General features: G+C 41.7%; 3 protein-coding genes and 3 long non-coding RNA genes across 6 annotated transcripts; 2 read left to right on the forward strand and 4 right to left on the reverse strand.

Moving 5' to 3' along the window:
• Positions 1 to 3,036: 3,036 nt before the first annotated feature.
• Positions 3,037 to 5,293, reverse strand: LOC138955847 (uncharacterized). The gene is made up of 2 exons (XR_011452399.1): positions 5,160 to 5,293; positions 3,037 to 4,722 (listed from the first exon to the last, which is right to left on the reverse strand). It is a non-coding gene; the product is annotated as an uncharacterized lncRNA (long non-coding RNA).
• A 10,639-nt stretch (positions 5,294 to 15,932) lies between these two features.
• On the reverse strand, positions 15,933 to 21,296 carry LOC138955849 (uncharacterized). The gene is made up of 2 exons (XR_011452400.1): positions 21,165 to 21,296; positions 15,933 to 18,320 (listed from the first exon to the last, which is right to left on the reverse strand). It is a non-coding gene; the product is annotated as an uncharacterized lncRNA (long non-coding RNA).
• A 5,369-nt stretch (positions 21,297 to 26,665) lies between these two features.
• On the reverse strand, positions 26,666 to 41,887 carry LOC138955850 (myomesin-3-like). The gene is made up of 7 exons (XM_070327368.1): positions 41,750 to 41,887; positions 38,290 to 38,581; positions 35,793 to 36,098; positions 34,196 to 34,498; positions 32,909 to 33,214; positions 32,112 to 32,201; positions 26,666 to 28,567 (listed from the first exon to the last, which is right to left on the reverse strand). Exons 1-7 carry the CDS (start codon positions 41,750 to 41,752, stop codon positions 28,395 to 28,397), a joined length of 1,473 nt encoding a protein of 490 aa, XP_070183469.1. The 5' UTR covers positions 41,753 to 41,887; the 3' UTR covers positions 26,666 to 28,394.
• On the forward strand, positions 38,996 to 40,892 carry LOC138955853 (uncharacterized). The gene is made up of 3 exons (XR_011452401.1): positions 38,996 to 39,188; positions 39,574 to 39,652; positions 40,756 to 40,892. It is a non-coding gene; the product is annotated as an uncharacterized lncRNA (long non-coding RNA).
• Positions 40,114 to 41,150, reverse strand: LOC138955851 (neural cell adhesion molecule 2-like). Its single transcript, XM_070327369.1, has 2 exons — positions 40,737 to 41,150; positions 40,114 to 40,382 (listed from the first exon to the last, which is right to left on the reverse strand). The coding sequence occupies exons 1-2, from the start codon at positions 41,148 to 41,150 to the stop codon at positions 40,353 to 40,355; spliced, it is 444 nt and encodes a 147-aa protein (XP_070183470.1). The 3' UTR covers positions 40,114 to 40,352.
• An 18,363-nt stretch (positions 41,888 to 60,250) lies between the features above and the next one.
• LOC138955848 (scavenger receptor class F member 1-like) lies at positions 60,251 to 66,891 on the forward strand. Its single transcript, XM_070327367.1, has 5 exons — positions 60,251 to 60,407; positions 62,975 to 63,118; positions 63,286 to 63,370; positions 63,898 to 63,959; positions 66,643 to 66,891. The coding sequence occupies exons 1-5, from the start codon at positions 60,254 to 60,256 to the stop codon at positions 66,876 to 66,878; spliced, it is 681 nt and encodes a 226-aa protein (XP_070183468.1). The 5' UTR covers positions 60,251 to 60,253; the 3' UTR covers positions 66,879 to 66,891.
• Positions 66,892 to 72,089: the final 5,198 nt, after the last annotated feature.

Below are 72,089 nucleotides of genomic sequence, written 5' to 3' on the forward strand. Positions count from 1 at the left end.
TGTGTGTGTGTGTGTTTATGTGTCTCAAGTACAAATAGTTCAGCTCACTAAATTTGATTTCCTCGTGGCGGGAAATGCCTAAAAAACGCTTCTCATTCGCCACACTCGCCAAATATAGCGTCTAAGAAACAGATGACTGGCTGAACAAGGGCAGTGCAAAACATTGACAGGAGAAACGCCCAGCGACTGTGCTCCTCTGTCTGCTTCTGCGATTTAGGTCAACATGCATTTTGCGTGGAACTGCGTGGTTTAACCGCACACACGTAGGCAGTCTCTGGTTATACGGTACAAAACAGATCGTTTTGATATGAAACACACACACACACACACACACACACACACACATACACACACACACATACCCCCGCGCGCGCGCACGCACGCACACGCACGCACACACACACACGCGCACGCACGCACGCACGCACACACACACACACATACACACACACGCACACATACACACACACACACACACACACACACACACATGCTTGTATTTGAGTCAAAATGGGGCTTTTTGCAATACATGGTGCAAATGGGTACATCACTTTCTTACCATATTTCAAACTCAAGCTTTGGCTCAAAAAGGCAGGAATGTGAGGTGAATTCATGAACAGGTCCTGGTCAAGTATTCATAAAAAACAAGCCAAGCACACACAGAAATAAAAATGGGGCATTTTAGAAAAATGGGTTTCTAGAATTGTGAACCCATTTTGTCCTGACATGAAACACACCTACTTTTGGGTTCGTACACACATTCACAAAACACACTGACATTTGGGTTCACACATGTTATAGAAACACAGACACCTGGGTTTATACACTTCAGTCTTTTCTCTTAAAAACCTTTAAGATCCTACGCGTTAGGGGTCTCCCTTGGTCCATAGATGTGTATTGACGGGATCGCCAACTCGTTGCGCGCGCTCACCAAGTAGCGGAAAGCGGAAAAGACGATTTTGACAGTAACTTTACTTCCGGTGCAGTCTTTCAACACATGGAGAAGAAGGAGAATTTCGAAGGGGAGGTGGAGTTTGTGGCTGAGGTATGTGAAAAGCAAACAAAGCAATACAAAAAGATCATTGCTGATGATTGAAATGAGTCATGTGAATCAACAATAAAGATTGATTGTGGACGGCACGTCATTATTTTTGTTTTTAACACTTGAAACGCGAGAGCATCTGACACACTGGTAAATCCGAAGCTGTGCACTCAAGCTGATCAGCAGATCGTTTTTCTGCAGAATTCTCGCTCACATCGGCCACTATTTTAGCTCAGCGAACCGACAAATTTGCAACAGAACAATTTCTGAGTGTTAGAAATTCGGCTGTAGATTTATAGATACCCTTTCTATTCCATGGTTGTTGTTTTTTCAGGGGGAAAGTACCGACATCTCAATCGCTGAAAAGATGACAGCATCACCACAAAAGAAACTCCAAGAATTGCCAAAAGTAAGTAAAAATATTGACAGATCTATGTAAAAGACTATGAAAATTTAGAACTGGAACAACAGATATTCAAGAAATAACCGATAAGTGATATATTATAACTGAACCATTGATAGGTCTATGATGCATGGAAGTTAAAAATGGTGCAGGAACTGAAGTCAGATCAACACATCAAAAAGATCAGTGCAATATATTTGTTTTCTCTCCCCTCTTGCATAATTCTGTTTTGATATAGTCTATATGCTTGATGTCTTCTGTTGTTTTTAAATTCATTGTCACTTCTAAATTGCATGCTTTATTGCAGAACGCTTGTTCTTTCTGCCTTTCAACTGCCTTTCACCGGAGCTCAGAGAGCTTGTCGACCTATTCTCCACCAAATCGTTCAACTTCAAACGTCTATCAACTGCCATTAATAGCTATCATCCAGCTATTTGTATGGACAGTTAGACTTATTTCTCTAGAAATTTAGTTTTACTAAGGGTTTATTGTTCTGCTTTTTTTCAGACATTCCGTCCCGCACCAGAATTGCCAGAGGTTGTTGCAACTACAACTTTGAAGAACTGTGTCGTGATGTACAGCAGCTTCCCGAGTCATGGTGCCTCGCGAAGAACGAGGGGAACCAGGTGGTTAAGGTTGTTGTGCTGGAGCCTGGAGGCCAGCTTGGTTAAGGTTTGACTTTGAGTCAGCATTTTCAGTGATTTTTCTACGCAGCCGATGGTGTTTGGATTTAAAGTGTAAAGGAAAAAGTCCCTCCTGAAGCAGCGTGCTGCAGTTTAGACTGGCTTGGCGACAGTGTTGAAGTGAGTACGAGTGACAAGTAACATTTTCAGTAAATCGCTTTGTGTTACAATTAATCAACACCAATTCTGAGCCAAGAGAATGATTTTTTTTTTTTTCCATTTGGAATGTTGTGTTTTATAGGTTAGGTGTGGAAAATTGGATTTGACTGTAAAGCTCTTTAGCAGAGAATGTAAATAAACTTGACCAAGAAATTATTGCAACAAATTTCAAACTCCCAAATTAAAGCATTGATTAATTCCCGTTAATTAATTAATTAAATTAAATGTCACAAGAATTTATGCTTTAATTTGGGTGCAACATGTTGAAACTTTGTTTGAGAATGTATCTACTTCATTGATTAAATATATGCATGTGTATGAATAGGAATCTTTCTTGTGTCAAATTGTGCGAATTGAGACTGAGTGAGATAGTGAATGTTGGTACATTACAGGGCCGGACTAAGCAAAGAGGAGGGGGGGGGGGGGTTGCCAGTGGTGGTCCAGGGGGATGTTCCTCTGCCCCTTGTGGGGGTCAGGGGAAGGGTAGGTCATATTCTGAGATAGGAAAATGGTCGCTCCTTGCATGAAACGGCATAAAATAAACAATAATACATTTTTTTTAAATAAGTGAGGTACATGTTTAGGTTGGGGAGGGGGGGTTGCATAACCCCCCCCCCCCCCCCCGTAGCCCTAGTCCGGCCCTGCATTAATTGTCACTGTATGGTGTGTGTCACTGTGACCAAAGATACATATGCTCTATTTGAGTTCATACAACTTCCAATTCCATTCAAACGTTAACAAAGTGTTGCTTTCTTTCTTTCTTTCTTTATTTGGTGTTTAACGTTGTTTTCAACCATTCAAGGTTATAACAAAGTGTTGCTGGTATGCGACTGAACATGTTCTATTAGGAAAGCAAAGCAAATTCCGGTGTACATAGTGGTCAACATAAAAACAATCAGACGCATCGATGCAAGACATTTATCAAGTGGCTGACAATTGATTTTGAAATGAAAACTGTTTGCAAAATATATCGCTGTCAAAATTATATTTTGAACAAGTACATAAAGGAATTAGGTTTGAACCATAGCAAAATGAATATGTTTAAATTTTTCATGTTGCAGACTTAAATTTACATGGACTCATGAAAATACAGAACAGGCACTGAACAAGCCATGTGATACAATACTGAACCAAATAGGAAGAGAAGTACATTTTAACGACAGCAGATTTTAACACAAAAAATCGACACCTAAGACAACAATCAAGAAGTTCAAATTCAATGTACATGCACTTGATCAGATGGGATAGTTTGTACTGCATGAAGAAAGATCATACACAACACACTACAGAGATCCTTCCTGATTGTTCTCAACATTGTATGTTTTCAGCTTTTTCCTCAAACTCCTTTCTTTCCATGTGCATTTCATTTTGTCCAACATTGCATGTTTTCAGCTTTTTCCTCAGTCTTTTCTTTCCATGTACATTTCATTTTGTCCATCATTGTCTTCAGTTTGTGGTGGAGTCTTATTTAAAAAAAAAACAGAACATTTTGCAAAGTGTCTTCTTGAACAGCTTGTGAAAGATCAAATGAATACAAAGTGTCATAAAAACACACCGGAACAGCATCACTGTTCCTGCATGGTTCAATAAAGTCATCTGCTTTTGCCTGTGTGTTGATGCACAGGTTTCCCAGAAAATATGTTCCATGGACATCAAATCACCAAAGGGAAGTAAAGTAATCGCTCTTTATGCATACGACATGTGTAATAGATTAAGCGAGAGTTGTACGGAACCTTTTCTCCTGGCACGAGAGGATGAAAGTCGCTTGTTCATTTCAATGCTTGTTATTCTCTCAGGTGCCAGGAGAAAAGGTTTTGTACAACTCTCGCTTACTCTATTACACGGTCATGTCGTATGAATAAAGAGCAATTACTTCCCTTTGGTTATTTGATATCATCAACGCTTTGCCTCATTCTGTTTAAGATTTCTGCTTTGTGTTGCATGGACAGACACATCTGCAATACATTGGGCTTGACAAAGGTCAGTTTGCCCTTGTTCAGCATGCTTGTCATGTCAGGGGTGTTTTCACTCTTTTCACTGTAGGATTCAGGTGCGCAAGTCAGGGCTTCCAAACACTGCAATTTCTCATCTCTGTACGCACTCTTTTGGAGACACCAAACTCTCTGTTTTAGCTTTTTGGCAACACATCCTCCAACATACTTTGCATTGTCCTCTTCATCCTCTTTGATTTCTAATGCACTTACTGGTTCCCTAGTTTTTCTTCATAGGCCTTTAAGACACCAACAGTATAAACATGTTCAAGGCAATCCAGGCTGAAACTGCAGGGGATACTGTCAACTCAGTAATGCCTGAATGCTGGGTTGAAAAAGCAGAGTAGTACCTGGCCCACGCCTTCTCCTTGGCAGCATTCCCAACCTTGCCTCAGGGAACTAGGCAGTCATGAAGAAGCAGAAGTTTCTCTTCCAGATCTGCACCTAAAACACAGAAAATAAAATATTATAAATAAAACAACACACAAATATAGCAGAAATCAACCCAAGAGTGAAACTGAAGATGTAGATGCATGCACACAATCAAAACCAACAACACACGACAACAACCCAAAACTACACTTTACATGAATGGATGTGAACATATTAAATTTTTTATTCCATTTGTCGTTATAGAACGTGTTGACAAACCACTTTCATGAATCCTTATCATGTCTTTCAACTATGACATGTGCTATCAATGATCCTAAAAAACACATGAAATATTGTAGTGGCAGGCATGTACCTAAAATATTTGTAAACAGTAGCCTCTCTGTGCAACGAAGCAGTATTTTTGCTCGAAAACTATGAATGAAAGTGATCTTTCAGGTACTGGGACTTTGCAAGCTGATTTTTTTATATCGCCTTACTCAAAAACTTACTTTTCAATTACTGAATTGGTCGACAAGCCCTCTGAGCTCCGGCGAAAGGCAGTTGTCATTCTTGGTAGATCATGCACAAGCGTTCTGCAATAAAGCATGCAATTTAGAAGTGACAATGAATTTAAAAACAACAGGGCCCGTATGCTTATGGGGGAAGTTCGCGACAACTCCCGAAGTTTTGAGTGACATCGGAAGTACTTGCCTCACTTTCGTATGCATGGGCCGGAAAAAGGGTTTACCTCGAAGCAAAGCGAGGAAGTAACTCAGGGTATTTTGCGCCTACTTCTAAAGTTTTGAGTGACATCGGAAGTACATCCTCACTTTCGCATGCATGGGACGAAAAAAGAGTTTACTTTGGAAGCTAACGAGGAAGTAAATGAGGGTAAATGTACTACAGCCAGACCCAGTAGTAAACACGCTACTTCCACAGTTTCTCAGTGCAAAAAGGCAGGGCTTTTCTTCAGTTTTTCATGTCAAACCGAGCTGACGCTCCCAAAGAGAGAAAATAGAGGGAAAAGTCGTATCTTCTGCATGCATTTCGTGCAAATTTCCCTGAATACAAACCTGAGTTGCCAGCTTTGACTTTTGTTTGTTCTGGGTCATTGGCCACCACTCTTTCATTCCCGCTTATACGAGGGGGTTACTGTGTTTCTATGAAAATGGGCGTCGTTGTGTGCATGTGTGAGTGTGTGTGTGTTTGTGTGTTTGTGTGCGTGCGTGCGTGTGTTTATGTGCGTGTGTGTGTGTGTGTGTGTGTGTTCGAGTGTTGAAGTGTAAGTTTCTGCTATTTTTTTTGGTCATTGGTTTATCTCTGTGTGTGTGTGTGTGTGTGTGTGTGTGTGTGTGTGTGTGTGTGTGTGTGTGTGTATTTGTGCGAGTGCCTGTCTGCCTGTGTGTGCGTGCGTGCGGGTATAATTGTGCGTCTGTTCCTTCATACGTTTGTTTGCGTGTTCGCGCGTACCGTGTGTGTGTGTGTGTTTGTGTGTGTTTGTGTGTATGTGTTTGTGTGTGTGTGTTTGTGTGTGTGTGTGTGTGTGTGTGTGTGTGTTTTCGATGTCATGTGTGTGTTCGACGGTGTGTGTGTGTTCGACGGTGTGTGTGTGTGTGTGTGTGTGTGTGTGTGTGTGTGTGTGTGTGTGTGTGTGTGTGTGTGTTCGACGTTATGTGTGTGTTCGACGGTGTGTGTGTGTGTGTATGTGTGTGTGTGTGTGTGTGTGTGTACCCACTCCCCACACTATGATGAGCTGACTATATTTGCGCCTTGATATTTTATTCATGTTCTTACGTTTTATGCTGTTTATTGTGATTCACCACACCCGAGTTTATCGTAATTGAGATAATAAAGTGTTCTATGTCTATGTATTATGTCTAATACACATGCACACACGCACGTAGGCTACAAAAATCCAATCTTGACTTTGAACTTTATATAAACATACATCCTCTTCACAATTAACGAGGACAAACGTAATTTACAAACACCTAAGTACAACAATTTTTCTGTTTTAAAAATTCGGACACACATTTTCTCAAATAATATGAAATTCGCTGAACTTATCTTCTTTTCACTACACCTTATATCTTGATTCCCAAAAAATGGAGTTCTGCCTTTTTAAATTTACCAGTAACACAAACATTCGCTCTGACCAAACTATTATTGTTGAGCAGTTTTACCGATACACAATCATTAAAAAAACACTACAAAAAGAGTTTTAAGTTAACCGACTTCGCTACCTAAACAACCTTTTTTATTGTCCCCAACATTCTGGTCAACGAAATCATTATTATAGACAGTCATTCTATTTAAGGACAATTATCACAGCTTTCGTTCAACCAGTTAAAAACAACAATTATAGTAAAAGCTACAGCGCGATCAACGTTTGCCCATTTACGAACTCGCGATGAGATTTGTTTCTTCTGGTCACCAAGCCTACCGTTTACAAACGCATGCGCACTAATTGGGATTCCCCCAATTTTCTCGACCTTGACCTCAGAACTCTCGAAGCCACTACTTCGGCGATCAATTTAGCTCGTGCATACCGAGTAGCTGGCAACTTTGCTTTCGAAGTTCCCACTTCCAATGTCAAGGGCCTCTCGCTTGACATAATTATACGACGATATCGCATCTCAAGGGTCCTTACCCATCCAAAAGAAACCTCCAGCGCATACTACAATTGCAGGACATTCCGTTTTTAAAGGCAGCTCATTGGGAAATTATCTCAGACACAATATCGAAGACGTGAAATGCGTCAATCGAGCAACTGTCGTAACTTGGCTACAATGAGACGGTCTCCTACCTTGCACCATAGACACGGACTGTGACATTCTTGTTTAATTTAGGTGAAATGCTTAAAACAGAGTGACTCAAAAGCGACAGTTCGATCAGTTACTGACCGAAAAAAACGTGCTCGAGTCATTCGGCGAAGGTGGCGAGCTTTCAAACCAGCACGACTGAATAACTCAGAATGCCTTTTTTCATCATGCCTCTATTCTACACGAGTAACATAGTGCAGTGGTAACGGTTCCGGACTCTCGTTCATTTGCTCCGGGTTCAAGTTCCGCCGGGAGCTATATATATTTTTTTATTAATCTTTTCCTTTTTAAGCCTCCGCAATTGCATTCCGGCTGCAAAAACCGGGTTTTGCCTCTGTGTTAATTTTATTCATTTGCAAAAGAAACCTTCCTATGCTTTGAAAAAATCATATCATGTCTTGACTTTCAACTGTACGCGCGTGTGTATATGTGTGTCACTACGGTGAGTATGTGTGTGTGTGTGTGTGTGTGTGTGTATGTGGGTGTGTGTGTGTGTGTGTGTGTGTGACGTGTCACTTGTGTCATCATAGTTTCAGTGTGTGTATGAGTGTAGATTGAGAGAGAATGAGAGAAAGTGAGAGAGAGTGAGTGTGTGGTTATTTGTTTGTGACTGTGTGCGTGCGTGTATGGGTGCGTGTGTGTGTGTATATGTGTGCGCGCGAGCGCGCGCGTGTGTGTGTGTGTGCAGTGTGTGGTGTGTGTGTGTGTTTATGTGTGCCGTCAGTGTCACTTGTGTCATAGTGTCAGTATGTGCATGAGTGTACGTTTGTCTGTGTGTGCGTGTGTCGTAAGAGAGAGAGAGAGAGAGAGAGAGAGAGAGAGAGAGAGAGAGAGAGAGAGAGAGAGAGAGAGAGAGAGAGAGAGAGAGAGAGAGAGAGAGAGAGAGAGAGAGAGAGAGAGAGAGAGAGAGCGACACTTCTTTGGCAATTTTGGACCAGACAGCGTCTTTATGTTTAACAGTTAGACTGTTCTGAAATTTGGACAGAATAACCGTTCTTTCGTAAAACACTTCTGTCAAGAGTACAGCAATTTCACCATCTGAAAAAGGCGCAGAACGCCCCTCTGTGTCTACTTTCTTTTTGAGCGGCACACGTGCCTTGCCATTTTCGTTGACTGCCATGTTGATAGAAACGTGCGCATGCGTATTAGTAGGGATTCCCCCAATTTCCCCGACCTTGACCTTAATACTCTCGCTGTCACTACTTTGGCGTTCAAGTCAGTTCATGCATTGTGAACAGTTAGAAAGTTGACTTCGGGAGTTCCCACTTCGAAAAGAGGCCTCTACTTCCAGTGTTTCTTACTTCTAGTTCATGCATACGGGCCCTGAAGACATCAAGCATATATCAAAACAGAATTATGCTGGAGGGGAAAGAAAACAAATATATTGCACTGATCTTTTTGATGTGTTGATCTGACTTCAGTTCCTGCACCATTTTTAACTTCCATGCATGATGTACATTCAAATCAATCAATGGTTCAGTTATAATATATCACTTATCGGTTATTTCTTGAATATCTGTTGTTCCAGTTCTAAATTTTCATAGTCTTTTACATAGATCTGTCAATATTTTTACTTACTTTTGGCAATTCTTGGAGTTTCTTTTGTGGTGATGCTGTCATCTTTTCAGCGATTGAGATGTCGGTACTTTCCCCCTGAAAAAACAACAACCATGGAATAGAAAGGGTATCTATAAATCTACAGCCGAATTTCTAACATTCAGAAATTGTTCTGTTGCAAATTTGTCGGTTCGCTGAGCTAAAATAGTGGCCGATGTGAACGAGAATTCTGCAGAAAAACGATCTGCTGATTAGCTTGAGTGCACAGCTTCGGATTTACCAGTGTGTCAGATGCTCTCGCGTTTCAAGTGTTAAAAACAAAAATAATGACGTGCCGTCCACAATCAATCTTTATTGTTGATTCACATGACTCATTTCAATCATCAGCAATGATCTTTTTGTATTGCTTTGTTTGCTTTTCACATACCTCAGCCACAAACTCCACCTCCCCTTCGAAATTCTCCTTCTTCTCCATGTGTTGAAAGACTGCACCGGAAGTAAAGTTACTGTCAAAACCTCTCGCAGCCGCAGACGGGAGTTCGAAACAGAGCCAGCGTTGGCGCGCGCGCAGAGTTGGCGATCCTGTCAAGGGATATCTATGCTTGGTCCAACGTGTGTGAATGTTTTGTGTGTGGACTGTATAGTTATCCGATTTGAACATTTTGCATTATGTATGCATTTTAATGTGCAAAAAATATTCTTGTAATTAATACTGTGGTATTTGTTGAAATGATTGTATACTTTCTTTTCCATAAACCCCAAAGGATATGGGTGGATAATTGATCTGTTATCATGCAAGAACTTTGACTTTTGCCTTCTTTTTGTAGGTTTTAGATTGTGTTTGATGATGATTATTACATAAATCCTTCAGTTCACATAATAGAACCAAATGTTCCATATTTGACTAACTGAACACGAACCCGAAAAATATTTGCTTCATACCTGAAATACAAATCTGACAACTGGCCAATATAAGGTAAGTATGTTTTTTTGTCAGGTTACTATGAACACTTTGAAAAGCAAATAGTTTTGGGATTCGTGTCCAGTTCGCAGCAGGTGTTATGTGGAAATTGTTCATAGATCTGTGTGTGGGGGAGGGGGAGGAGGAGGAAGATATAGAACCATTTGCTGCCCATTGTGATATCATACACTGAAATGAGTACAGACTGCATCCATGGTTTTTCGTGGTGTGTTTTATTCAACATAAGAAAAAAAGGTAAGTATACTGAGTACACTTGAATCGTTCAAACGGATCATGGACAATTCTGTGCTATACAGCAGTACCTCTCCTAACTCCAACAATAACAACAAACCATATGAGATTTCTTTCGTCAAAAAGTTTAATCTACTTGTGATCCATGACATTACAGTATGCTAAACAAAAAATTTAAAACAATTAAATAGAATATTTTTTTTAAATCCTTTTCACACACAAGAGCAATCTTTCCTTGTTGACTGTTGCAAGACTGACATAAGCTGCCAAAACAGAAAATTGTAACCCCATTAATCTTCAGAAACCCTTTCTGAAAGGGTGTTCACTCACAAATAAGGCCTCACTGTTGCAAATCAAATACAAACAAAACAAAATAATAAAATAAACAAAACAAAACAATAAAACATGGCATTTCAAAATCAAAAAAACTAATATTTTTTTCAGAAAAACTAAAACATAACATGATGAGATTCTCAAGCCAAAGCAACTACAATTTCAGTCGTGCATTTCAGTAAACATTACATTATCCCAAAGAGTGAAGAGTTGGTTGTTTTTTTTACTTTCTAGGTACAATACTGCCCTTTTGTAGTAATGATCACTGATAATTTCACAGAACACGTCAAGATAGATTGAAAATCAAAACGCACACACACGTCTATTTCAACATAAGAATTGGAGGCGTAAGTTGTAACCTCATTACTTTTCAGAACCCCATTCTGTTAGGGACCCTGTTAACTTTCTTGTTGACTGATGCAAGACTGACATAAGCTGACAAAACAGGAAGTACAAGTGGCTTGGCAAAATGTATCCTGTAATAAAAATGAATCTAACCTGAAAAAAACACCACTAAAGAGTGCTAGTGTCTTGTGAATAGTAGGAAACTACAAAAAAAAGGGAAAAAAAGAAAGAAACAAACAAAAAGTTACATTAAAAATAGCTTCACAGAACATAATAATAATAATAATAATAAATGAGCATTTATATAGCGCAACATCATAACTTTACAATTATGCTCTTTGCGCTTGACACATTTAAAATTCAAACACAGTTATACAAGCATTTACATCTACATTCATAGTCAGCAACGCTTGATTAAAAGCATACATACACCATCAAACATACATTACAACAGATTCTTCCACTAATTAAGTAATAAAAACATGAATAAAATAGGTAGTAAAAACAAGGAAATACCAGCTGAATACCCTTAACCTTCGCCAGCACACACATACACCCTTGCATAACCGACGATGCGGGTCGTCCATGGCCCATACTTTTTATAGAGGCCTCGAAGTGTTTATTCCTCAACCGATGGTGCGGGTCCTCCACGACCCATATTCTCCAAGAGAGTCATACATCATGTGATCATGCTTTTTTTGCGGGAAAAGTTGTGCTCCCGAGTTGCTGAGGCATGGAAGATAAAGATACACTAATTTTCTTTCTTTATTTCTGTGTTTCCTTTTCTCTGATTTCATACCTCTCTCTCTTACTCTATCTCTGTATCACTTTCTCTGCCTCTCTCTCTCTTTCTCTCTCTCTCTTTCTCTCTCTCTCTTTCTCTCACTCTATCTCTCTGTCACTTTCTCTGTCTGTCTGTCTCTCTCTCTCTCACTCTATTGCTCTATCACTTTATCTGCCTCTCTCTTTGTGTATATGTCTGTCTGTATGTCTGTCTGTCTAGCAGTGTGTCTGTGTGCTTGTCAATCTGTTTATCTGTCTCTGTCTATCGCTCTCTATCTCTCTCTCTTCATTTTCTTTTTTATTTCTGTGTTTCCTTTTCTCTGATTTCATACCTCTCTCTCTTACTCTATCTCTGTATCACTTTCTCTGCCTCTCTCTCTCTCTCTCTCTCTCTCTCTCTCTCTCTCTCTCTCTCTCTCTCTCAGTCTCGCTCTCTCTCTCTCTCTCTCGCTCTCTCTCTCCCTCTCTCTCTCTATCATTTTCGCTCCAGATTGATAGTCCTTGGCTGACCAGCTGCTCGCCCAAAATAAGGGATACCCTTCAATGGAAAGTTGGACTGAGAATCTGCCACCCAGAAGACTGTTATGCCATATTTATCCGGCTTGGATGGCAGGTACTGCAGAAAGCTGCAGCGTCCCCTAAAGAGCACCAGCTGCTCGTCCACAGTCACATAGCAGCCTGGGACATAATGTTGGGACAAGTTCTTCATGAACTAGTCCCACATGTCACGGAACGGTGCAAATATGTCTCTCTGCCTTCTGGCAGTTCTAGTTGATTTGTCGTCAAAACGCAAATGTTTCATGAGCAGCTGGAAGCGTCTCCTGCTCATGCATGCATGCTCTGATCATAGTGAAACCATTCACAGAGTCCAACAATGTGTCAGTGTTGACTGTTCACAAAGCCTGGTTTTCTGGTACCCAGAAAGAGAAGCATACCAATGAGACCTTCACATTCAACTGTGTCCATTGGCTCCCACTTCTCCTTCAAGATCCGGGAACCTTCAATGTTTGTAAACTGGACAATGTCACTTATCATTTTGTCATTTACAAACAGCCTGTAAGCATCACGTGGACTGTTAGCATGCTGACAACCAACAGCCTGATTGCCAGAAACCCTGAAAACATTTCTGGCAAGGGTCTTTGCCTTGTTGGGGTTTGGATTCCTGCTCCATTTTGTCCCATTCTTGGCAGTTTCACCCGTGAATGTTGTGGCAGTCTGGCCCCTTCCCCCGAAGAATCAGACTCCTCATTGGGTGTGCCACTATCTGCTGGTGCAGGCGGCTCCTCTTCACTCGTCTCGTCATCTACACTGACAACCCTTCTTCTGTGTCCGAGCCTGCATCTGCATCCACATCTTGCGCTGAAACAAACATTACCAAACTGATAATGCAACAGATGAAAAGAAAACAACTGCTCAAGAAACTATTCAGAAATTCCGGACTCCCTCTCTCTCTCTCTCTCTCTCTCTCTCTCTCTCTCTCTCTCTCTCTCTCTCTCTCTCTCTCTCTCTCTCTCTCTCTCTCTCTCTCTCTCTCTCTCTCTCTCTCTCAGCTTCTGGTATTGATGAAATACCAGCAGAATTTCTAAAAGCAGCTGAGGATATTGTTGCCCCTTTTCTCACTAAGTTCTTTAACCGTGTTTATGACACTGGTGTGTTTCCTAAACAATGGAGTCAGTCCGTGATAGTTCCTTTACTGAAAAAGGGTGATGTAAATAATCCTGGAAATTATAGGGGCATTTCCCTCCTGAGTATTGTTATTATGCCATGAAAACACGTGATGAAGAAATTTCAAACAGGCAATTGTTGCTATGACTGATACTTTGAGACAACATTTGTAAATTTTCGTGCCACGATATATATTTTTCTTGTTCCTGTACAACCATGAAATTTTGTTGTGGATTTTTATTCCTATTTTTTCCTGTGTCTTTTGTAAACCCCCATGCGTATATGCCGGTGGCCTCGCATTAAATTTCCTGAGTTCCTGAGTTCCTGAGTTCTCTCTCTCTCTCTCTCTCTCTCTTTCTCTCTCTCTCTCTCTGTGTATCACACATACAAACAAAGACACAAAAACACAGACCTCTCACTCGTAAACACATTGCATGTACATGCACACAGAAAGCAATGCAAAAATTATAAAATAAAACCAGTGCAAATAAACCAGATGATCGTGCATAGTGATAAGCACACCGGCCGATATACACAACATAAACAAGAGAGAGAGAGAGAGAGAGAGAGAGAGAGAGAGAGGAGGGGGGTGTTAGTGGTTTGTAATATCATGCATATGGGGGGATGGGCGGTTCTATCACTCACACAGGCCCTCATCCTCAAAAGCGCCGCCTTCTGCTACTGCCAAAGCCTCAAATATGTTTGGTCTCTCCTGCGCATCTGCAACCAAAGACACAGGCCATTAATTTCATGAACAGATTGTCTCAAGGACTGGCCTCCAAGTTTGATCGAGCAAACAAGAATAAGAAGAAGATATCGATTTTCTATTACTTTCACCATGAGACGATAAACAACATTGACTAACAATATCACGACACCATTACATACCACTGTGTATACAAACAAATGGATGAAAATACAAGACCAAAGTTAAAAGAAACAGTAATAATAATGATAATAATGAATAACAATGAATTTTATTTATAATGCGCCTTTCCTCATAGAAAAACAAGCTCATTGCACATTTAATACAGAAAACTTTTTTTTTTAAGTAATAAGACAAGACTTAAAATCATTACAGACAGCAATTTGTGAGAACACAGAATAAATATGTAAAACAGTATGTACATTCAATGGCCAACCGGATAGAACAAGTTACACACACACGCACGCACACACACACACACACACACTCACACCCACACACACACACACACACACACACACACACCATTACATTGCATTACAACAACAACAACGACTCACCTTTTCTGCTCTCCATCCTTGCAGTTACAAGATGTTGCTGCTCTTTGGAAGTGAAGAATGACAAATATAATCATGCAGCCGAAGAGTGGCAGTGATGCGATTGTCTAAGTGGCTCAAGGAGGCGTCCAGTTCTCGTAATTTCAAAAGTGACTGATTCTCAGAATTTCAAGACCGAAACAAAAGCGACTGATTCTCAGAATTTCAAAACCAACCCAAAGGCAACTGGTTCTCAGAATGTCAATACCAAAACGAAAGCGATTGGTTCTCAGACTTTCAAACAAAATGTGTTTATCCAGAACAAGCAGGCGTATGTTTTTTGCCAACAGTTCTTGTATAGGCCTGTATTGTCAGGAAAAGTATAAACAACACTCTGCCAAGAGCTACTTTGTACAGTATGGGTCGTGGATGACCCGCATCATCGGGAGAAGAATAATCAGCTGTTTACCTCTTTGAACATCATGGGCCCTGTGCGACCCGCGCTGTCGGTTAAGGAATAGTCACGTAGGGCACTCTTTAATATATATGGGTCCTCCACGACCCGTATCGTCGTGAGTGTTATAATCAAATTAACACCGTAATTACCTAATTACCACTTCACCTAGATTAGCGTCCTCATGTGTGCATGTGCACAACCAGGTGATCAACAATTACATAAAGTTTCATTGATTTCTGTTCAGTAGTTTAGGAGAAATCTTTGGTTTATTGTGTCTCTGGGTCCTGGAAGACCCATGGTCAAAGGTAAAGGTTAATCAAACAGAACATGTTATTAATACTGAAAAACAGCCCTAAATGTGTATACACATTATCACATTATCACTAAAAACATAAGATTGATTGAAGTTTATTTAAAAAAAGAAACACCCATGCAAAAAAATGTCAGCATAGAAATTGGATGCATGACTGTAACATTTTTTTTCACAAACCCATTCTGGCCGAGTGTTCACTTGAATGTACACCCTTATTGTAGCAAATCAAACAAATACACCAAAAAAACCTTAAAATAAGATTTTTGCTGACCGCTGAACACTTTATTACGAGACAACAACCATGCAACACAAAAACCACCCTTGGCATCACAAATGACATTCTATCCCAATCACTATCCTACCACTGATCCTCCAGTTGTGGTCTCACACATAACCTTTTTTCAACTGGGCGATCGCAGTTAGGATACCAATCCAAATAACCGTTACAGTTATGCTGGGCCAATTATACTTTGTCAATGCAATTACAAAAGTGATGATCAGCAATTCGCTCTACTATGCCAAGGGAGGTAAGTTGAAGACACAAGAGGTATGAACAGTTCAATTCACATTTATTCATGTTTTCCACATGTTGCAATCTTTGTATTATACATATTTGGCATATGAATGGGCACGGATAGGTAGCAGATAGACATGGTTAAAGTGAACACTATTAGCAACCCCTTCCCCCCCAGTTAGCTGGCCCCAGATTGACTGACCAGCAACAGGTCTTTCTGACCATCCTAGCACTACCTCAGCTAGCATGTGGGTGATGTAAACCAACCCAGTGCTTTCTTTAGGCATACATGCTGCTGCTTTTGTAAGTGCGCTGCTCCCAGCTCCTCACAGAGGAATTCTAGGCTTTCAGGCTATCTGGAGGTGACAGGACCCCGAACCGCACCACATCCCGTGGCTTGTTAGGGCTCACACTGGGGTCCTGCAGTACAGCTACGAAAAGCTCTAAAAAGGTTACATTTTCACTAGAAATTACATGTTTTAAAACTTTAACAAACTGAAATAGACAGACATGTAAAGTGTTCCCCTTTTCCATGCCTATCTTCCGCCATTCGTGCCGAGCAGACAACATACACACACGCGCGCACGCAAAAAACATGATGATACGCTAAAGGACGACAAATTATACATTTCTACAACACGTGTTAAAGCAATTAAGTAAATATTACCACCAAGACAAGACAAAGGGGATGGTGGGTGGGCTTTTTCATTCAAACTATGCATATTTATCCAAATGAGTGTTAAACTAAGTACGCGACTATTACACATTACTACATGACAAAGGGGATGGAGGGTGGGCTTTTTCCTTGTAGCAAATTCGTTTAGCGTTGTTCTCTGTGTAGACTCAGGATCCGAAGAGGCTAAAGCTAGACTCTTCCCACGTGACACTGAGTCTGCATACAACTGAACCGTTTAGGGATAAGTGTGTTCTTTAGCCTCCATCGAATGTTAGGCTAAAAGATGGTTGTAGCTCGTCATAAAATCATTTATGGCAGAAGCCGAAATGTATTTATTACGAGACAACAACCATGCAACACAAAAACCACCCTTGGCATCACAAATGACATTCTATCCCAATCACTATCCTACCACTGATCCTCCAGTTGTGGTCTCACACATAACCTTTTTTCAACTGGGCGATCGCAGTTAGGATACCAATCCAAATAACCGTTACAGTTATGCTGGGCCAATTATACTTTGTCAATGCAATTACAAAAGTGATGATCAGCAATTCGCTCTACTATGCCAAGGGAGGTAAGTTGAAGACACAAGAGGTATGAACAGTTCAATTCACATTTATTCATGTTTTCCACATGTTGCAATCTTTGTATTATACATATTTGGCATATGAATGGGCACGGATAGGTAGCAGATAGACATGGTTAAAGTGAACACTATTAGCAACCCCTTCCCCCCCAGTTAGCTGGCCCCAGATTGACTGACCAGCAACAGGTCTTTCTGACCATCCTAGCACTACCTCAGCTAGCATGTGGGTGATGTAAACCAACCCAGTGCTTTCTTTAGGCATACATGCTGCTGCTTTTGTAAGTGCGCTGCTCCCAGCTCCTCACAGAGGAATTCTAGGCTTTCAGGCTATCTGGAGGTGACAGGACCCCGAACCGCACCACATCCCGTGGCTTGTTAGGGCTCACACTGGGGTCCTGCAGTACAGCTACGAAAAGCTCTAAAAAGGTTACATTTTCACTAGAAATTACATGTTTTAAAACTTTAACAAACTGAAATAGACAGACATGTAAAGTGTTCCCCTTTTCCATGCCTATCTTCCGCCACCAAACAGCTATTCTATAGATGTTTTTCGCCAATCCGTACCCATTCCAGCCCCCTTTTAGCCTAAAATCATAGCTGTTAATTGCAGTTCAAAGTCAGCTTTGAACTGGTCCAGCCCCTTGGTGCTCAAATGCACCCCATCTTCGGCAAGGTAGCTGTGGTCAAAATTTGGGTGGTAAACAATCCGTCCCTTTTCTTTCTCTTGCATAATGCGGCCTCTCGCCTTTCGGTTTAATTTTTTATTTTTTATTTTTTTTTTATTTTTTTTGTTGCGGGAATTTTCTCCCCCGTTGGAAAAGCTTTCATGTCTCCACGAATTTCGCGGGAGCATGTCCGACCAGACAACGGTCGCCTTCGGGCAAAAAGCCCTAACAAAGCATACCAGTTCATCGAGTTCCTCACGCCAGTGCTTCTGGTCAACCCGGCACACGTCGTTCCCTCCGACATGGAGTACCACATAGCTCGGTGAGGGGGCGTCCTCCAGTGCTTCAATCAGCTTGGCCCGAGCCCTGGGAAACCCAAGGCCGGAATTCCCAGCCCACACCACCGGCAGCGGTAGCTGAAGCCCAGTGCCTTTTGTACTGCAGAACTGCTGCAGCCTGACCACCAGACTTGATCCCAGGATAAGGACTCCTGGAACTACGATAGAGAAGGTGGATTAGGACTAAAACATGAACTCATTTCTATACATGTACCTTTTGTCGTCACTACTTGGAGGTGACCACCTTCCAAAGCAGTAACTCTGAAATATTAAAGAAAAACACAAAGTAAAAAACAAACGCTGCAGCGGTGTGAACCAGCCTCATACAAAACACACAAAATCTTTTGGCGGTGAAAACCTGGCCACTATTCTAAAGCCGAAATGTGTTTATGACAATACCAACAACCATGCAACACAAATATCCCCCCTCATACTAAGGGGGGATAATAAATAAAAACACAAGGCTTATGATCAGATAAGCATGGTTAGGGGGGTAACTGCTTTATCATGAAATTCAACCCCTCCTTAGGGGGGAAACTGCTTAATCATGAAATTGAATCCCTCAGACCCGGCCACGGGGTAGACAACCCCCCGTGGTTACGCTAGCCACATCCCGTGGTTCGCTTGGGCTCACATTGTGGACCCTGCCTAAGTCAGGTAAAATTCACCAAAATACAACAGAATGCAGTGTCCCCCTTTACCATGCTTATCTCCCGCCACATACAGCTATGCAATAGATGTTCCGCCAATCCTTAACACCAATTCAATCCTTGAGTCTCTGAAAAGTGATAGGTTTCCTTTGATCCTGTCGTCTATCCAGCTTAGCCATGCCCTGCAATAACTTCTTCAACAGGAAATGCTCTGTGGGGTCATCCCATCCATTCAGCTTGTGTTTTGCACCAATCCCAGCCAAGTAGGTGCGAGCCGTTGTATGGGCCCTTCCCGTTAGTGAGAGATGGGCAGCAAAATGAATAACATGCTGTGACGGTACAGGCCATTCATATGAGTGCCATTCATAGCTGCTGTGGTGGCTGCCCCGATGCGGAATGAGTGGGAGGTGAATCTGTTCACCTCCCAGCCCAGTGCTTTCGCCCCACTTTTCAGAATGGCCTGGAACTGGTAGCGGCTTAGAGGCGCGCCATCAAAATGCTTGAAGAGCAGCCCTGACCCGCTGGGTCTGACTTGTAGATAAGCCTGCATGGCCAATACTGGGCAGGCTTCCGGATGCCTCTCTGCGACGCTCTACTTTGTCTGCGGCAATGGGCAATAGGGGCTCCTAAATCGCAAAAAGTTGATAGCATACTGTCCAACATTGCTTGAGCTTGCTCCTCGAAGCACCACCCCCACGAAATTCATCCAAGTAGTGGATTACATCACAGGAGAAGTTAGCTTGTTTCATGCACCACTCTAGAAAGGTACTAAATTTCTCAAAAAGGGGGGGGGGCACGAGCTAGAACATCCAAATGGCAGTGCCTTGTCAACAAAGAACATGCCTTCGACCAACATGCCCATCAATCCAAAATCTAAAGGGTGTAAAGGAAGGAGTCTGAATGCAGACTTGATATCCATTCATACATGTTACTGCATCAAAAGTTGTGTATTGTACGGCGCATAGCTTAGCTGATATACCTCCGTTAACCGAACTATCCTCATGAGGTTATGAAAGATCAAATATCAGTCTGTGTTCTCCTGGTGTAAACTTCCACCAACCCCACAGGGGAGACAATCAAGTCTTTCATGCTTTCTTTCTCCCTGATATGGTATCCTAAACCCTGGCTAAAATCCTTCCCTAAGAACCTGAGCATCAGCTTGATTGGGGTACTGTTCTAATGTATGAACTAACTTCACCAGGCAGATGGGCGAGGTGGCTAAGCCATCTAAGCCCTGGCTTGGAGGGGTGTCAACCGCCTCGCAGCTACTTTTGTCCGTTACCAAAGTGAAAGGGCTGCCCAGAGCCTGATTCTCCCTTTTCAGCGCTTTGCCCCTGCTGACTTGCTACAACCAGCTCTAAAATGTTCTATTACGCCCACATAATGCCTCATATAAACTTCGCATCGACACTTTGGGATAACTGCGGTGATGTTCATTTAAAGAGACTCAATTCCCTGCATCGCCGAGCTGCAAAACTTATTCTGCATGGTTTGAATAGGTCCACGGATGATAAACTAAAGCTCTTGAATTTCCTCCCCTTGAAAGATCAGTTGACGTTAAACGAGACTGTGTTCATGTATAAAATTCTAAATGACGACTGTCCTAAATATTTGCAATCACATTTCAAACATGCCTAAAGGGGTATGGGTCCCAAAAATTCGTCCCTCCTATACCTCGCATAGACCTCTACAAATCGAGCTTAGCCTTCTCGGGAGCGTTTCTCTGGAACTCCTTCCCCCAACAGATAAGAAATGCAACTTCAGTGAAAGTGTTTAGGAGACAGTCACGTTCACACATCATTCGTGAATGAAATGTCTTGTTCGATTGTTATTTTATTAAGCATTTTGTACTAGTGTTAACGGATGTGTACCTGATCGGAGCAACTTTATTCCCAATGAAAGGTATAACTATGTCAATGTAATTTTGTGTGCTCCTTATGTAATTCCTTAAATGCACATTGTGTTGCATTCCATACAATGTATTTCTGTATTTTATATGATTGAATTCATATTTGTAATGTGCGTCTGTCTTTATATAAATAAATAAATCCCTGCGCCTTGAATATGTGCGCAATATAAATTGCATAAAATAAGAATTAAAAATTAAAATAAATCCCTGCGCTTAGAACTGTACCCACGGAATACGCGCGATATAAGCCTCATATTGATTGATTGATATGTGTTGTATAAAGGACAGGTTGGAAGAATAGGCTTTGCCTAAAACCTTTATCCTTTTGTAATAAAGTTCTGAGCCTGAGTCTAACGCCCTAATCCTGGCTTCAAAATCTTGTCTAGCCTGATTGGCCGCCACCTCTAGGGATTTTAACCTGTTAACGAAGCCCGCATCAGTACCTTGCTGTTGTTGAGGTTCTTGTCTGCTGGCGTGCTCCGCCTCTTCAAACCAGGCCCCCTGGCTGTCACTGTCACTGCTGGGCACGTGGGAAGACGCAGCTGCGGTCCCTGTCCGGCGCTGTATTTTGTTCTCAGCCTCCCTCGGCAGCTCCTCCTGTGGACTTGTCGGTCTCTTCCCCTGGGTTGCTCTAGGAGGTCGGCCTCCCGAACATGTTGTTACCTGATCAACTAAGTAACTGTTACACAATTAGTATATTATTATTAACATTGTTATCAGTTGTTGCCCTGCCTACTCGGCTTGCTTGTTATTCCTGCTGTTGGGTGAACTTCTAATTTTTGTTAGTGCTACTGCAACGCCACTAGTATTGCTAACATTTGCACTCCAAAGCTAGTGATTCAACACCAAATAAACAAAGGGAAGTAATCGCTCTTTATGCATGCATACGCATGTGTTATGGGGTAAGCGAGAGTAACGGAACCTTATCCCGGCACCTGAGAGAATCACAAGCATTGAAATGAACAAGCTACTTTCATCCTCAATGAATATTCGATGGAATTGATTACTTCCGAATTTCTCGTTCGAACTTGGGCAGGTAAGCTTGTTAGCTTTGGGGTGAAACTCGCCACTCTAAAAGCAACCCGATTCCACTGCTTGTTCAAAGTAGGTCGCATGACTCATCACGCGCGTGCACAGTGTAAACTCATGCTGCTGGAAGCTTACTGCTATTTTTAGCTCGTTACGACATTCACTGATTCAGGAGGAATAAGTTCGAAAACGTTGCCCGACGGCAGCACTGTCCCCAACTAAAGGTAGCAGATTAAAGAGTTCCTCTAGTGTAGCGATAGGCGATATCCTCCAGCGCAAAATCCCTTCCAGCGCTGTGGCTGTTAATTGTTAGTGCCAGCCCCCGTTCTGCCATCCCGGGAACAAAGGAAACCGGTCTTCTGTCGACCCACGCTTCCGATCGATTAAGTTAAAGTCATTAATCTACTGACAAAATTCACGATTCTTTCACCTAATAAACTTAAGACTACTAAAGATAAAAGAGAGTAAAATTGAAACCCTGATCGTCGCTTGCGGATGCTTGGTCGTCTTTTTACATTTAGTCAAGTTTTGACTAAATGTTTTAACGTAGAGGGGGGAATCGAGACGAGGGTCGCGGTGTATGTGCGTGTGTGTGTGTGTGTGTGTGTGTGTGTGTGTGTGTGTGTAGAGCGATTCAGACTAAACTACTGGACCGATCTTTATGAAATTTGACATGAGAGTTCCTGGGTATGAAATCCCCATACGTTTTTTTCATTTTTTTGATAAATGTCTTTGATGACGTCATATCCGGCTTTTCGTGAAAGTTGAGGCGGCACTGTCACGCCCTCATTTTTCAACCAAATTGGTTGAAATTTTGGTCAAGTAATCTTCGACAAAGCCCGGACTTCGGTATTGCATTTCAGCTTGGTGGCTTAAAAATTAATTAATGACTTTGGTCATTAAAAATCTGAAAATTGTAAAAAAAAATAAAAATTTATTAAACGATCCAAATTTACGTTCATCTTATTTTCCATCATTTTCTGATTCCAAAAACATATTAATATGTTATATTTGGATTAAAAACAAGCTCTGAAAATTAAATATATAAAAATCATTATCAAAATTAAATGTTCGAACTCAATTTAAAAACACTTTCATCTTATTCCTTGTCGGTTCCTGATTCCAAAAACATATAGATATGATATGTTTGGATTAAAAACACGCTCAGAAAGTTAAAACAAAGAGAGGTACAGAAAAGCGTGCTATCCTTCTTAGAGGGCCCCAAAGGGGGGGTATCATCACGATCACAGGAAGGGAAATTTTAGCTTTCACGATCACAGTTACCTGGATTTTTTTTTCACGATCACGAACACCAGTGGCAAATCACGGTCACGGTAAAGGTTGCAGGTACAGAAAGCACGTGTCAAAGTAAACACAACCACACAGTTATTCGCTCCTCTGGATCTATTGTTTATTTAACACAAAGTGACAACTGTTGCACTTTTTAATTATTTTTTTAATTCTCTTTCATTCACACATAGAAATACATATCATGATTTGTAATCAGTTACAAGAATGTTGTTTTCATTGTTTTTTCTCTCGCTCTCTCTCTCTCTCATACAGACACTCCCAGGAATATGACTCCAGGGCAGTTAAGCCAGAGGCGGGGGGGGGGGGGGGGGGGGGGGGGGGAGGCTACAACCTGGGGTCCAGGGGTAGACCTTATGGGGTACATGGGCAAGGCCCCCCAGAAGCTGAAGAGTTTTAGCTATTTTATGAACAATTTATGGCTTATCCTTGATTTTAAACATGAACAACTGGTGTCAGCAGCCACTCATTATTTCTTTTAAAGTTAGCATTATTTTTTTTTGACAGCCGGGGGGGGGGGTTCCGGAACCCCTGTAACCCCCCCCCCCTAATCCGCCCCTGCACTCATACACATTCAACTCCCACACCCTCACTCACACACATGAATATATATACTTGCACAATTTCACATTTCCAGAGCTAAATCTTTTAAACCCATTTTCTCAAAAACTATTGGGTGGATTGAAATTAAAGTACATGTATGTGTGATGGTAGAGTCTATAATAACAAAATCCCCAACGAACATGACTTTGATCGACTTCGACATGAGGATCAAGTGACCCAAACTGGCACGTCTCCCCGCCATAGTTCCTGGATTTAACCCATTGTTGATAAGTTTACAGGCGCTAAAATAAATCCAAGCTTAATGCAAAGAAGCGACAATTAGAATCTATGCCAAGCGTGTCTACGTTGCTGGGATGAAAAACACATTTCTAGTTTCGGTTTTGGCTACACGCAGACTCGATCAGACTCGAGCCAGTCGAGGTCACACTGAGCGAGTGACAGCCGGACGTGGCAATGTCGACAATGTCAATGATCTCAATCAAACTCAAAGATCTTGAACAAATTTCAAGATCTTTAATTGCCTACATTCAGAACAGTTATAGAGCATCATAGACAGGGCCGGACTAGGGGGGGGGGGTTACAGGGGTTGCGCAACCCCCCCCCCTCCCTGGCTTAAACATGTACCTCCCAAACGCTTTTTTTTTGGGGGGGGAGGGAGGGGGTGGGGGTGGTTGCATCTGGAGCATCATGAAATCCGAGGAGAAATCGCACCTCTCACCCCCTTTCGAAAGACATTTTTCTTCAACGATTTTTGTTATGAAAAGTATGAGTCCTTACATTACAATCTCAATTCTTCTTCATTGCCTATACAGCTTGCTGTCGAATTTACCTTTTTCGTTCAAGGAGAGGCTTCCTTTCCCTCCAGAAACATCCAAAAACGTTCAGCTTGAAGGGGGCTTTGCCCCCTTGCAACCCCCACCAAGGGGCTTTGCCCCCTGGACCCCTATCCTGTAACCCCCCCCCCCTAGTACAAACCTAGTCCGGCCCTGAATAGATCAACATACTTTGACATTTCGTCTTCGGATCGAAAAGACGGACCCGTAGCCTGATTTTTCCATCAAGGAAGGCATTCTCGCCGCCTGCTTTGGTCTGGTTTGAATCCACAAAATATAACAGAAGTTCGATGACAGTACCGCTGCACGCCATTTTTGATCTTCGAATTCGAATTTGACTGAATGTACTCAAAAGGCTTTAGCACGAAGCCCTTCCATTGGATGAAGTTTGGCAGACTTTTGCAATTCGCCTTCTGATTGGATCTCCTTTTTTGTGTGATTGGTTCTCTTAAAGAGAAGCAATCGCTGTCAAAATCATATTTCTGAATGTGTTGTTGCTTCCCTTCAATCAGGATTGGCTCCTTGACGAATAGAGGATCATAGAGTGATACAGCTGTGAAAAATGTACGTTGAAAATAAAATGCTTTGCAATAATGCCCATCACGATCACGAAAACAAATGACGATCACGATCACGAGACTTGATTTTTTTGTCATCACGGATCACGGGCAAAGTCCCATCACGATCACAGAAATTGAAATTTCGGCAATCACGGTCACAGAAAGGTCAAATAACGCCAATCACGATCACGATTTTAAACCCTTTGGGGCCCTCTTCTTAGCGCAACTACTACCCCGCTCTTCTTGTCAATTTCACTGCCTTTGCCATGAGCGGTGGACTGACGATGCTACGTAACGAGTATACGGTCTTGCTGAAAAATGGCATTGCGTTCAGTTTCATTCTGTGAGTTCGACAGCTACTTGACTAAATGTTGTATTTTCGCCTTACGCGACTTGTTTCTTTTTCCTTGTAGCAAATTCGTTTAGCGTTGTTCTCTGTGTAGACTCAGGATCCGAAGAGGCTAAAGCTAGACTCTTCCCACGTGACACTGAGTCTGCATACAACTGAACCGTTTAGGGATAAGTGTGTTCTTTAGCCTCCATCGAATGTTAGGCTAAAAGATGGTTGTAGCTCGTCATAAAATCATTTATGGCAGAAGCCGAAATGTATTTAGTTACATATTTTCAAACAGCAAAGAAACATTACATAAATATAGTTAATTTTAAACAGATTTTCCCCTCACAGTATTACGATAGGAGATTTTCCCGCCAAGACGTGTGACACAGTCCTTCAAAATAAAATAGTGAAAATGATATTTCAGCAAAATTCTAGCTAAAATATAACACAGCGAGATGTTCAAGCCAAGTCAACTGAAATGTAAGTTTTGCATTTCAACCGTACATATCCCAAAGGGTGAAGAGTTGTGTTTTCTTTTCTTACTTTCTATGTACAATACTGCCCTTAATAAGTATTACAAATAATTTCACAGAAAAAAAGCTGGATAAAATCAAAACTGCATACTAACGTCTATTTTAACATGAAAATAGGATGCAGAAATTGTAACCCCATTGACGGGCGCTGTGGCGGGGTGGTAAGACGTCGGCCTCTTAATCGGAAGGTCGAGGGTTCGAATCCCGGCCGCGGCCGCCTGGTGGGTTAAGTGTGGAGATTTTTCCGATCTCCCAGGTCAACTTATGTGCAGACCTGCTAGTGGCTTATCCCCCTTCGTGTGTACACGCAAGCACAAGACCAAGTGCGCACGGAAAAGATCCTGTAATCCATGTCAGAGTTCGGTGGGTTATAGAAACACGAAAATACCCAGCATGCTTCCTCCGAAAGCGGCGTATGGCTACCTTAATGGCGGGGTAAAAACGGTCATACACGTAACATTCCACTTGTGCAAAAACACGAGTGTACGTGGGAGTTTCAGCCCACGAACGCAGAAGAAGAAGAAGAAGAAAGTAACCCCATTATTTTTCAGAAACCCATTCTGACAGGGTGTTCACTCAAATAAATCTAATTGTAGCAAATCAAATAATAAACAAAGCAAAATGATAACACAAACAAAACAAAAATCAAAGAAACTAATATTTCAGCAAAATTCTAGCTTACAAATAACATGCTGAGATTCTCAAGGCAAAGCAACTAAAATTTAAGTCATGCATTTTAGTGAACATTACAATCATACTCTCTCAGTTTTTTTTTTTACATTAGAGACTTTAAGAAGGGCTACCACATTCATATGGTTGGCATTTTCGTGGTTGCAAAAGACACTCGGCGGGGGAACACCATGTGTCGCTAGTACAGCGGTTAAGAGGACAGAAGAATTTTGTTTCGCTGGTCGCACCGGTTCAGAAGTGTCGATCAGATAATACCAGCTGCCTCACTTCTGCTGAAACGCATCAGATACTCAGGCCACAACTCAACACATCATAAACTTTAACTGCTTCATGCATTTTTCTCCTCTAGGCGGCTTGACCAGCCAACTGAAAAGTTGAGTCGGCCTGATGTTTGGGTCGCCATCTTGAAATTTCTTTCGTCTGCTCAGTCACTCACTTACCCAATTCAAGCCTGCTTTACGGCTTTTTAAACTTGATTTTTAAAAACATTTCAATGATAAATCGCGCCTAAAGATGTCAGAGCATACATCGATTACACAAGGTAGGCATATTTTATGACTATTCGAATATAAAACGCGACCGAAGTCACTTTCGTCAGAATGACCAATTCTACGAATTTCGTTTCTCTTGGCGAAGCGAATTTCTGTTCGTAGAGATCGGAAGTCACGTGTACTCAAAAAGGTGTGACGTTTTACAACCGAAAATGCCAACGAAACGAATGTGGTAGTGCTTCTTAATCTCTCTATTATCCCAAAGAGTGAAGAGAAGTCTTTTTACTTTCTATGTACAAACCTGCCCTTTTGTAATAGTAATTACTTTTAATTTCTGAGAAATTAAAAATTAAAACATACACACACGCCTTGTTCAACACAAGAATTGGAGGCATAAATTGTAACCTCATTATTTTTCAGAAACCCATTCTATTAGGGTGTTCCCTGGAATACTGCCTCATTGTAGCAAATCAAATACAAAAATAAAAATAACCCACTTAAAATAAGATTTTTGCCGACAGCTTAACACTTTAGCCACACTGTGAAAAACCAATCAAAGAAATAGCATAAAAAGAGCTTTTCAACAGAATTTGCCCTAATAGATAAAGATTGAATTTTTTTTTCAAATTAAGACTCCTCATTAGAGGTGTGTCACAGTCTGTCAAAATCAAATCAAAGAAAACAATATTCCAGGAAAATGCTAGATTAAATATGGCATGATGAGATTTGCAAGCCAAATCAACTTTCTTTTTTGATGTACAATGTCGTGACTTTCATAATTATTATAACATAAGAATGTAAGATTTAATAAAACCTGCAGATGTGAAGTGTTGTTTTTGGTGTTTGTTTTTTCTCAACATGGGATTGTGTTTACAGCCAACAATTTTGACAAACCTACCAATCCATACTTTCAGTTTCCTTTATGCCATGTGGCAGAAATACCAGCTGCAAACCAAGATGATGTAAGCTGCCTCTACAAATACAGAGTAAGGCCTTTAATCTCAACTCAAAAGTTTTCCCTAGAGCTGACCCTTCACCAGTTAGCGCTCTCAAGAGATCAGTCTCTCATTTGCAACTTCTGACCATTATGGGTACCTACTTTGACCTTATTTGCTTGAGACGATTGTAGACACAGTATTTAATGTCCTTCCAGGATCTGTGCTTTAGAACACTACTTTCTGCCTGTTTGAATCTTTCTGCTTCAAGTTTTTGCGGGACTTTATTCATTGAAAAACATGCAGCCAAATGTTTCTCAACTGCAGCAATTTCCTCTTTTTTCCAAGGCATTTTCTTCTGATTTTTTGTTCCATCAGGCCTTCTCTTCTGAGTCAGTGTTTTACCCCCTTTAGCTGATGTACTGGTAGCTGGGGCGATGGTAAGGGAAACATCACCAACGGATGCACAAGCTCCAGCTGTATTTTCATTTGTCTGTCAGACAACAGCTTGGAGCCCCGTTCACCCTCCACGCCAGGCCCAACTTGATCCTCGTAATCATCGTCACCTGAAAAGAAATAAATCATATTTTTCAGATAACTTTTCTTTTCATCCTGATAACAATGTCACCATGGAACCCCTACAATTGACTACACTACATGGATTAAGGGCAGAGGTGGCACGGAATTTTGATCCAAAATGGTCCCATGATGTGATTTGGGTTTTTATCATTTTTAGGCAGTTTGAACACCCTAGAATAACTGCATGTTTATTTTGTCAATTTCATCCTCTTTTTTCAATAAAGTGATGATTTGCAAAGTGAGTGAATGCTAAAAATATGCAGACTTATAACAAAAATCGATTTTTTTCATGGCAGAGCAGCAGCAACATGTCGATGAGTTTGTCAAAGTTATTGCATGCAGCGTACTCAGCGGGAATTTCCGTTTGTTGACGATGTCACAGTCATGGAAATAAAGCCCGTTTGTGTCCCTCAACGGCCGCAACACAAGAGCTGGCGAAGGCTACTTTCACTTGCAAAATGTTCCATATTTGGAAAGTGACCTTTACCTTTGAAAATCTATTCGCTGATTGGTCATTTCCAATAACTTTCAGCCGGGAAGTAGTTCTGCGCATTCGCGCGCACCACATCCGCATAAACACGCGAACCTTATTTCGAATCGGTTCGACGTCTCAAACAGCGATATTTCTCCCAACTCGGCCTCTAAAAGATAAATTCGGCGGGTGTCTATCATGCAAGAGGCAGGGGAAGTTACAACTTGCGGCAGATCGAGCAACGAAGAAAAATAAGCTAGCGGTCGGTGTGAATGTCGAGTCCACGACGCCTGAATAACAGGTACTGAGGTAGGACGTCAGGCCTTGTTTATCTCACATAAACTCCACCTTGACTGTCCCAGTTACATCCTAAAGTACTGCTAATCGAACTTCGGACCCATCTCCCACTCATGTATCTCATTCTTGGTGAAACAATGATATTTTGACTTAGATATTTGCTTCGTTGCAAAATCCAACTTTTCTCATTCAAGGAATGCAACAACTAGGTGCATTTTCCGGTGAATCAAATGTTGGGCTAAATCTTTTGGATTTCATCCCGACTCTATTTCACCAATAAGAAATGTATATACTTTTCTCCCTCTAGATCATTGAATCCCTTGAAATTGTCAGGGAAACATTATGTCTAGAGTTTATTTTGGCAGAAGCCCGACTGACGTCCTGCCTAAAGGCAAAGTTCCATGAGTTTTGGAAAAAATAATGCTTACTTCGAAGCAATTTCCGATCAAAAATCGGCCACTTTTTGTGCAATGGAAACAAGAATTAGCAGAAACCGATATGTCTGCTCCTGCGATAAAACTGAGAACATCAAGAGTAGCAAGTAAAATTCCACACGCCTTTTTTCCAGCTGATCATAATCATTGTACTTGATGTTTCATTGAGTGTTATAGCAACAGTCTGATGTCCATATGTGCAACTTTGGACTGATAGGGGATTGTGAAGAGCACTTGGAGTATAAGAAAATGCCAGTGAAAAGTACCCGCATGCACACATACTCTTGGTTTGTCAATCTGTCTTCACTGTGCGCAGCAAAACACTTCACAAACTTTCAAATGCAATTTTCTCAGAATGTGATTTTCAAGGACGGTAACCACACGGCGATGATCTTCACATCCCATCTACTTGTGGTAGACTACTAATTTTTTTCCCCCAAGCATTTTTACCCATTAAAAGATCCACAGGCAAAAAAATTGCACAAAAGAGTCTTTTTATGTGTTTTTGCTTGATAATACATACAAATATTGCAACCAGTAGAAATTTTTCGTGTCACCTCTCCCCTTAAGACATGAAAGCTAGCAATCATTACCCGCTATTACGAGCTAGTCGTGTGACAGAGAGTTTTCTTGCACACGAGACTGTAGATGTTTCACGACGGCTTTCGCCGGAGTGAAACAGCAGCAGTCGAGTGTGCAAGAACACTCTCTGTCACACGACTAGCTCGTAATGGCGATTATGTCTCACAGCTTCAACAGAGGAGAGAACAAAAACGTTTTGCGTACTCACGCTTGATAAACCTAAACACAGGAGCAGCCATTGTGGAGAGATCTACTTTTTGACGAAAGTGAACGAACAACTATGAATGACGTCTCGGTATATGTGAATGACGTCACAGTCATCGTCAGTGTGTATCTTTTGAAGCATTCCATTCTTCATGACGTCATTCTGTGTCTGCATCCGCGAAATGTTTCAAGTTTGTTCTTTCCGGGGTCTTTGTCATCTATGTTCAGAACTCTGTCCTTCTAGTTTCAGACTAACAGGCCTCCTGAGCTAGCCACTTTCCAAGGGAAGCTAAACTCGCGTATGGAAACAGTACTGTAGTCTGGGATGCCGTTTTCAGTATTCTGAGCGTTGAAGAATTTGTAAAGAGAAGACACGACAACAGCAGGAGAAATAAAAGTCGTGTGTGCATTTTGGGGCTTTTGGAGGGACGATTTCGAGTTTGAATCCGTTCTTGCACATGCTCCAAAGCGTGTAACATACAATCTTGCACACGTTTGCTTTAGTAGTGGCAAAGAAGGAAAGCGTGTGACATAGTAGAATCAGACATCAGAATGAAATTGAACGTAGTTCGCCGCTAGTGCAAAAGGCAGTGAATTAGTGACGAGCCTGTTTGGCGCGGTAGCGATTGCGCTGTGCTTCATAGCACGCTTTACTGTACCTCTTTTCGTTTTAACTTTCTGAGCGTGTTTTTAATCCAAACATATCATATCTATATGTTTTTGGAATCAGGAACCGACAAGGAATAAGATGAAATAGTTTTTAAATCGATTTCGGAAATTTAATTTTGATCATAATTTTTATATTTTTAATTTTCAGAGCTTGTTTTTAATCCAAATATACCCAAACTCACTCATTAGTTTTTAAGCCACCCAGCTGAAATGCAATACCAAACCCCAGCCTTCGTCGAAGATTGCTTTGCCAAAATTTCAATCAATTTAATTGAAAAATGAGGGTGTGACAGTGCCGCCTCAACTTTTACAAAAAGCCGGATATGACGTCATCAAAGGTATTTATCGAAAAAACGGAAAAAAACGTCCGGGGATATCATACCCAGGAACTCTCATGTCAAATTTCATAAAGATCGGCCCAGTAGTTTAGTCTGAATCGCTCTACACACACACACACAGGCAGACAGACACACATACACCACGACCCTCGTCTCGATTCCCCCCTCTATGTTAAAACATTTAGTCAAAACTTGACTAAATGTAAAAAGGTAAAATTGGTACTTCTTTATGGAAATTACAAGATAGGATGACTTACTAGGCAAAGTCTTTACTTTAAATTCCAAACAATTTGCAGACAGACAAGATTACAATTGAATTTAGGCACCCCACGCACAGGTAGTACTGCTCTTGTAGAAGGTCAAGGTTATTGCTTCAGACCAGCTCTTCATGCAGTGTTTACCTGGCTAACACAAGGTAATGGTTGCACTAAAAAAAGTGATTTGTTATGGAAAATGAACGACAATTGAACTTATGTTTTACCATGCTAATGTCTTACGTTTCTCAGTATATTTCAAAATTTGTTCTTTTACTCACTTTCATCCTCACTGTCTGGTTCTGAACAGCTGGGTAAGTAATCAGACTCTGAACCGCCAGGTGAGTAATCTGCATCAGACGAAGCATCATCTGAAACAGACATGAAAAGCATTTTTGCACTCACGCAAATAGCACAATCATAGCACGATGAGATGTACAAAATAAACCCTAATTTTATCCCCTAACCCTGGACAATGCCAGCCTCATTCTTGCAGATACAGAGAGAGAGAGAGAGAGAGAGAGAGAGAGAGAGAGAGAGAGAGAGAGAGAGAGCCAGACAGACAAACAGAGAGACAGAGAGAGAGAGATAGTACAGTAAAGCAAACACTACATTATTATTAAAAAAAAGAAAAAATTCAATGAAAAGTCATATTTGTACAGTAATAGCTCGTCTGCGTTGGCTTCTTCACACAAAAGTATGTGTTTTCCTCCCAGAAAAGAAAAACACCCAGAAGTACAATTCAAATTAGAATTTTAGAGCCCAGTTTCAGAACATTTGACACAGTTTTAGGTTATTACCAACTGTTGCACTGAAAAAGAATCAGATTGACATCACCTGGTTTCCTCAACAACAAAGTGTGGTTACCTTTAAGGTGGGATAAGGAACAATAACATACGCAAACCTCTATTCACATTGTCCGCATGGGAGTGACCACAAGTATTCAACGAAAATTCAAACCGACAACAGCTTCTACTCTACGTCAGTGTCACAATTTACATCCAAAAATCAACATCTACCAAGGAACTCCTAACAGGGACAAGAAATTTCAACATATATAAGTCCTACAACCCCTCACCTGGAGCTCTCCTGCATGTGACAGGAGCGTCAGACTCCAGCGGTGGGCTGAGACCCTCGTCGTTTTCAGCAAAGATTTTGAAGACGTAGTGGCCTCCTTCCATCAGCTTGTCAATTGTGCAGGAGGTCGTTCCCGGACGCATAGAGTCGGCCTTCACCCACGTCTGGTGCTTGGCCTCGCGACGCTCGATCACGTAGCGCTTAATGGACAGGCCTCCGTCCTTCTCCGGAGCCTTCCATTGGATGGTGACAGACTGGCTGTACACTTCGGTCACTTCCAGGGGTCCCACTGGGGCTGTTGGCACCTCTGCACACAGGAATAGAGCTTGGTGTTAAGCCTGTCCTTAACTGTGCGAAGACGACTATGCGAAGCTGGCTGCACAAAGCTTTAGCACTGAGTTTTGGGTAAAAAAAAAAGTCTTTGCGCAGTTGACTTTGGGCTACTGCCTTTTCAGTGGAACTCCCTTTTAAGACTTAAAACGTCCACCCTTTTGGGACCCTGTTTCCTCACATTTTCTGTTCCCTTCTTCTTCTTCTTCTTCTTCTTCAACATTTGACGATGAGGGATTGTGTTCCCAACCTCTGAAAGTTTACCCTCATTTATTTTGTACTTTCTCCTTTTTAAGACCTGCTTTTCTCAGACTTGCTGAGGTCTAAAAAGGGGGGTTCCCCTCTGGTGTTTTTGACATTAGAGTCAGCTACAGACATTTGACAAACATAAAACAAGAAGCTGCTATAACTATGTAACCAATCATCTGGATATGCAACAATTCAAAAGCAATGTGGCTGAATGTTAATACTTGGCCAAAAGAATCAAGGAACCATGGGGACCGGCACGGTTGGCCTAGTGGTAAGGCGTCCGCCCCGTGATCGGGAGGTCGTGGGTTTGAACCCCGGCCGGGTCATACTTAAGACTTTAAAATTGGCAATCTAGTGGCTGCTCCGCCTGGCGTCTGGCATTATGGGGTTAGTGCTAGGACTGGTTGGTCCGGTGTCAGAATAATGTGACTGGGTGAGACATGAAGCCAAATATATGTCAAAGCAGCACCGCCCTGATATGGCCCTTCGTGGTCGGCTGGGCGTTAAGCAAACAAACAAACAAACAAACCATGGGATGAGTGCATTGATGTGCAACAGTCAGCTGCTCGCGGTCCTCCAATATTACAAATTGATTCATTGACCCTTACTTATTCTTCACACAAAAAGACAAATATGAATAAAGCCAAATATAAACATACACATACAGAGCAACAAACAAGTAGACAAACAAACGAAACAGACAGCTTACTGTATGGACTCTTTGGCACAACTGGTTCATCCAGCTCTGTGGGTTCGGACAAGCCGGCCACATTTTCGGCCATGATGCGGATGTTGTAAGATGTTCCCTCCTGCAAGTAGATAACCTCTGCAGTGGTCATCTCTCCGCGCGCACGGTCCACATGAGCCCAGGACGTCTTCCAGGTCTCTCGTTTCTCGACGATGTAGTTGGTGATGGCTGAGCCACCATCATTCTTGCTGTGTTTCCAGGTGACGACCACGGAGTCACGACGAATCTCGGACACTTCAAGGTCTTGAGGGGGTGATGCGGGTTCTGGGGAAACAGCAAAATGAATTGGGTGTGAAATGGCATCCAGAAACACCTGATCAAGAGAGGGATATATAGCTTTGACATGCTACACACACACTTAGCCACTTTTATTTCTCTCTCTCAGATACTTCATCATTAAAAGCATGGAAGCTGAAATAAATGGTTCAACAATTTGTTAACAGTCTTCATGTACCTTAGTTGTGTTTTTCTAAATAATAATAAAACAAGAAGGGCAAAGCCCATACGACTCACATGCTTGACCTTGACATAGCAATGACATCATACACAAAGAACTGCTTTACACATTTTTCCTACCAAAATACATGTGACCGAAGGTCAAGGTCATACAACACAAAGCTGTTAATTCAAGACATAGGAAGTACAATGGTGCTTATTGGCTCTTTCTACCATGATCGAGATATGGTCACTTTTAGTGGTTCACTACCTTATTTTGGTCACATTTCATAAGGGTCAAAGTGACCTTGACCTTGATCATATGTGACCAAATGTGTCTCATGATGAAAGCATAACATGTGCCCCACATCATTTTTAAGTTTGAAACAGTTATCTTCCATAGTTCAGGGTCAAGGTCACTTCAAAATATGTATACAATACAACTTTGAAGAGCTCCTGTGACCTTGACCTTGAAGCAAGGTAAACCAAACTGGTATCAAAAGATGGGGCTTACTTTTCCCTATATATCATATATAGGTGAGGTATTCAATCTCAAAAACTTCAGAAAAAATGGGGAAAATGTGAAAAATAGCTGTTTTTTAGGCCGGACGGATGGACGGACGTCCGGCTCGGGTGAGTACATAGACTCACTTTTACTTCGCATGTGAGTCAAAAATGTGAAAAATAGCTGTTTTTTAGGCAACATTTATGGCCTCTGCGACCTTGACCTTGAAGCAAGGTCAAGATGCTATGTATGTTTTTTGGGGCCTTGTCATCATACACCATCTTGCCAAATTTGGTACTGATAGACTGAATAGTGTCCAAGAAATATCCAACGTTAAAGTTTTCAGGACGTCCGGACGGACGGACGACTCGGGTGAGTACATAGACTCACTTTTGCTTCGCATGTGAGTCAAAAAAGATATATTTACTTTTAGTAATACTAAATGCAATTTTTTAGACAGTTGTACAAACTGACTGGTGGACACTTGTGGCTTTTAATAAGCTTCAGGATGAAAGTGTTCAGCTAACTAAACAAATGTAGTCTCTTAACTTTCTCTTGAAACAAATAAGCAACTCAAAAGCATTAAGTACAATAACCGTACACCAACCGCAACCTTACCAAATGGACTCTTGATAGTGACAGGGGATGGCATCTCCAGGAACTCACTGGTTCCCTGTTTGTTGACGGCTGCCACACGGAAATAGAACTCATCTCCAGTGACAAGTCCCTTCAGTGTCCTCGTCGTCTGGTCGTCTGTGGTCTTGTCAGCGTGACTCCATGTCATGCGCATGGCCTCACGCTTCTCAATGATGTAGCCAGTGATGGGCGAGCCTCCGTCATCTTGAGGTGGCTTCCAGTCCAGCTGGACAGAGTCGCGGGTGATGGCCTTTGCTTCCAAAGGTCCCACTGGTTTTCCCGGTGGTCCTAGGAAAACAACATGAAAATTTCATTAAGATGAATTACAAACAACAAAAGATAACTTTGAAGCTCTAAAGGGAAGCATTATATGAGACATCATGTATGGCATAAAAAGACTTACCACAGAAACACAAACACAGAAAAGAGAATAATACATACAAATACAAAGTACAACACAAAGTACCGTATTTGATGAACTACAAGCCGCGACTTTTTTTCAAAAATAATCGCATTGCGGCTTATAAAAAGATGCGGCTAAAACGTTACCTAAACTTGAATAGCATTCACCTAATGGAAGTCGCCGCGGATTTTCATTTCGCTCGATTAGCGATTACCGGTACTTTATTAGCTCTCTACTCAAGACTCGGCGCTTTTCTCTTTCTTTCGCGAATCTTCGTTTGTCAACAAGTCGTCGTGACAAGATAGCGTACAGAGAAACATCGGATGTATCAGGATCTCGCGCGTGCGAGATTTCGTTTTTGTGTGTCTCGCAATAGTTGGAGGAGCGAGAGCCGCCATGTTGTGTTTTCGTCTGCTCGAAATGTGCGCAAAAGTCGTAAATCATCCAAAAAAAAGCTTATTCCGGGCGGGACTACATGTGTGTGTTGGTTACAAATTGTGTGTGTGATATTTTTCTTCAAACTTTATCACTTTTCTTCTTTGTTTCACTTGTTTATTCTCGGAGCCGATTTTGCCAAATACCGTACTTTCGTTGCCTGGTTGTTTTGATTGATTGACACGATCTGATTATATTTTTTTCGACGGCGGCTAATATAGTGACGCGGCCTATACGTGGCTCGTCCCAATTTTTTTTTTTAAAGTCGGGGGTGCGGCTTATAAAACGGTGCGTCTTGTAATCCGTCAAATACGGTACAGTAAAACCTGTCAAATAAGGACACCCTTGGGACCAGACAAAAGTGTCCTTATTCTGCAGGTGTCCTTATTAGACAGGTGCAAGTAAACGCGACAAAGTCAAGTTGAGAGAGAGAGAGAGAGAGTACTGCACATGTACATGTACATTTATAAGAAAAACAGAAGCTGTTTAGATTAAACAGAGAAACATTTAATATTGACTGTTGTAAAACAAGTTTAAAAGCTTTTTATCATATCAACTGTATAAATTTAAATTGTTAAAAAGTTACTGGATCTCATTCATACAACACATTCACATTCACTTCATTCTGCACTCATCAGCTTTTGAAAGAATTTGTCCAGCGTTGTCTGAGTGGACCATTGATGGCAATGTGATTCGCACGTTTGGTTGAAAACCACTCGAACACGGCGTCATTTAGCTCTTCGTATTCGGTTGTCTTCTTCGAAACCCATTTCTGGTCAGCACGTCCGTCTCCCGATTCCCACAACTTCATTATTTTTTCCCGATCGACACTGATTTTCGAAATCTGCGTTCTCCCACACCCAAGCTCTTGTGCAATCGTTCGGCATGATTTCCCACTTTCCAGTTGTTTGACAACATTTATCCTTTGTTCTAAAGTCAGCGCATTTCTTCCTTTTCTTGAATTTGAATTTCTTGTTGCCATCTTGTTAAACACGAATCACTCTTTCGAAGAGAAGATACATTCACTCATACACTTTCACTTCCGTTCCGCCGAACACGTTCCACGCGTTGGATTGGCTGCCTTGGAACTCTAGCAGCCAATCAAATGCGTCGACTTAAAACACTCACCAAGAATAGACTCTATCAGTATTCCAAGCTCTCGTAATCTCTCGCAAACTTCAGAGCATAGCAAAGCATGCGGTACAACGATCTCGTGCGAGCTGCACAAGCCAAGGTTCGAAGTTCTCGCGATGTTCAAAGCATAACAAATAGCGTGTCTCGCGAGAGCTGCTCAGATACCGACTAATATCAACTGATCGATTTATCGTCTTCTTCGTCGATCGAACTTCCCAGCTTGCTGTGGATGTCCGTATTTAGCAGGTATATGACTTATTATGGACCCAAAATACGTGTCCGCGTCCGTAATGCCGAGGTGGCCGTAACGTACAGGTGTTTTACAGTGTAAAGCAGTCCGTGCCGAGACTGACTGTCCGTATTCTGCGAGTGTCCGCTAAGTCCAGTGACCGTATTTGACAGTTTTCACTGTACAGAGTTTCGCAAGCTGACAAACATTTTGCTTTTAAACTAAATAGACTTTTTCAACTTGAGATTGACATAAAAAAAAAGGACACAGTGACTTACCAACAGGCCTCTTTGGTGTAACAGCATCCGACTCAAGCGGTTTGCTGGTTCCCACTTTGTTGATGGCGAAGATTCTGAAGTAGTGCTTCTTGTCTGTGGCCAGGTTCTTTGCCTTGGTCTTGGTCAAGTCACCATCAACAATGGTCACCTCTGTCCAGGTTCTGCGACACCTCAATGCGGTAGTTAAGCACAGGGGCACCGCCATCATCTCGAGGCGCACGCCAGTCAAGGACAACACTTGTTGCATCCAAGTGACTGAAGTAGACGGGTCCCGTAGGAGGTTCAGGAACAACTGGAAGATATGTTTGATAGATGGTCAATAAAATGAGTACATCATACTGGCATAATAACCATATCATTCAACAAAGATGTTGATTCCACTAACATTTGTATCAAAATGATTAAATATTGGAACAGCTCTACTGAAAAAAGACAACTGCTGACTTATCTTTTTTTGCTGTAAATGACATTATTGCTGTGGTGTTGTGATTGTAAACTTGTGCAGCCCAATTGAAACAGAGTAAATATTGTTGTGTTCTAATCGTAAACTTGTGTATCAATTCTTGAAATACCATGCTTATTGTATTGTCTTTGCTCCCTACATTGGACTCCATCAATCAGGACAACCATTGCAAAAATTCCACAGTTCAAAACCAAATCAAATGACATTCTCACCAGTTTCCCTTGTTGGTTTGACCAGCTCCTTCATCTCAGTTTCTGGCCCAACTCCCTCCTCATTCTCGGCAGAGACACGGAAGTAGTACTCCTGTCCAGTCACCAAGCCATCCACATCTAAAGTCGTCACTGTGCCCTTGGTGGTTCCGGCCTTAACCCATGAACCCCAGTGCTTGTCGCGACGCTCGACGATGTAGGACTTGATCGGCAGTCCTCCGTCGCTGGTAGGTGGCTTCCATTTCAGCGACACTGCTGTTTCTGTGACGTCTGTTGCTGTCAGTGATTCTGGGGCTGATGGTTTCTCTGCAGAGACAAGGAGAGATTCATTAGTTTATAGCTATGGAATTACATATTGTGTGGGCCAAAAGCAAGTTTAGAGACTTGAAAAATGATAAAATTCTGTTGTTCCAGCTATGTCTTCAACCACAGCCATTTAAAATATGTCACGAAGTCTTGGTTTTGAGCCTATTATGTAAACCTTCATGTCTTTCTTTTCCTTAAATAAACACACACAAAAACAAGAAAAGCTTGGAGTTATTAAAAGTTATCAGAATAAAAAGCATACTCACTGTAAGGACTCATTGGTGTGATGGCATGTTCCGATTCCAGAGGCTTGGACTCTCCAGCAACGTTCTCGGCCTTGACCCCGACAAGGTCCTGTCCTTCCTGCAGAAGGAGCAGGTCGCAGGTAAGACGGTCGCCAGGGACACGCTCCACCAACGTCCAGCTTGTCTTCCACGTCTCGCGCTTCTCCACAGAGTAGTGAGTGACTGGAGATCCACCGTCCTTCTCTGGTGCCTTCCAGGTGACCTTGAAGCTGGTCTTGGTCACGTCTGATATCACCAGAGGGCCTGTAGGCGGTGATGGTGGGACTGTTGAGAGAAAAGTGGGGTGGTTTAGTAAGTGTGTCACTGGTTGCCTTATCTTTTTTCAACTGACAGGTTGGGTCATGCAAAAAATATACCTGTGGAGTCAAGTAATGATTGCACATCAGAAAGCAAAATGATATTTTAAGTTTGATGTGAGAACTAGCTGTAACAACGCTAAACTGATTCAACAATGCTTGCTGACTAATCCTCAATCTACAACGTCACTGAAATTGCAATTCAACTCACAGATAGGCTTTTCCATTTTCACTGGTTTGGCTGTCTTCTGCTTTTCGCCAATGCCCACATCATTCTCTGCGGACACAGCAAAGAAGTAGTCCTTCTCTCGCTCCAGATCAGCGACAGTGCACCGAGTTCTGAAGCTCTCGACTGTGGTGACCTTCTCCCATTTGTCTGTGCCCTTCAGAGACTTCTCTATGATGTAGCGACGGACCCTGGATCCGCCATCGTTCTCTGGTGGGGTCCACTCCAAGGTCAGGCCGTCCTTGGTGATGTTCTTGATCAGCAATGACGCTGGTGCATCAGGAACACCTAAAGTTTAACAAACATTAGTCAATTTTGTATCAATATGTTTAAGACACATACGTTCAGACAAGAGACAGTAGACCAATGTTGAAAGAAAATATTACATTGGAACCTTTCTAGTAAGACCCTCCATTATATGAGACTCCCTCTACTACAAGACCTGAATTGCTCACATGTTTTCTTCACAGTGTCACTAAATTCACCTCCATTATAGGACTCTCTCTCTATTAAGACCCACATTTCTCAAACTCTACTGACATATCACAATCCCTTCAGCTATTGCTCCATATTTGCAAACACTCGCAGTCCAGTTATTTCAAAGGTTTTCTTCTTATGAAAAGAGACTTTTCAAACACTTACTGAGGATCTTCTTGGGCAGATGGGTTCTCTGGACTGCAGAGGCAGGCTCTGTCCCTCAGCGTTGACTGCGATGATCTGCAGCATGTACTGGCTGTCCGCAACAAGGCCGGTCAAGGTCACTTTGGTTTCTGTCGTCTCCTGGACGGTGGTGAAGGTGGAACGAGGGATGATGCGGGTCTGAACGATGTAGTTGGTGATGGGCGTGCCACCGTCGCTGTCCGGAGCGGTCCAAGACACATCTGCTGATTTATCTGTGACGTTGGACACGCGCAGGCCTGTTGGTGCTGATGGCACATCTGTCAAGAGAAAATTGTGTGATAAGAGTTTGAATGCTGAAGTACTGTTGGTTAAAGACCTGGGGAGCATTGAATGACAATGGGATAGTGAAAAGTTCAGTTTCACGAATGATCGCATTTTAATGATGAGGCTAGACGATCATTACAATATGTGGAAATTAAAGCATGCATGACTCTGGCAACAAAACTTCAAGGATTTTTATTTCTCTGCTGCACTTTCTCTGTTCAACTTGAAAAGAAAAATAGTATATCAAGATTATTGTTTAAGCTGCCTAAATCTAGTTTGTTTGTTTGCTTAACGCCCAGCCGACCACGAAGGGCCATATCAGGGCGGTGCTGCTTTGACATTTAACGTGCGCCTCACACAAGACAGAAGTCGCAGCACAGGCTTCATGTCTCACCCAGTCACATTATTCTGACACCGGACCAACCAGTCCTAGCACTAACCCCATAATGCCAGACGCCAGGCGGAGCAGCCACTAGATTGCCAATTTTAAAGTCTTAGGTATGACCCGGCCGGGGTTCGAACCCCGACCTCCCGATCACGGGGCGGACGCCTTACCACTAGGCCAACCGTGCCGGTTCTAAATCTAGTTAAACTTCCCTTGTTCCTATCAATACATTTTCATGCCAGGATTTAATGCTCTTCATTGAACAATACTGACATTTCTGCTTTGAGACCGAGTTAAAGTAAATCATTCCTTAACCCCAACTCACCATAAGGACTCTTGATCCTAACAGGCTTGTCCATCTCCAGAGGTGGACTGGGCCCAGCCTTGTTCTCTGCCATCACACGGAAGAAGTAGTCTGACCCAGTGGTCAAGTTCTGGATGGTGTTACTGGTCATGTCGGGACTGATCTTGTCCACACGGCTCCAGGTGGAGCGAGGGAACTCGCGCTTCTCCAGCACGTAAGCTGAAAGCGGCAAGCCTCCGTCATCCTCTGGAGCGCGCCACTCGATGGTGGCTGACGTTTTGGTGGTGCTCAGGACCTTGATGGGTCCTTGTGGTCTGGATGGTGGCTCTGGAAAAACCACAAAGGAGTGTTACTGCACTTTGGCAAGAACAGTGTGCATAAAATCAACATAACTCTGCAGAACATTTGTTTCCATTACAAAATAATTATGAGCAAATGTACAGGTTGTCAAATGCTTGTGAAAGATAAAACAGTTAAGATGCACATACAAGTTCAGTTAATGCTTGCAATTCCTGAATATCAGAGACCAGTGCAAACTAAACAAAACATCAATTCTCATAAACATGTTCGCTTTCCGTCAATGTTCTCACCGACGCCATCTTTGTTTAGCAGGCTAAAGCCGACAGCTGAATCGGCCCGTTCATGAATTTTCGGAATGAAGACACTCGGTGAAAGGGAAACTTAGTCCCAAATGGAAAGTTCATATTCGGGTCGAAGGTCCACTTCCTTCGATACGGAGGTTATGTTGTCATTATTTTATCGGAGATTTGATCTGGAAAATCGACTTTAGGGTTGTAGGTAGGACTTTACAGATCGAATCCAATGGAACCACAACAACTACTCTACCCCCCCCCCCCCCCATTTTTTCTCAACGGATTTAGACGATTCAGAAAAATGGTCCTGGGAACGAACTTTTGGGCGGAATTATCTCATCCCTGATTTCAGCTTTGTGACTTAAAAATTAATTAATGACTTTGGTCAAAATCTGAAAATTGTAATCAATTTTTTTTTTATTTACATAAAACGATCCAAATTTACGTTCATCTTACTCTTCATCATTTCCTGATTTCCAAAACATATAAATATGTTATATTCGGATTAAAAACAAGCTCTGAAAATTAAAAATATAAAAATTATGATTAAAAATAAATTTCCGAAATCGATTTAAAAACAATTTCATCTTATTCCTTGTCGGTTCCTGATTCCAAAAACATAGATATGATATCTTTGGATTAAAAACACGCTCAGAAAGTTAAAACGAAGAGAGATACAGAAAAGCGTGCTATGCAGCACAGCGAAACCACTACCGCGCTAAACAGGCTCATCAGTTTCACTGCGTTTTGCACGGCGGACTACGGTCATTGTGAAAAAATGCAGTGCGTCAAGTAATTTGAAGCCTCCCTAAAATGGGGTGTTCAAGCTAGACCTTTTTAAAGGGCAATTTCATAATAACACGATTTTAGAGGTTATCAATTTTTGCACAGAAAGAAAATCAAAATGATGTGAAAGTGAAACTTGGCACCATTACTTTGTCCAAAACAAAGCACCAATAATACAGTGAGTGTGGTTTGTGTGCATTATTCCATTCCAGTTTCCACAGCTTCACATTACTATTGCAATTTGATGCAAGCAAAGAAAAAGAAAGCTCTCAATACTAAAACCATGTATCCTTTGTTCAGATCTAGTACGGTACTTCCATAGTTGTTTGTTTCAGCTACCCCCTCCCTCTTCCCCATTGTTCAAACTTACAAAGATATTTTTTTTAATGAAATTCAAGTGCCAGAACTATGGGAGAGATCCCCCTCCCCCTCAATCTCCAGTAGAATCTTTGACCTCATGAAAAGGATTTACCAAAGAAGATTCTGACAGACGAGTGATCGCATTTGGGTACATCTGTGACTTTCTGTGCGTGTTCAACACATTTTAAAAACCATCCGAAGGCAAATCTTGTTTAAAACAACAACAACTTCGGTGCTTGATGACGATAAAATAATTTTTCTTTGAAACTAGCATTTAATCTGAACTGAAAGGGCGAGTGGTATTCAAACTCTTAGTCCGGTGGAAATCTGGTTCAAAGTCAATAAAAACGTCAATGGAATATTGTTTCTAACACTTACTTATTGAAGGGTTAAATGTTCTTAACAATATTTTCTGTTTGAAAAACAAAAACAACAAACATGCTGAAAACGCATGAAAAGTCACAGCGCCATTTGCATTTGCCGTCTAGATAGACTACATTGACTCATTGAGCGATCAGTCGCATCAGTGTGAACAGTTGCTTTTGCAATAACAGAAAGGTACATTTGAACCAAATATATGCTAATGAACTATTAAAATACCAAAAAGACAAGGCGAATCATAAAATATATAGGTGAGGAAATGATAAAATCCTTACTTTTTCCACACTGCTTTGAAGAGACCATATTTTCGGCGGCATCAGGAAGTGACGTCATGCAGAGCGAGTCTAGAGAGTGACTTCCCCATAACCAGGAAAAAACCGATTCGAAACACACTTCGGTGTGTGAAATCCGTAAACACAGCTAACCGGAAAAAATGTCAAAATGAGACATCCTGTTCAAATCAATTTTTTTGATGATAAAATAAGATTTCCTGCATTGTACATGCTTTGAAAAAAATGGGTTCCTAAAATGAGACCCCATTTTTTTTCAGAGCCCCATTTCAAGAGGATGTTAACTGCTCTGTGACCTCACTTTGACACGATTACAAGCACACACACACACACACACACACACTCACATACTCTCAATTGTTTAATTTTTCTACCCAAATAAGAGGATATTGTTTCTTCAACTGTTATTCTGTCATTCGCAAAGTGGCAGCCTACTGATCACTGTGTTTGTTTTTGTATTCAACAGTCAACGACCGTCTGTACCCGTTCAACATCACAGTGGACAACCAGACCTGTGTCAGCATGGTAACAGACCCGGGCACCAGGCGCCACTCAGTGACGTGTACTTCAGTCATGTACGGACAGGTGGTGCGTCTCACATTGATGAGCAAAACCAAACCGCTGAACCTGTGTGAACTGCAAATATTGGGTGAGTGTTCTTCTTTCGCAATGATGATAGCCGCGATGAACACATTATTAAAGGCACAGTAAGCCTCCCGTAAACCATCACAGATACTGTACACACAGTACAAACACCCTTCCATTTGAACGCTCACCAAACGGGAACATCCTTTCGTAAAGAGCGAGCAATTTTCAAAGAATCTATTTTTGCGTGGTTTATCTTACCCCTGAGCCATCGTGAACCCGTGTGATCGAGTTTCCCTTTTTCACAATGTAGTCGTCAGTTTGTAATTTGAATGCGGCTCGCTGTGAGCTTATCTGCAATAGCACGTTATTATGTACCTCTGACTTTTCACGAAACAAACGAATGTGGTTCATAAGAACTCGAGCGATGGCTTTTGACTGCCTATAAACCGTCGTCTGCTACGAAAACCACGACCTTGCGTGACCCTGCTTCCGGGTTTTTCTTTTTTTAAACTTTGACAACCTTGAGTTGTACTGATCTTGTCTTGATGAACAAATAATTCTTTTATGATTTAAGAATGTTTGTGTAACAAGCTGTCAATTTATTATTTAGATTTTAAAAGTTAGGTCTAGCGCCAAAACGCACAATCATCGCTCCACGGCTATCGCCAGTTGAAGGGAAGTAACTCATTTTTGACCTGAGTTCAGGATGGGTCCGATTGAGATGGTCTCAAATTGCTCGCTCTTTACGTAGGGCACCTAGGATGTTCCTGTTCGGTGAGTGTTCAAATGGAAGGGTGTTTGTACTGTGTGTAAAACTAAAAGCCTGACAGTTTATGTGATGGTTTACGGGAGGCGTACTGTGCCTTTAAAACTAACATGTAATTAGGTCGACAGTGTTGAGATGCCAAATGTATAACACAAGCAATGTTTAGTCTGCGTGTGTGTGTGTGTTTGTGTGTGAGTGTGTGTGTGTATGTGTGAGTATGTGTGTGTGTATGTGTGTGTATGTGTTTGTGTGTGAGTGTTAGAGTGTGTGTTTGTGTGTTTGTGTGTATGTGTGTGTGTGTGTGTGTGTGTGTGTGTGCGTGTGAATGTGTGTGTATGTGTGTGTGTTTGTGTGTGTACGTGCGTGAGTGTGTGTGTGTGTGTGTATGTGTGTGTGCGTATGTGTGTGTGTGTACGTGTGTGTGTGTGTGTGTATGTGTGTGTGTGTGTACGTGTGTGTGTGTGTGTGTGTGTGTACAGTGCCCAGTGGTGTCAACCAGTGCCCAGCAGGTCATCACGGAGCACAGTGTGGACAGAACTGTAGCGACAACTGTGGCGGGGGACCTGGCAACAACTTCTGCTATCAGGACACCGGAGCGTGTTATGATGGTATGTGACTGTTTGGTGCCTGCTGTGTCACAACAAGTTTGACCTATTCAGTAAATCATACAACATGTGATTTGTGTTTTCTTTGCTAACAAATGCCCTTCCGTCGGTCAGCCACCATATATGTCTGTCCAAATCTTACCGTCTCCCTGTTTGTCTCTCTGTGTCTGTCCGTCTGTCTGTCTGTCTGTCTGTCTGTCTCTCTGTCTGTCTGTCTCTCCCTTTCTTGTTCTCTCTCATTCTTGTTTTCTCTCTCTCTCTCTCTCTCTCTCTCTCTCTCTCTCTCTCTCTCTCTCTTCCTCCCTCTCTCTCTCTCTCTCTCTCTCTCTCTCTCTTCCTCTCTCTCTCTCTTCCTCTCTCTCTCTCCCTCTCTCTCTCTCTATCTCGCTCTCTCTGATCTTCCTCTCTCTCTCTTCCTCTCTCTCTCTCTTCCTCTCTCTCTCTCTATCTGTCTCTCTCTCTATCTGTCTCTCTCTCTATCTGTCTCTCTCTCTATCTGTCTCTCTCTATGATATCTGTCTCTCTCTCTCTATTTATCTCTGTCTCTCTCTCTCTATCTCTGTCTCTCTCTCTCTTTCTCTCTCTATCTCTGTCTCTCTCTCTTTCTCTCTGTCTGTCTCTCTCTCTCTCTCTCTCTCTCTCTCTCTCTCTCTCTCTCTCTCTCTCATTAACCTTGCACATTATGACGGAATTTAACTGTGTTTTTGTCTTTCTCTTCTCGTACTAACATTTTGCTGATCTTAATTTCTTGCAGGTTGTGAGGGAAACTTTACTGGTAGATTCTGTGAAGGTACGCATTTCCCTTTGTCCTCTCTCTCACACTCTCTGTCTCTGTCTCTGTCTGTCTGTCTCTGTCTGTCTCTCTGTCTCTGTCTATCTCTGTCTCTGTTTCTCTCTCTCTCTCTCTCTATTTATCTCTCTCTCTTTCTCTCTCTCTCTCTCTCTCTCTCTCTCTCTCTCTCTCTCTCTCTCTCTCTCTCTCTCTCTCTCGTGTAGTGTATCTTTGTCTCTGTCTCACTCTCTTTCTCAACAAGACTCGATTCTCAGCAGAGACGAGATACAAACTTATTTTGCATGATTTTGCATGATTTAAATAATAATGGATGATGATTGGGAGATGGTAATAGAGACAGCTTAAAAAACGTGACACAGAAACATGCGAAACCTTGAAAGAACAACTGTGCAAGCAAAGAATTACAATGTGAATGAGAACCACTTTTGTTCATATATGTTTCTAACTCACGGCACCATATTTCAACAACAGTTAAACTAGCCACTAGAAAACCAGAAATATATGGTCATTTCCGTACATAAAAAAATAAACAAATTTAATAAAATATGGTTACAATTTAACTCCTCCCTCCTGTTACCTGCAGAAAAAGAAGAGTTTAACCCATCTGAAATCGCCTTTTGACCCCTCATATCTCTCGCCCAGACCTCTATCAATAAAGAAAAGCCTTCTCCGAGTCAGTGAAATTAGTTTAGCGCAGCTCTGTACATGGTTTGCTTAGCTTTGCTTTTATTTTCTATTTAACAATGCTCAGATAGCTTAGAATGGTATTTGAAGATTTGTATCCACCAAACAATGATATTTGACACAGACTGAGGGAGCCATTGTTATAAAATGAAATTTGTGTTTACTCAATAGTAAGTCTTAAGTAGGGGAGAGTTACTGATATCGTACCACTTAAGGACAAACAGCTCTATAACGCAACCATTTTATGCTAGGCACTTCAAATTGTCCATAAACACTCATCTCCTGTGCCTTCAACGTTCCGTATATTGTTTTCAATGAAAAAAACGCAAACTTGGTTTCAGTACGGATTTAAAAAAATCATCCAAATGGTACGAATTACAAGACCAGTTCTGTAATGCGTACCTGTCAGTCACTTATAACGTACTAGGGGTACGATATTAGTGACCTTGTGGTACAATATCAATAACTCTTGAAGCAGCGCTGAAGCCCATTCCGTTTGCAATGTCTGCCAGACATTTTTTCATGTCCTCTGATGTCCAATTCGAGGGGGAAAGCATTTTTCTGAAACAACTTCAGGCTTCAGACTTCTTTATAAGTACTCCTAAATGGATCATTTGGCAATTAATAGGAGGTTGTGTCATCCTGCATATCGTACCAGAAGTCATTGTTATCGTACCACCGGTACTACATCAAGACTCTGGCTGGTACGATATGCGTGACTTCGGTAGGCTGGACAATAAGTAGATCTAGCCTTCTACATGTAAAGCAAAGGCCCATGTTTTGATCCAAATGCAGCCTACACTCAACAAGGTATTAATGTATAGTCAAGTTAATTTGCTCAGTGGTGTAGTCTTTGCATAGTCACACAAATTTGTCACTACGAAAATAACATCAAAATGCGAAAAAATTGAATTTTTCGTTCTTGCTAGTGGTTTTCTCGCTAGCTGCCATGTTGACACCGGAAGAATGCTTCTTTCCTACGGGGTTCTCCCCACACTTCAGCAGGGGCTTCAGACATTCGTCATTTCGCGGGAATGGGGGTGGTACGATATGGATAACAGGTACGCAATCAGTAACTCCCCCCTACGTCTAACGTATTACGTCTCTCTGTTTCTGTCTCTCTCTCCCCCCTCTCTCTCTCTCTCTCTCTCTCTGTCTGTTTGTCTGTCTCTCTCTCTGTCTCTCTCTCTCTCTGTCTCTCTGTCTCTGTCTCTCTGTCTCTGTCTCTGTCTCTGTCTCTCTCTCTCTCTCTCTCTCGCTCTCTCTCTCTTTCTCGTGGTGCTTATGCTTATTTACTGTACATTTACATGTTATGCCTATATGAATTCATTATATTATGTTGGTTATATGCGTGCGGATGTGTTAATGTGAATGTAAAGGGCACGTTGTAAGATTAGGCCCTTGGCTTAAAATGTTTACCCGGTATGTCAATAAAATGTTCTAAGTCTAAGTCTCTCTCTCTCTCTCTCTCTCTCTCTCTCTCTCTCTCTCTCTCTCTCTCTCTCTCTCTCTCTCTCTCTCTCTCTCTCTCTCTCTCTCTCTCTCTCTCTCTCTCTCTCTCTCTCTCTCTCTCTCTCTCTCTCTCTCTCTCTCTCTCTGCTTCAACTGTATGGTGCGGTGCGAGCGAAAATCTGCTTAAACAATTAAATTCCCTGCACAGAAGAGGGGCAAAGCAAATTGTCACTAACCCGTAGCAGTCAACGTCAGAAAAGCTTAAAGCTGCTAGTTTACTTTCACTGCAGGAGCAGTTTGACTATAACATTGCAGTGTTAATGTACAAGGCACTCCATGGGCTAGCACCACCATACTTGAATGCATTCATAACCGAGGCTCCTGAGAGATACGGATCAGATAAATATCTACTACCAAGGACCCGTGTAGATCTATATAAAAGTTTGCTGGGCCGTCAAGGTGGAACTCTCTTCGTTCGAATGTTAAAACTAGCAAATCTGTAAATATCTTTAAATCTTCTTTTAAAAAAACATCTAAACTGTTCTCTGTAAGTACACACCCGCGGTGACATAATTATGTGAATCTTGCAGTTCTGTCTAATGTATACTATATTAATATTACTATATAATTATATTCACGTCATATTGCATATTTATAGCATATAGTATTCATATTGTTTTACTTCGTATATTAGAGTGATGTGTTTCGTGTGGCCGTGGTGCTTATGCTTATTTACTGTACATTTACATGTTATGCCTATATAAATTCATTATATTATGTTGTTTATATGCGTGCGGATGTGTTAGTGTGAATGTAAAGGGCACGTTGTAAGATTTGGCCCTTGGCTTAAAATGTTTACCCTTTATGTCAATAAAATGTTCTAAGTCTAAGTCTAAGTCTCTAGCTGTCTCTGTCTCTCTATCTCTCTCTGTCTGTCTCTGTCTCTGTCTATGTCTCTGTCTGCTCATATTCAGTCTCTTATTGATTACGCATCCACTCTATGGGACTCTGCAAGTGATAATTCCCTAAAGCTACTCAGCAGATTACACAAAAGAGCGCTAAAAGTAGTATTACTCAAACAGACTACTCTCACCGACTCAGACTACATCAACATAGGGGTCCTACCTCTAAAGTCAAGAATGAATTATAACAAAGGAATAATGATGCATAAAATTATTACAGAAAATGCACCCGAAACCATTTGTTCAAAGTTCTCTTTGAAGAATTCGCACCACTTTATAAAACTAAACACTCCTCTTCCTAGGATAGACCTATTTAAATCAAGTCTTGTTTATTCAGGAAGCAGCCTCTGGAACGCTCTTCCGGACGCCCTGCGGCAATCCACCAACACGGATTCTTTTAGAACAAAATATTCTTTCCATTTAATGAACTCTATGAACAAATAAACTTGATTGGTATGTTTTCTTTGTATACAGTTGTTCATTATCGGATTTATGGTTTATTGTGACAAAATCACGAAGATTTGGCTCTGTAATACATTGTTTTGCTGAGCTAATGTATTGTTGGGTTACTTTCCGTTTATCTTCATTGCTTTACACCCAATTTTGAACACTACCTTATGATCTACAATGCTTCTACATAATGCGCTTCATGTACATAAACTTATATGTTCTACCATTAATGTTTTTATGTAACCTTTTTTTTTTTCTCCCTAGTCATAGTTATAGTAAAATAGTTTAGTCCCTCTTTAGGGCGAGGGCCAGATGCAAAAAAGCATATCTATTATTCTTGTCACCCTCGAAAAAAAAAGATTTGTCATTGTCTATCCTACGTTAACCAATCTATTTTCTTTCAGTCTGTCTTCCGTTACACTCTACATTCTCCTTTGCTTTGATCCTTTTGTAATTGACTTGCCTTATAAACAGGAAACGTGTTTAAATGTTGCAGAGTGCAATCAAACATTTCATGGGAACAATTGCAGCAATAAAATAATGTGACAACAACTATTAAGGAGGATGAAACAAGACAAACAGATTATTGTACAAGTGAAATACAAACTTTCCTCTTTGTTATTCCCTTATTTGCAGACTGTGACATCCTTTGTCATTGATTCTAATCTGTTCGGGCCTGCCATGACATATACCAGTAGATCCTGTAGTGAATGACCTGGTAGTCAAAAAGTATGTCAATATGACTTTTTATATTGAAGGAATAGTCATTCCCTAGAAAACAGGTTGACTCAAGATCTCAGACTGGCCTGGGCATTCCCTTCACTCGAACACATAATAGCTCAGCTTCCTTGCTTCTTCTTGTCAAAAGTAGATTTTTGTAATGAACTATTTTATCTATTATATTGACACTAGTGTTGATTAAGAAATCAATCAAGAAATTCATGTGGTCCACTTCTGCACAGAAAGTGCCAAAAATGTTGTTAAAGGCACAGTGCGCCTCCCGTAAACCATCACAGATACTGTCAGGCTTTTACACACAGTACAAACACCCTTCCATTTGAACGCTCACCAAACGGGAACATCCTAGGTGCCCTACGTAAAGAGCGAGCAATGTTTAAAGAATTAATTTTGCGGATTGTGTCAGAGACAATCGGACCGTGGTGCGTTTTGGCGCTAGACCTAACTTGTAAAGTATAAATAATAAATTGACAGCTTGTTACACAAACATTCTTAAATCATAAAAGAATTCTTTTTTCATCAAGACAAAATCAGTACAATTCGAAGTTTTGAAAGTTTGAAAAAAGAAACGCCCAGAAGCAGGGTCACGCAAGGTCGTGTTTGTCGTAGCAGACAGCAGTTTATGCCTCTCGCCAGTACCTCTAAACAGTCAAAAGCCATCGCGAAAGTTCTTGTGAACCACAGCCGTTTGTTTCGTGCATAGTCAGAGGTACATAATAACGTGCTATTGCAGATAAGCTCACAGCGAGTCGCATTCAAATTACTAACTCACGACTGCATGGCTCAGGGGTAAGATAAACCACGCAAAAATAAATTCTTTGAAAATTGCTCGCTCTTTACGGAGGGCACCTAAGATGTTCTCAAGTGGTGAGTGTTTAATTGAAAGGGTGTTTGTACTGTGTGTAAAAGCCTGACAGTATCTGTGATGGTTTACGGGAGGCTTACTGTGCCTTTAAGTGGAGGGATGGTCTGTTTCTATGTATACTCCTTGGTAGATCTGATATGGTGAGCCGAATTGTTTTTCGGGAAATACCCTTCCTTTAAGCTGTACCTTTTTTCGGAATTTAAATACCCTTTCACAATCTTCCTGACAGATTGCAATGCAGGCACATGGGGCTCGAAGCACTGTCAACATAGCTGTTCCACCGGGTGTGCTGGTTCTACCTGTCAACGTGACAATGGTTACTGTGATGGTGAGTTTATCAACCTCAAATGAATTGTGTCACTTCAGTACGATGCAGCAACATATTCCAAGATGGTTTATACTTTCAGGTTTCTCCTGTTTTCTGTTTTTCAACTCTGAATCATAATGACTATACACTGGGAACATTCACACCATTTCACGTATGTTTTATAGTTTGAACCGCACTGCTACTATTTAGATGATGATTAAACGTACACAGACGCACACACACACATACACACACACACACACACGCACACACACACACACACACACACACACACACACACACTCTCTCTCTCGCTCTCTCTCTCTCTCTCTCTCTCTCTCTCTCTCTCTCTCTCTCTCTCTCTCTCTCTCTCTCTCTCTCTCTCTCTCTCTCTCTCTCTCTCTCTCTCTCTCTCTCTCTCTCTCTCTCTCTCTCTCTCTCTCTCTCTCTGTGTCCCCCTGGCCAATTCAGTGATGTCAAATGAAACTTTACCAAATTTAGTACAGCGACTCTGCGATGGTCAGATCGACAACGTCAAGTGTTAAAGTCTGTTTGGGGTCAACCTATTCAACACGGCTTTTGGACAATATTTAGGCGTATTTTAATGTGTGAATAAGAATAGAAAACGTTCTTCACAATTATACCTAATTTGTTGGGTATCTTATTTAGTCCACATTTCTTCTTGTTAATGTTTGTCTTCATCGAGTCTACTTGAAATCGTTCGAACACGTTTAGGAAAAACAGGTCGGTACCGCTTGTTGTCATCTGTGCCGCATCACCTGCCTCGTGCCACTCATGTTGTCAAATTTGAGGGGTACCATGGCAAAAAGCGCCGTGTGTCAGCAATGACTGTGTGGATTACAATTGCTTTGACATTTTGAGAATATTTTGCGAACATGCTAGACGTACCGCGAGTTACATTTTGAATTGTTGTAGGTATTCGTTCTGTTGTTATGAAATGATCCGGAAGAAGTTGTGAAACCCGTCATAGGATTGTTCATTTGTGTCAAAGTTGCATGTATGTACAGACAGATGATTGAGACAGGTCCTTCCACTCTTCCCAGACTGTTAATATTTGGTATGTGTCTAAATGGACAAAGGGTATTGTCTAGTGTAAATGTTATATCGCCTGGGCATATCTGAGAAAAGTTACACGGGAAAGACTGTGCATTTAAGCTGCACTATGTACGCACGCACCTATACACACACACACACACACACACACACACACACACACACACACACACACACACACGCACGCACGCACATACACCAATCCTGGCATGCGTAGAGGCTGCATGAGTGCCAAACGCCTGATACATGCATAATAAATTGAGGTCTTCATTAAGGTCCTGCAGTGTCCTATAGTCCAGGCATCTTAGCCACTTTAGTGAAGGGAACGTTGAAGTGACAATGACTAGGTTTAAAATGTCCCTTATCAGAAAGTTCAACCTCAGTCCTTTGATGTTTATTAAACACATTTTCATATAAAGTTGGCGCTTCATATGGAAAAGTGGCTTTGAAATTGACCCTAATCCTTCTTTGGGCTCTGTAAATGTCGTTTGGGGCTATGGTTGTAAAACGGTATCTGCTGGTCACCCCAATGTATAAACTGAAAACTCTTTCTGCACCAGAACACGCAGAAAGGATTGTATCTGCCTGATGTCTGATGCTTTTCAAAATCCCCAACCACTAACACCTTCAAAACGGACATTAACTGACACTGTTGTTTTTCCCTATATAATCCTTACTATTTTTCCGAGACGTCGTCCTGTTGTGTATTTAGCTTGCCACAACCTCATACATGGTCCTAAAAGTTAAAGTTGAAGAAAATACTAAAGATAAATGAACAAGCTGACGCAGTGTCATTCGCATCGTGAATCCCCCCATGGGAACATACTAAAGTCTGGTTCCAAATAGGCTCAATTTCCTTCTATTTCTTTGTATTTCTGCCTCGTAGGGGTAGGGGTGTTCAAACCAAAGGCACCTTTAAACCAAAATTCAAATCACACATCTTACAATACTAAGACACTCAGCAGTGAAAAGGTGTCTGCTGGTAAAAAATTCCAAACAATCCTAAAAGTACTTCACTACTAAACGTGCTTTTAAAAAGAGCCGTTATTTTCCCCTCTATAATCAGTATTGTGTTTTCTGCGAACATGTAGTCTATTTAGATGGTTGTCATGTGCACATGAGTTGCTAAAGCGTTTTCAGTTGGGCATATGTCGAAAAGCAAAGAATTAGCCCTTTGAAAACCATCAGAACTGTCACACAAAAATAACATTTACCTATCTCACCAACTGACCAAACATAGGGCTTTTCCTTATGTATTATGTATTGTCGTGTTTTTTGTAGCATACTTGTGAAAACAGCCACCACTGTTGTAAATGCTACTTTATAGAGCATTATTTCATTTTTACAGTTGAAGGACAACCTGGACTGCCGTATATTACAGCTGTTTTACAATCAGCCAAAATTTTCTTAACAAACGTATGTTAAGAACAACTCCCATAGTGAAATTGAAGGAAAACAAAGTGAAAACCCCCCTGCCATAGAGGAGCTAAAGAATCAACAATAAACGACTGCATGGATAGCTTGATGCACGAATGCATTGCGGACATGTTTGTCTCCAACCAAGAGAAAGTTCCAAAAAATCCCTTTTGTGCTTCTTATTATACAGTGACGTCAAAGACAGCCTTTTGTGCTGTTCATACATTCAGGGGTTATGGTTACACTAAACGACGTAGTTGTAGCCATACTGCCATCCAGATTTATTTTTTCCTTGCGAGCAGTCACAGGGTGTTTGTGCTGTCTGCCAACCGTCAGACGACCCCGCCCAAGTCTGTTAAGGGACCGTTTGACCGTTATAGAACGCGTCTTTTTGATTTTTTAGCACATTTGGAAACGGTTGATTTTTATCCCTACCATTGTTTCCAAACATTATATAGGAATGTTTTGTGAACAACGGATAATAGCCGCTACTCGCATGTGTAGCAAAAGTGAGCGTACATACTCACCCTGGTCGTACAGCCGTTGTCCGTTGCCCGTCTTCATCTGTCTGTACAAATCATTACCTTTGGATTTTTCTCGAACGCTATGAAGTGAAGAAACACCAAATGTTGCAAAATGTTGTATGACCCCAAGAGCTCAAAAAAGATACTTGAGAACCTTGACCTTACCTTAAGGTCAAGGTCACAGGGAGAATGAATGTGGTCTAAAAACTGCAAAATTTCACATTGTGCCAGTTTTCTGGAAAACAAATTAAAAACAGCGGGCTTAGTTTTGTATGGTATACAAGAAAAAGAAAGCCTTATCTTCTGATACCATTTTGGTTGACCTCGCTTCAATGTCAAGGTCAGAGGAGCCCTTCAAAGTTGAATTGTAGACATATTTTGATGTGAGCTTGCCCCTTTAACTTTACTATGGACGATATCTCTTACAAACTTAAACACTGAGTGGGGCGTTTGTTAGAATTTCATAGTGAGCCACATCTGGTCACATATCGTTAGGGTCAAGGTCACATTGACCCCTATGAAAAATGTGACCAAGCCGGGTAAAGAAATCCATGTGTCTTGGTAAAAAATCTTAACAAAGCAAAGCCCATGCGACTCTCATGCTTGACCTTTGTCTTGAAGTAACCTTGACCTTCAGGTGACCTTGAAGGTGAAGGTCTAACAACTGAAGCTTGCAAGGACATTGTACACTATTAGAACTGGTTTACAGATTTTTCCTACCAAATTACACATGACCTTTGGCCAAGGTCAAGATCATCAAAGGTCACACATCACAAGGCTATCAATTCAAGACATAGGAAGCATAAACATACGTATTGGCACTTTCTACAAAGAGACATTGTCACTTTTAGTGATTCAATTGCCCGTTTCAGTCACATTTCATAAGGGGCAAAGTGACCTTGACCTTGATGATATGTGACTAAATGTGGCTCAATATCAGTATATAACATGTTCCCCAAACAATTATGAAGTTTGAAAGATTTTTTTCATAGTTCAGGGTCAAGGTCACTTCAAAACATGTATACAATTCAACTTTGAAGGACTCCTGTGACCTTGACATTGAAGCGAGGTCAACCAAAATGGTATCAGAAGATAAGGCTTTCTTTTTCTTGTATACCATACAAAACTAAGCCCGCTGTTTTTAATTTGTTTTCCAGAAAACTGGCACAATGTGAAATTTTGCAGTTTTTAGACCACATTCATTCTCCCTGTGACCTTGACCTTAAGGTAAGGTCAAGGTTCTCAAGTATCTTTTTTGAGCTCTTGGGGTCATACAACATTTTGCAACATTTGGTGTTTCTTCACTTCATAGCGTTCGAGAAAAATCCAAAGGTAATGATTTGTACAGACAGCTGAAGACGGGCAACGGACAACGGCTGTACGACCAGGGTGAGTATGTACGCTCACTTTTGCTACACATGCGAGTAGCGGCTATTATCCGTTGTTCACAAAACATTCCTATATAATGTTTGGAAACAATGGTAGGGATAAAAATCAACCGTTTCCAAATGTGCTAAAAAATCAAAAAGACGCGTTCTATAACGGTCAAACGGTCCCTTAACAGACTTGGGCGGGGTCGTCTGACGGTTGGCAGACAGCACAAACACCCTGTGACTGCTCGCAAGGAAAAAATAAATCTGGATGGCAGTATGGCTACAACTACGTCGTTTAGTGTAACCATAACCCCTGCATGTATGAACAGCAGAAAAGGCTGTCTTTGACGTCACTGTATAATAAGAAGCACAAAAGGGATTTTTTGGAACTTTCTCTTGGTTGGAGACAAACATGTCCGCAATGCATTCGTGCATCAAGCTATCCATGCAGTCGTTTATTGTTGATTCTTTAGCTCCTCTATGGCAGGGGGGTTTTCACTTTGTTTTCCTTCAATTTCACTATGGGAGTTGTTCTTAACATACGTTTGTTAAGAAAATTTTGGCTGATTGTAAAACAGCTGTAATATACGGCAGTCCAGGTTGTCCTTCAACTGTAAAAATGAAATAATGCTCTTTAAAGTAGCATTTACAACAGTGGTGGCTGTTTTCACAAGTATGCTACAAAAAACACGACAATACATAATACATAAGGAAAAGCCCTATGTTTGGTCAGTTGGTGAGATAGGTAAATGTTATTTTTGTGTGACAGTTCTGATGGTTTTCAAAGGGCTAATTCTTTGCTTTTCGACATATGCCCAACTGAAAACGCTTTAGCAACTCATGTGCACATGACAACCATCTAAATAGACTACATGTTCGCAGAAAACACAATACTGATTATAGAGGGGAAAATAACGGCTCTTTTTAAAAGCACGTTTAGTAGTGAAGTACTTTTAGGATTGTTTGGAATATTTTACCAGCAGACACCCTTTCACTGCTGAGTGTCTTAGTATTGTAAGATGTGTGATTTGAATTTTGGTTTAAAGGTGCCTTTGGTTTGAACACCCCTACCCCTACGAGGCAGAAATACAAAGAAATAGAAGGAAATTGAGCCTATTTGGAACCAGACTTTAGTATGTTCCCATGGGGGGATTCACGGTGCGAATGACACTGCGTCAGCTTGTTCATTTATCTTTAGTATTTTCTTCAACTTTAACTTTTAGGACCATGTATGAGGTTGTGGCAAGCTAAATACACAACAGGACGACGTCTCGGAAAAATAGTAAGGATTATATAGGGAAAAACAACAGTGTCAGTTAATGTCCGTTTTGAAGGTGTTAGTGGTTGGGGATTTTGAAAAGCATCAGACATCAGGCAGATACAATCCTCTCTGCGTGTTCTGGTGCAGAAAGAGTTTTCAGTTTATACATTGGGGTGACCAGTAGATACCGTTTTACAACCATAGCCCCAAACGACATTTACAGAGCCCAAAGAAGGATTAGGGTCAATTTCAAAGCCACTTTTCCATATGAAGCGCCAACTTTATATGAAAATGTGTTTAATAAACATCAAAGGACTGAGGTTGAACTTTCTGATAAGGGACATTTTAAACCTAGTCATTGTCACTTCAACGTTGTTCTCTTATTTGCTTGGACTACTAGGAACCTCTAATTAGTTTTATAATTTTGATCAAGAGTTTACTAACTTAAACCTTTTTGGGTGGGCAGTAAAGTGCGAGGTATGATCCAAACAAAATGATCAAATGTGATTTTCGTGGAAACCGTTTGTCAAATCTAGCCGAAATTACAGCAGCCATAATAACCACTCTCCTCCTCACCAATGGGTCTTAAGATAACCTTTTTTGAGATTACTTTTAAGCTCTAATTTCACCTCTTTTTTTGAGGACCTTGGTGCCGTGAAACCGGCTTCCTTGCATGAAGTCTGATTTTCAAAGAGGGAACAACTCGTGCACATATCGTATGCATTTAGAGCGCTTACTTTCCTTTTAGTATCTCAAGCCTTCAAGCAAACTGTGATGTCGATCGTTTCAGCGTGTGTCGACGGGTGGTTCGGGGATATGTGCAACCAACCATGCTCTCAGGGCTGTGCACGCTGTGACCAGCAGTCTGGTACCTGTACGTTTTGTACCAGTAACAGCCACCTGGAGTTCCCTGGATGTACAGGTACGTCGACTGATTCAAATATAAGATCAGAACGTTTCATCATTAAAATCAAACATTCATGATTACATTTTATTATTGTATGATGTGCAGTAGAAAGTTGCTGACATCTTCATTTTATTTTTCAACATCATCAAATCCAAAACCTTTTTGCAGAGTGTGAGGACGGGTACTACAAGCAGACTGCTCCTTCCTGTATCCAGTGTCCAGGGACATGTTACAACAATACACCGTGTGACAAGACCACCGGGCACTGTGACGAGTGCCCCCCTGGGAGAAAGGGGGACACGTGTGAACAAGGTGTGTAGGTACAAAAAGAAAGTTATTTAGTTTTAAAATCAGGCTTTGCACACACACACACACACACACACACACACACACACACACACACACACACACACACACACACACACACACACACACACGTTGTGGTAAGGCACTGGTGATTTAATAAACCACCACTCAAGACAGAATATAGCAGCCTTCAAATTAAATTTTGTCCATAGTAATAATACGATGATTTTCAGCGTGTGACGGTGGTCAGTACGGTCCGTTCCGCTGCTCTCTGTCCTGTGGGCAGTGTGACGACAGACAACAGTGTCACCTGGTCACTGGACACTGTGCTCTGTGTGAGCCGGGGTTCTATCCTCCGCTGTGTATTAAAAGTAAGTTTGTATTCTTAGATAACAACTAGCAATCCCACAATATCCCTTGAATGTTGTTATACCGCCATGAAGAACGCAATTACGACGTCGTCACGGAGTTTTGGTGTAACTCGTTTTGGACAGGTTTTCAAGGGAAGGCAAAATCTGGCTTTTTGTATCATGAGATATTGTTTATATTTGAACCTGGTATGGATAGAAAGATAACAAAAATGTATTTTCGATCGTATTTAAGAGACTATTTCTCATGGAGAATGATGCACTGAGTCTAAAGCTAAAAAACCCACAAAAACATCAGGATCGCCATGAATTGAGTTACGCCAACATTCCGTGACGACGTCGATTATACCGTGTCTCGCTGCTCACGTCGTTAACTCTCTGTGTGCACCCCATATTTCAGACAACTTGTTAGCAACTTAACCCACTAACATCTGGCAATTTTAAAGTAAATTATGACATTTTGAACGAAAAATGTATGACTCGATTCTTCATAATCGATGCCGCTCTGTTTGATGAGCTCCATTGCAATGTGTTATATGTCTCCCCTCTCTTTGACATTCGATCATCCATCGTATCGTTGAAATAAGGAGCTTGGACATGATTGTCACTTCCCAAGAAAACCTTGTACGACCCTCCAAAAGGAGGTCATCTTTTGTGTCTGATTTACTTTTTTCAAATGTTCATGCATGCAGCTTGTGATGACAACACATACGGACAGAACTGCAGTGAGAGTTGTGGTCAGTGTAAAGGGGGACAACCGTGCAACACAGCGACAGGCAGCTGTACCACAGGCTGTGAGCCAGGCTACATCGGAGAGCTGTGTAATGACAGTAAGTCTTGTGTACAAACCATCTACTTTTCTGAAGAGCTCAACAATTGGAAACAGATACACTGCTAACGTTCAACGAAAAAAACAAATGTATCTAATTACAGTGAACTCAAGTGTTTCAAAGACGAAAGCACACTGTTTTATCTTCTTAATCGCAGATTCAATCGTACTCTTCCGCATCTGTATGGTTAAAACAGTAACCAACGATATAATACGAGGGGGATTCATTATATTTTGCAACCTGGGCAAACTAATACAGTCACTACTTTTCCTGTTTCATTACATCAAAGACCAGTTTCAGGAAGACTTGTGACGCAAACATTACTTGATTCCGTGCAACCGTGTTCATTCAATGCGATAAAAGGTCCAGTAAGGGAGATGGGTCTCTGCCAGCAGTGTTGACCTTTCGCGAAGAGATGTTTGCGCTATGAAGTATTAGGGCTACTACCAGGTAAACTCTTTTCAAGAGTGCTTTTTTAAGTTTAAAGTACTGTTTTGGAAATCAATCTCCACCAAAAGCCACTGTTTTCAGGTGATTCAGACAGTTGATTACTGGCGCGTGGACGTTAAAAAAACGTTGACCGTTGTGGTCGAATGGAAACAATCGTTACCCCAGAAAACGTCTCTAGGGTAGAGCTCCTGATTGAGAAGTACCCAACAATGATATACGCTGAAATACATGATAGAAGGACGATTTAATCGGGAAGTCTCACTTGTAGTTTTCACGGTTGCTGTGGCGTAAGGAAACGTTGTGGCCGTTGGGTGCCCCATAGCCTTTGTGAAGAGCAAAAGCGGGGTAGGGTGGACTGGTGTTTCCATATGCTATGAACATTTGACGGAAGAAGGTTTCCTCGCGTTTGGTACATCGTAACAGAAGACCAAACATGGGAAAACCAATAGGACCCAAAGATGAGGCAACAGTTGGCGGTGTGGGTCTTCCTAGATGAGAACCCACCTGTAAAATTCAAAAGAAACAGAAGTGCTTCCTAACAAATAATAGTGTATTTCTATGCAAAATCCGGCCACGTTGCCATCATATCACCTGAGGAGAGACAACCGATAACTGCTGACTGGTATGTCAGCCACTGCTTGCCTAATTTCTTTCTGGTATGTTGCACACGACATCCCCGACTGGGTGTCCGTGGTCTACTGCTCCATCACAAAAAAACACCATGCACACATCAGCTGTAACCTCTCGATTTTCTAGCCGCCAATGATGTTCAGCTTGTCACCTACCTACCATATTCACACGCCTTAGACCCTGTGACTGGTTTTTTTCCCTTCCGTCAAGAGGCAGTTGAAGGGAAAGCAGTTCCAGAACACCGAAGATGCCCCAGCATTCCCGAGGGCGTAAATTTTGACATACCCCATGCAACGTGGTGGGGTGTCATGGACAGCTGGTTTAAGAGGATGGTCACAGTACAATGTGTACAAACTGAGGAGGGATTCTTCCAAAAACTGGAGTAGACAGATTGGCTGTAAGTGTTGTAGAAAACCCAGGTTGCAAAACATAATGAGCGGCCCTCGTATGTGTCAGGTCAATACTACATGGACTTTAAGCCAATCAATACATAAATAACTTAGTATATCCCATGACCTAGCTCTTTCGTCTTTGTCTGTGTTATTCTAGTGGGAACTCGATAACCCGCGATATTGCCCAGTAGTCTTAAACTTCGGCCATGACCTTGGCAAATAACCTACACAGCTACAGAAACAAGAAAAAAGCAAATATTGAATGAAATGATGACGTTTCGAATGGGAGCCAGTCAAATATGACCTCTTGATTCCGACCATGAACCCTCTGTTCATAATCTGGCCCAATGGAAGGTCGTACCGATTCATACATTCAACCAACAAACTGCGACCTCATCTGTGTTCAGATTGTCAAGCACTGCATGGAATATTTTATTCCAAAGCGTTATGGCTCGTTTCGACATGCAAAAACGGATGACATTATAACCTCATACAGTTCAATTCTTCAGCAAGCTGTAAACGCATCAATGCATCCTGTTTGGTTGGGTGTTTTTTTTACAGAAATTTCTTCTACACGTTAGAGTCGCTGACTTGTCTCACGAAACCGTAGAGCGTAGAAGCAAACTATATAGGCCCTACCTACACGACTGAGGCAAACAAACGATTGTTTCACAGCTGCAACGCCAACAGAAAAACAAAAGTGTTAAATACTCACGCTGTGACCATGCAGTCTTACCACATAGACAATCGCCATTTGCACGATGGAGTGGACTGGAAAAAAAACACATGACGTAAAAGGCTCTTTCGTTTTGCCTGTATTTTCATCATGACGTATTTGTATGACAGCATGCGCGTCACGTGTTTGTCGTTTCCGCGGTGTCTGTCTTTCAAACTCTGTTCAGAACTTTGTTTTTATATCAAGTTAGACTCATAGACCTAATCCCGCTAATGCGGAGCAGGCCAAGTTGTCGGACAGTATTGAATACCCTCCCCAGTCTCGACAAGGTACCACGCGATACCATGTATGTACGGAGGTGTAACTTATATTTGTTTTTCTGCTAAAATGTTTATAACCTACATAAATTGCTCTTTCAGAATGCCAACCTGGGTTTTACGGAGAAGGTTGCAGCAAAGCGTGTGGATATTGTCAGGTCAACACCACGTGTCATCATCAGGATGGACACTGTCTGGCGGGGTGCGTGTCAGGGTTTGCAGAACCACTCTGCTTGCAAGTGCAAGGTAAGCTGGTTTAGAAATACACTGTAAAGAATATCGTGATCTTTTCGTGTATCTTACTAACAAAACAACATTAAACACATTTTTGCAAGAATTCAAAATAAAACGGCAATAATAATGTGTTTGCAAGCAACTTGTATCATAGCATGATTATGCGTCCTTTGGAACAGAGAAACAGGAGAGCTGGGTTGTGCCTGTGGTGGGTTCCCTCGCTGCGGCATTGCTGATAACCATCGGGGTCGTTGCGATTATGTGGTGAGAACGCACACACACACACACACACACACACACACACACACACACACACACACACACACACACACACACACACATACACACACACACACACGCGCGCGTGCACGTACGCACACACGGACGGACACACACACACACACACACACACATATATATATATATACACACTGTCACACACACACACACACACACACACACACACACACACACACACTCACACACACACACACAAACACGATGCAATGTAAGGATTTCTCTCTCTCTCTCTCTCTCTCTTTCTCTCTCTCTCTCTCTTTCTCTCTCTCTCTCTCTCTCTCTCTCTCTCTCTCTCTCTCTCTCTCTCTCTCTCTCTCTCTCTCTCTCTCTCTCTCTCTCTCTCTCTCTCTCTCTCTCTCTCTGACAGATTAATTTTTGCACGGGAAAAAATCAATTTGTTTATAATTATTTCAGATTGATGATCAATTCAAAGCTACCTATTGTTGCTTTTTAACTTATCGCACAATATAATTATTTTATTCTGGTTTCAGTTGGTGTCGTCGATCAAGGGAAGACATTGCAGAGAATGACCAACGCGTGGCCCCTCCAGTGGGTGAGTTATTGTTGTTACTGTCTTTTGGAGACCAGCTTTTTTCGCAATTATTGTTCCAATTAAATAAAGTGTCAGTATGCTTTGTGTTGACATGTCCTTTAACAAAGTTAATGCTTTATTGCTTCTGTTTACCCCCTATTGTCTCTATACCTGAAATCTGATATCAAAACCCTGGTTGCGGATGTGTATCTAGGAATACTCATTTCAATTACACTGTTTGTTTATGTATGCAAATGCATGTTTGTTACATTGAAAGCCTTTTCTGAACTTACTTAGAAAATGTCTGTTTGAGAAAGAGTTTATAAAACGCATAGTGTAACCGAGTGCCGTAACACTCCGATTACCTCGGGAGGCGAAGTGCAATCAAACAGGATTGAAAATGTTAGGGCTAATTTCTTAGCCCTATAAAAAAACTGTTATGCAAACCCAAAGGTTTCCATGAACATATTTTTTATAGGGCTAAGAAATTAGCCCTAACATTTTCAATCCTGTTTGATTGCACTTCGCCTCCCGAGGTAATCGTAGTGTTTCGGCACTCAGTTACATCTGGCGCTTGCGAGCAGGGATGGGACTCGGCATGATATGTTCAGGTAATGGCATAATATGACCACTGAACATGTTCGTGCTGTTCCCATTCTGCGAACTTGGGATGGACAGTGGTCCCCCGGTTCGGAACTTCGGGACGAAGTTCATTCCCACAGGGGCGATTGTGACAGGGGAGGCTACCGCTCCTTTCACAGCAGACTCTGCACCCGAGTTGTTGGCCTTTAAGTCAACACCGGTGTATTGTGGAATTCTGTTTGTGATGGGGTCTCGTGGTTTCCGATTGTATACTGTTCAAAAAAAGAAACGCATAGTTGCTACTTGCCAAATTTGTTTTATTTTTCGAAAAAATTAACAGAAAATCCAATATTTAGATTATTTGTTTGAAATTTGGTATGGACACAGTTGAATGCACACACAGTTCATTTGCATCTTCAAATCAATCAGTCAATCAATACGATTGGGTGCCGAGGCTGTCAAGTCAGTAGGGGGTGTGACTGCCTTGAGCAGCAACAACTGCCCGGCACCTTCTGGGCATGGACTGGATCAGATGCCGGATATCTTGCTGTGGGATGGTGTCCCACTCCTCCTGAAGTGCATGCAATAGATCGCGGTGATTTGCCGGCGCTTCTTCTCGCCTGCGCACACGTCTGTCCAATTCATCCCAGAGGTGTTCTATCGGGTTCATGTCTGGCGACATGGATGGCCAGGGAAGCACCTGGACATGGTGGTCGGTGAGGAACTGGGTGGTGAGTCGTGCTGTGTGCGGGCGAGCGTTGTCCTGCTGGAATATGGCATCCTGGTCAGCCAGAAGAGGAAGGGCGTGTGGGCGCAGAATTTCCTCCACGTATCGCTGGGCAGTTATGCGCCCTTGGACGTGCACCAGGGTGCTCCTTCCAGCAGTATTGATCGCCCCCCACACCATGACGCCTCCACCACCATGAACGGGTGCCTCATCCACACAGTTGGGCGCGTAACGTTCGTTTACTCTCCGGTAGACCCTCCTCCGACCATCATGTCGCTGGAGCAGGAAGTAGGACTCGTCGCTGAACCACACGTGTCTCCAGTGATTCCGGACGGTCCAGCAAAGGTGCTGGTTGCCCCACTGCACTCGGTTCTGGCGATGGCGGCGGGTGAGGACAGCTCCTCTGTGAGGTCTGCGAGCTCTCAAACCAGCTTCATGCAGGCGGTTCCGCACGGTCTGGTCCGATAATCGGTGTGGCCCGGGGAGAGCCTGGACAGAAGATGAGGCCGACAGGAAACGATTCCGGAGGTGGCGGAGCCGTATGAAGCGGTCGTGAGCAGCAGTTGTCGCCCTTGGTCTTCCCGCTCGTGGCAAGTCAGCAACGGAGCCAGTGGCTTGAAACCTGAACACGTGGAAGTGCCTGGCGATTGCACTTTGACTTTGGCCTGCTTGTAAACGACCCAATGCAATTTGGCGGTCTTCTCTGCTCAATCGGGCCATCTTTCGTCGCTGAATTGTCGTCTGATTTCTTTGTGGCGAACAATCCGCTTTTATGGGTTTTGGAAGACATGGTGAGAGCTCAATATTCCCCGAGTTTCACGAGATTACACTGAAGCATGACGAGTGGTCATGCCAAATGAGCAATTTTGACATTGTAGCCACTGATAACGCATGCGTCACGTGCAGAGCTCACTTGTGGCAATGGACGAAAGGTCGACGACCAGATAAACATTTTCTGCAGTTTGGTGGATATCCTTGTAGCCATATAACTAAATTATCCAAATATTACAAGCTATGCGTTTCTTTTTTTGAACAGTATATGTTCATGGAAACCTTCGGGTTTGCATAACAGTTTTTATAGGGCTAAGAAATTAGCCCTAACATTTTCAATCCTGTTTGATTGCACTTCGCCTCCCGAGGTGATCGTAGTGTTACGGCACTCGGTTACAATAGGAATAAATGGAGTTACAAATTCAACGTGTTTTATTATTAAACCAGCATGCAAATAGGGTAACACGTTTTTTGGAAGGCTCGAACTGGTGAGTCGTAATCATCGAACATTGTAAGCAAAACGTGTAAACTAAGAATGGTAACAGTCATATGAATAGGTTACTTGTTGACCAGTACAGGTTTAGGACGTGTACAGTGACCACGTAAGCTATCCCATATTTTCAGAACCTGAAAGCACTCAGGGCAGAGACCGCCCTTCTTCAGCTTCCCCCATCTCAGACGCGGATACAACAGTCTACGAGATAATCGACAAGGATGACGCAGAAAAGATGCACGTGCAAGAGAACAACTACGAAAGCCCCCACCCATACTCCAACGACGACGCTGACAGAGCTCTCTACATGCAGCTGTCGCCTCCTGCTTCTGATGACGCCTCAAAGATCAACATTGAACTTTCTTAAAACGAGCAATCCACAAATATAGCTATTCTGATGGACACGTGGGGGGATTCGGGGGCTGTGATTGGATGGTCTCACACATCCCTTTTCCGATCATCAAAGCATAACGCTACGAAAGTTGGCCATTTTTGCCGATATCCAAACGATATCGGCAATAACAAAGACGCATGGTTCCGGTTTCTTCCACGTGTATAAAGTACACGCATACCTCGCCAGGCTTGTGTCTGTGGCTAGTCGACAGACGATGCAATTTGCTTTGTGTGTGTTTTTGTTGTTGCTTACTGTACATGACATACATTACGTGTAAAATCCAGTTCTTTAACTGGCAGCAAACCTTGCAAATTTCCAGAAGCTGCAATCTGAAGCGACCTATCTCTGATGTTTGCAGACGATCTCTCCAATCACCAATGTTTAACACAAAATCAGCAAACTCTCCTGTCACATAGAACGTCCATTGTGTAGTGCAATGTTGAAATGAAGTTACCGGTCTGAAACATTTCGTCGTTTCTTCTGAGACAATCCTTGTTCTCTTATCATCTACAGATTTACCGCAGTCTTCACCACGCGAATTCTTAACAGAAGTCAGACTTTCGAACATACAATCTACGTAGGCAAGCATGATACGTCATAACGTCATATGATTCCTAAGATATTGACGTAATGCTAAGCATCCGGTTATCTTGAGTTTTCTCCGTAATACATGTCCGTGGGTTTTTCAATGTTCGGTTATTTCCGTGGCTTCATGCAGAAAGGGAACCGTCGTCTGCAATCAACGACATGGACCATTGGTCCTTGTTGCTGACAAAAACATGATTTTAACACAGAATTTAATGTCAGAATAGCTATATAAACGCTATTGTGTTTTCATCGTAGCAATAGGGTCCGATATTTAGACTCGAACAAGTATAATGCGACTCGTCTTCGACTCGTCGGCATTATACTTGTCTCGTCTAAATATCGGGCCCTATTGCTACGCTGAAAACACAATAGCTGTTAATAGTGACTTCCACTGAAAATGGACAGCTGGATTGATAAGTAAGGCCTATGTACAAAGTATAAGGATTTTCAAATCATGCAACCATTTTCTTAAGTGTTTGATGGTCAGAGTACTTTTGTGAACAGAAACAAACAAATTACTATTGCATGATTTTAGAGTCTGACATTTTCAAGTCATTAGAGGTAGTTATAAAGGTTGTGTGTTTTGGATGATAGTGAATTGTTGCCTTTATCTCATAGAGAATGTTGGTCCTTCATTATGAAAATCTGTCCCCACAAGATTTTGAGTTATTTTTGAATGATGCAAAAAGCCATAGTTTAAAATGTGCCGACAATATACGATGTGTGGTTGCTTGTTGGCAGACAAGCTTTTGTGTTCGTCTGAGTGGACTATGTCTTCTATTGTTTCATCGTTATCGACCAAGGCCCAAGGCCGATCGCTTGTTTGTATACATGTCAGATAGAGTGATATTATGTTTTGCAATAATAGGGATTGCTGTGCATTTTAGAGCAATATTTTCTTACCCGGCAATAAGTCATTAAAGCTGTTATACATGTGTGGGATTGATTTGATTACATGGTTTAGCCAGTTTGACGATCACGTTGTTATGCATTTGTATCAAATGTAGAACAGTTGACAGAAATTGAAGTGAGTTGATTTAGGCTGTATGAAGAAAGGTTTGGATACATATTCTACTGGTTTACCTTCACCGGATCACGCTTTGGACTACACAGTCCGAATGATGTGGGTCGTGTACGACTCATACTTTCTAAAGAAGGATCCAACGTACAAAGTATGGGTCGTACACGATCCACGCCATCAGAATAGGGATAAACACTTTATACTGCCTCTTTGCAGAGTATGGGTCGTAAACGACTCACGCCATCCGAATAGGGAAACGCCTTATTTAATTCCATATGGGTCGTAAACGACTCACGCCATCCGAATAGGGAAACGCCTTATTTAATTCCATATGGTTCGTCCATGACCCACAACATCCGGACTGTGTAGTTCGAATGACGTCATTGTTTAACTGTTTGTTTACAAAAATGATCCTTTAAAACATGTTCAATAGGAAGGCTCTATGGTGTTTGAAGTTTCAATCAAAAACTCCCAATAGTGTTAGAGATACAGATACTTGTGTGAAGCTCTGGGTCATCCACGACCCAGGGAGCACGTGTACGGTGAAGGTTTAAGGGAACGAAAGAAGGGCATTATATCTTTTTTTCAATGATGTCAAAGTGTTCTTGATAGTGATGCTTTTTGTTTTCAAATTGTAGAATGTTTCAAGGGAGTTTTGGATTGTCTTTGCCCCGACATTGTTGGTAAAGTCCCAAGGAGTTGAAGTTGTTTTCATTGAGAAAAAAAAAGGTTCAAATTGGTCCATTTCTTGGGTTGTTTGAATAAGGAGCAGTACAAATACTTAAAGTAGGATTCTCGATCTAGTTTTATGTATGTATCTATTAAATTCATAATTGTTTGTTTCCTTTTGTTTTAGAAGTGCATGTTTGTTGAAGCATGCAATGTTGATTTGTGTAGTAATTGAAAGTGCAACTGTGTGTTTTCACTGTGCCTTACTGCATGATGGGTGCCAGGATTTACATTACCCCTTGAACCTCCAAAACCTTCAAGACAAGTTCCAGTTAAATACAGACCAGAAGAAACTCTATGATGTGTTACAGATAGTAGTGACTGTAACAAAACATAGGGCATCAGGAAATTGTTAAAAATAAAGAAATGCACACAACTGATATACACGCCTATAAAATGCATCCTTCATTTTGGATTATTTTTCAAAAATGGGAAATTGGGAGTTTCACAGAAGCAGTGACCTTAACATTTGATGAAGATTCATTTATCTGAGAAAAGCCGAGTTCTATTTTCAACTGCTGCATGTCCGTGGTGGGTCCTTGGTCCTCATGAAGTGAGTCAAACTCCTTGACATGTTGTCCAGCCACTTTAGAAAATGAGACCTTGTCTTCTAAAACTACACAGACCTCATTTTTTCCCCCAGGGTGGCAACAACTTTCAAAACTGTCAGGGAAACAAACTTACGAGACAATCTACACAAGCATTAGCAATCATGGATTCAACAAGGGAATCCTGTAGAGCAAACAAGGATACAGAGCGGATAGTTATCTCATTATTGTCATGTCTTGTACAGAATTGTTCATAATTATGACATTTGTGTGTGTTTTTATGTGACCAAGTTTAGATTGAAGGCACGTGGAAGTATTTATAGAGAGGGCCCCAAAGGGGGGGGGGGGGTATCATCACGATCACGGGAAGGGAAAGTTTAGCTTTCACGATCACAGTTACGTTGATTTTTGTTTTCACGATCACAAACACCTTGACGAATAGAGGATCATAGAGTGATACAGAGCTCTGTGAAAAATGTACGTTGAAAATAAAATGGTTTGCAATAATGCCCATCACGATAACGAAAACAAATGACGATCACGATCACGAGACTTGATTTGTGTGTCATCACGGATCACGGGCAAAGTCCCATCACGATCACAGAAATGGACATTTCGGCAATCACGGTCACAGAAAGCTCAAAAAACGCCAATCACGATCACGATTTTAAACCCTTTGGGGCCCTCTATAGAGTTGACATGCAACTTAGTAGTCAACCGCACTCTGTGTGTGTGTGTGTGTGTGTGTGTGTGTGTGTGTGTGTGTGTGTGTGTGTGTGTGTGTGTGTGTGTGTGTGTGTGTGTGTGTGTGAAACATTGTCCTGTAACATACATGTCTTGATGTTTGAAGCAAGAGGTGCAAGGCCTACCCCACAATAGCTTGGGTTACCCTGACAAATAATAAATTCGCAATAATATATTGACAACCTGTATATATAATACATCCAGACTGAAACATACATTGTACCTTGGTTTTAACATTCTTCATTGCTTTTAACTAAATACATGGCTAATGGTAACGTGTGCTAAATGTGTGTCTGTGACAAAATGTGTCTGGGCGTGTGCGCGTGCGTGCGTATGTTGGACAATTATGTTACATGCAATCAACTATGATTTAACGCTCATCACTTGGGGTCACTTTTAATTTAGGAAGAAATGCATCTTTATTAACCAATTATTGGGATGCGACCACGACGAAAAATGACTAAACAATTTGCAGCAGTTGTAATCTTCTGTGTGGTTGAACTCTCTTCGTCTCTCTCTGTATTTCCATATCTGCATGGTGTGTGTGTGGGGTGGGGGTTGTGTGTGTGTGTGTGTGCGTGCGTGTGTATGTGTGTGTGTGTGTGTGTGTGTGTGTGTGTGTGTGTGTGTGTGTGTGTGTGTGTGTGTGTGTGTGTGAGTAGATAAGAGTATATAACGAGGCAGTGAAGAAGAGAGAGGTGTGTCATGTGATGACTCATCTTAAGATCAACCATTAAGAGGAAAAAGCATGACAAATATTTCAAAGAAGCGTATTGTCAGTAGAGATCGCCTTTGAAGTGTGCAGGAAAATGAGCGACAGGAAAACCTCGATCCATACTTTCAAAGCAACGATGTCTTTATTGTCTATCTCAATTGCAGTCCGCCCTTAAATGCCCTTTGAAAACCCAAACCATATCATGGTAGCCTCTACACCAATTTGCTCACGTCACAAATACCTCAGTAGGGGGTACAACTAATCGAGAAGTGTATTACCATTTGTGTGCACCATGTCATCGTTTGACCAATGTGATACTACCCGTCAGAAGCGAGGCAGATGCGTTTGGGTGCAGACCGTTGTGATTATGATATGTTTCTTGAATAAAACCAACAATGATATGATTAACAAGTCGCGAGAAACGATATAAAAAACATTTAGTCAAGATCAACACCACAAACCAATCATCGCCAAGACTACATTCAGATAGTCTCGGCTAACCATACCGAAGACCGAGACGAGTCTCGCTCGCCGCCGCGAAGGACGCGTCCGTAGTACTTACTGAACCTATTTTCTTTCATTCTGATCACATTTTTAGAGTAAACATGACATTTCTATCTATGTTTGAATTCAGGAGAAGATGAGCAATACAATGCAATCAATTTTAAATCTGTTTGCGAAAAATCGATTTTATTGACAACTTTAATGAGCAAACTCATTAATTAATTTGTAAGCCTCCAGGATGAAATGCAATACCAAAGTCCGGGATTCGTCGAAGATTACTTGACCAAAATGTCAACCATATTGATTGAAAAAATGAGAGCGTGACCTTGCTGCCT

The sequence above is a fragment of the Littorina saxatilis genome, unplaced genomic scaffold (assembly GCF_037325665.1).
Source record: "Littorina saxatilis isolate snail1 unplaced genomic scaffold, US_GU_Lsax_2.0 scaffold_577, whole genome shotgun sequence".
Lineage (NCBI taxonomy): Eukaryota > Metazoa > Mollusca > Gastropoda > Littorinimorpha > Littorinidae > Littorina > Littorina saxatilis.

Coding starts and splice junctions, on each gene's coding strand:
- LOC138955851 (XM_070327369.1), bottom strand. CDS start 41,150: ATGCGATCATTCGTGAAACTGAACTTTTCACTATCCCATTGTCATTCA. Junction 40,383..40,736: donor TCTGCCCAAGAAGATCCTCA/GTAAGTGTTTGA, acceptor GTTAAACTTTAG/GTGTTCCTGATGCACCAGCG.
- LOC138955850 (XM_070327368.1), bottom strand. Junction 33,215..34,195: donor TGTGCCAAAGAGTCCATACA/GTAAGCTGTCTG, acceptor TCCTGTGTGCAG/AGGTGCCAACAGCCCCAGTG. Junction 32,202..32,908: donor CACATGCAGGAGAGCTCCAG/GTGAGGGGTTGT, acceptor TGTCTGTTTCAG/ATGATGCTTCGTCTGATGCA.
- LOC138955848 (XM_070327367.1), top strand. CDS start 60,254: ATGTTCATGCATGCAGCTTGTGATGACAACACATACGGACAGAACTGC. Junction 63,119..63,285: donor ACTCTGCTTGCAAGTGCAAG/GTAAGCTGGTTT, acceptor CCTTTGGAACAG/AGAAACAGGAGAGCTGGGTT. Junction 63,371..63,897: donor GGGGTCGTTGCGATTATGTG/GTGAGAACGCAC, acceptor TTCTGGTTTCAG/TTGGTGTCGTCGATCAAGGG.